General features: G+C 42.6%; 1 protein-coding gene and 1 long non-coding RNA gene across 2 annotated transcripts; both read left to right on the forward strand.

The window, feature by feature from the left end:
- The first annotated feature begins 38,420 nt into the window (after nucleotides 1-38,420).
- On the forward strand, nucleotides 38,421-39,100 carry LOC122033929. The gene is made up of 2 exons (XM_042593077.1): nucleotides 38,421-38,480; nucleotides 38,555-39,100. Exons 1-2 carry the CDS (start codon nucleotides 38,421-38,423, stop codon nucleotides 39,098-39,100), a joined length of 606 nt encoding a protein of 201 aa, XP_042449011.1.
- Nucleotides 39,101-39,318: 218 nt separating this feature from the next.
- LOC122034580 lies at nucleotides 39,319-41,382 on the forward strand. The gene is made up of 2 exons (XR_006126729.1): nucleotides 39,319-39,591; nucleotides 41,145-41,382. It is a non-coding gene; the product is annotated as an uncharacterized LOC122034580 (long non-coding RNA).
- Nucleotides 41,383-72,089: the final 30,707 nt, after the last annotated feature.

A 72,089-nucleotide genomic window follows, 5' to 3' on the forward strand; every position in this document is an offset into this window, starting at 1 on the left:
TAGTAATCTAGAATAGCAAGCATGATCCGAATAGACTTGAGCATCGCAACTGGTGAAAAGGTTTCACCATAGTCTTTACCATGAATCTGCTTGAATTCTTTAGGCACCAATCTACCTTTATAGGTGATCCCGTCCGAAGGCTGAGTCGGACGAAGGCTGGTCGCGACGGCCTGGTTGCTGACGGAAAGTCGTGGGTGATTCGGCTCCCACGGGCGGCTGACGATGCTGCAGGTCCCTGCACACACTCAGACGATCCCCCTCCTCACGTTAGAGACCAGAACCCAGGGAAAAAGTCCCCGAATCAGGCCCTCCGACGCTCAAGTCAGGTCCTTTTTCCCCAGAAAAGGTAAAGAGAAGGAAAAAACTGACTGAAAGTGAAAAGTTGTGGAAAAAAAGTGACGAGAGGGCGCGTCCCCGCGTACGAAGAAGCCTCCTCTTTTTATGCCCCCTTCTCGCTTCTAGAACCTGCCATCCTGTCAGAAAGCGTTAGACGCTGGGCTTTGTCGTGTAGTCCCGGACACCTGTCGTGCTGCTATTGATCGTGAAAGCATCTTCTTGTTTTCGAAACCTCCGCATTTACACATGGGTTTTGTCTTGTAATGAAGGCCATCTGTCAGGCTGCTATTGGTTGTGAAAGCATCTTCTCATTTAGAAACCTCCGCCTCCGCACATATCGCTGGTATGTAGTGATTACTCCTTGACGGACAATTGTGATTCCCCGACTCCCGCACGGCTTAGCTCATCCGATCTATTGAGGCCTGCATCTACCTCGCATCCTCTGATCAGATCCAACCTCTAAGAATCACCTGCCAGTCAGGCTGACTTTGAACAGCTCTGCCAATCCCGATCTGTACCCTGCTTTTTGTATTTCCTGTCCCTCGACCGCAGGCCTGTAGATCGGGCTGTTTCTAGTCAGCTCTACCGATCCCGACCCGTGACTTGTACTTCTAGTCCTTTGAATCGCAGGCCTGTAGATCGGGCCATCTCTAAACAGCTCTACCGATCCCGATCTATACCCTGCGCTTTGTATTTCCTGGCCCTCGACCGCAGGCCTGTAGATCGGGCTGTTTCTAGTCAGCTCTGCCGATCCCGATCCGTGACTTGTACCTCGCCTGTCGTCTCCCTTTGTCTTCCTACTGCTTTGCCCCTTCGATCAACAAGTCTGCCTGGCGTCTGACTATCCCCTATGCTCGACTCTGACTGCCCCATCAGCTTGACTATTGACTGCCAATTCACCTTGACTACTGACTGCCACATCATCTTGACTTTTGACCGCTACATAGCCTTGACCCTTCTCCCCCTTTCCTTCTGGGGCCCTCCATTATTAGCCGTATCACAAGCCTCCCCCACAAGTCTAGTCGAAGGAGGATGATAGTCTGACTGACTAGACCTCAGCACATCTCTAAGATCTCAGCATATCTCTGTGACCTCAGCCTATCTCTGTGTCTCTACCTCAGCATATCTCTGCGCGCTCTGCTTCCTACCTCATGCATCAACCTTTGTGTCGCGTCGCCTGGGATACCATGCCTCCTTAATTGCTTCGCCAGTCGCTTGGGGTGTCGTGCCCACACAGTTGCTTTGACTTGGCCACCCGCCTTCTTTATAAAGAGCCTCACGGTCACTTCTTTATTCTATCCTTCCTCTTTCACGCCTTCCTACTTTCTTTTGCTAACTCGTGTTCCACTAGCTTCTTTCCCACACGATGCATTCTCCTTCTTCTGAGGAGGTTGATCAACCACTCTCCCAAGTAATGATAAATCAACTCGCCTCGCTACTTGTCGCGAGAGAACGCGAACTGGAGCACGTGTCCCAAGATCGGGCTACCCAGACGGCTTCCCTGCATTCCATGGAAGCTCAGTATCATCTTGCAAAGTATTGCGTGCATGCGGAGAAGGCGAGGAAAGAGGAATGCCAGGCTAGCCTGCAACACCAACTTAGCCTCCAAGAACGTTTGCAGCGAGAGCATGAGACGGAGTTATCCCTTCTCCGCACGTGCCTTGACGTCAAGCAAGACACGATCGCCCAGCAACAAGTAGTCATTGAATCCTTACATGCGAAGCTGGCTCGGGCTTTGAATGCCCCAGAAGCTCCCGAGTCTCCAGATAGCTCTTCACGCGGCAGTGCTCATTCTCCATGACCAATCCTTTCCCCGAGTTAAAGCTGGTCTAGGTGATAATTGTCTTAGTGGCTCCTTTCCCGCAAGACGTTCCAGCTTGTAGCCTTAGCTGTATCACCCACTTATTGAACTGTGTCGCTGTACTTGTCTGTCTGTCCGTTTTCGGCATAGTCTTTCCTGCTCAATTTTCATCTAGCAAGAATTCTTAGAAACTGGCCCGTATGTAAGAGACAAGAGTTGCCTCATGACTCATTTTTATGTATGAATTTTGGATAATAAAATCAACATAATGCTTGAAAATTAAGACTGTAATGAACGTGCAAAACCTGATTCCGCAGTTAATATTGATGCTTTATGGGTGTGATGGATGACTTCCCGTATTCAGTACCTCGCATACTTGCTGCATATTCGCAATTTGCATAAAGGAGCTAAAATAAAGCCATATGTAGTTAACCTGATTATCGGCAGACGTTCCGCTCATTGTGAGGCATATCTATTTGAAAGGTCGTTAGGCGTGGATGTCAGGTTCGCTTATGATCCTCACAGGGGAGATGGTTTTGGATACCCGCATGGGTGACGACCTAAAAGGTCGTTGGGCATGAGCACAGGGCTCACTTTTGATTCTCGCATGGGAACCGACCTGAAAGGTCGTTGGGCGTGAGAGCAGAGCTCACTTATAACTCGCACTGAGGCGAGAGTCTGGAGATACCGACCTAAAAGGTCGTTGGGTGTGAGCACAAGGCTCACTTTTAATTCTCGAATGGGAGCCGACCTGAAAGGTCGTTGGGCGTAAGAACAGAGCTCACTTATAACTCGCACTGGGGCGAGAGTCTGGAGATACCGACCTAAAAGGTCGTTGGGCGTGAGCACAAGGCTCACTTTTAATTCTCGCATGGGAGCCGACCTGAAAGGTCGTTGGGCGTGAGAACAGAGCTCACTTATAACTCGCACTGGGGTGAGAGTCTGGATATACCGACCTAAAAGGTCGTTGGGCGTGAGCACAAGGCTCACTTTTAATTCTCGCATGGGAGCCAACCTGAAAGGTTGTTGGGCGTGAGAGCAGAGCTCACTTATAACTCGCACTGAGGCGAGAGTCTGGGACAACAGACCTAAAAGGTCGTTGGGCGTGAGCACAGGGCTCACTTTTAATTCTCGCATGGGAGCCGACCTGAAAGGTCGTTGGGCGTGAGAGCAGAGCTCACTTATAACTCGCACTGAGGCGAGAGTCTGGGACTACCGACCTAAAAGGTCGTTGGGCGTGAGCACAGGGCTCACTTTTAATTCTCGCATGGGAGCCGACCTGAAAGGTCGTTGGGCGTGAGAGCAGAGCTCACTTATAACTCGTACTGAGGCGAGAGTCTGGGACAACCGACCTAAAAGGTCGTTGGGCGTGAGCACAGGGCTCACTTTTAATTCTCGCATGGGAGCCGACCTGAAAGGTCGTTGGGCGTGCAAACAGAGCTCACTTATAACTCGCACTGGGGCGAGAGTCTGGAGATACCGACCTAAAAGGTCGTTGGGCGTGAGCACAAGGCTCACTTTTAATTCTCGCATGGGAGCCGACCTAAAAGTTCGTTGGGCGTGAGAGCAGAGCTCACTTATAACTTGCACTGGGGCGAGAGTCTAGAGATACCGACCTAAAAGGTCGTTGGGCGTGAGCATAAGGCTAACTTTTAATTCTCACATGGGAGCCGACCTGAAAGGTCATTGGGCGTGAGAAGAGAGCTCACTTATAACTCGCACTGAGGCGAGAGTCTGGGACAACCGACCTAAAAGGTCGTTGGGCGTGAGCACAGGGCTCACTTTTAATTCTCGCATGGGAGCCGACCAGAAAGGTCGTTGGGCGTGAGAACAGAGCTCACTTATAACTCGCACTGGGGTGAGAGTCTGGAGATACCGACCTAAAAGGTCGTTGGGCGTGAGCACAAGGCTCACTTTTAATTCTCGCATGGGAGCCGACCTAAAAGGTCATTGGGCGTGAGAGCAGAGCTCACTTATAACTCGCACTGAGGCGAGAGTCTGGGGCTACCGACCTGAAAGGTCGTTGGGCGTGAGCACAAGGCTCACTTTTAATTCTCGCATGGGAGCCGACCTGAAAGGTCGTTGGGCGTGAGAGCAGAGCTCACTTATAACTCGCACTGAGGCGAGAGTCTGGGACAACCGACCTAAAAGGTCGTTGGGCGTGAGCACAGGGCTCACTTTTAATTCTCGCATGGGAGCCGACCTGAAAGGTCGTTGGGCGTGAGAACAGAGCTCACTTATAACTCGCATTGGGGCGAGAGTCTGGATATACCGACCTAAAAGGTCGTTGGGCGTGAGGACAAGGCTCACTTTTAATTCTCGCATGGGAGCCGACCTGAAAGGTCGTTGGGCGTGAGAGCAGAGCTCACTTATAACTCGCACTGAGGCGAGAGTCTGGGGCAACCGACCTAAAAGGTCGTTGGGCGTGAGCACAGGGCTCACTTTTAATTCTCACATGGTAGCTGACCTGAAAGGTCATTGGGCGTGAGAAGAGAGCTCACTTATAACTCGCACTGGGGCGAGAGTCTGGATATACCGACCTAAAAGGTCATTGGGCGTGAGCACAAGGCTCACTTTTAATTCTCGCATGGGAGCCGACCTGAAAGGTCGTTGGGCGCGAGAGCAGAGCTCACTTATAACTCGCACTGAGGAGAGAGTCTGGGATACTCCGGTCCGAGACCGGTCATGATGGCGCTGGTCCGAGACCAGTAATAATACTCCGGTCCGAGATCGGTGGCGATGGCGCTGGTCAGAGACCAGTAATAATACTCCGGTCCGAGACCGGTGGCGATGGCACTGTTCTGAGACCAGTAATAATACTCCGGTTCGAGACCGGTGGCGATGGCGCTGGTCCGAGTCCAGTAATGCCCCAAACGGCAAAGGTATTGCTCTTTTCCGCCTTCATCCATCTCGCCTATGCCGACCTGATGGTTTTTGTCGATCTGGTCGATATTGTTAGCCCTAGGCTTACTCATCCGCACCTCCTTTTTCCCTGCAACCGCATTATGTATGGTATTGGACTAAGAATAAAGAAGGAAGCACATAAACCTTACTTAACCCTTGGGCCATAACGCCCTCGTAGCTTGTGACGACCCCGTAGCTCTCGTGACGCGCTTGATTAAATGATCTGATCAGGAGATGCCTATGCGGACCTACTTACTCGGATGATCCGAGCAAGCAACATCCCCGCAGGCCTGCTCGCTATTTCTCTGATCTGACACTCACTCCTGCTGACCTGACCTGTCTCATTCTCGGACCTTTTGAATTGCCTGGATTCCGCAGCTTTATGAAACTTCCTGCTTAGTCTCGGGCCTTTCGAGGAGAATGCACTTTTTGTAGGCCACACCCCTTTATGATTGCCTTGCCATGTCAATCTTTAATGCACTTCTTCTCGGGATGACACCTGTTCAACGCCTTTACTGCTCACACCTCCTGACGCCAGATTCTGACCCTTTTTTGCACCCTTCGGCGCTTACTTCCTATCAGACGGCGCTGGGGCGCGTTACCCAAAAAGATACTCGGCTCGACTCTCGATGTTTCCTAGGAATGCATGGGCTTTATAAACCCTAAAGGTAGTCTGCCGTCCTTACTTTGACGCTTCGCTATCCTCCTCCCTTCGTTCGCGACCGTTTCTGGCAGTGCAACTCCTCGTCTTCCTGCTTGCGCCCGACCTGTGACCCCTCTTGTCTTCATCCTCCTGACTTGCTTACTCCTCGTAATCATGGATGGTAAGGAACTCTTCTGGTATTCACGTTACATCTCTGATTTAGACCATCACGATCTGTCTTCACTGCAATCCAACTTGGGGCTAGGCGTCGCATATGAGTTTCGTCTTCCCTCGCCAGATGAACATCCCTCTTCTCCTCCCGAAGGTTTCATCACTGTCTTTAGGGATCAAATCTTAGGTGGTCTTCGCTTTCCTTTACTTCCTTTTCTCTCTGAGTTGAGTCGCTATTGCGGTATTGGTATCTCTCAGTTTGCCCCCCAATGTATTTCGAGCCGTCTGCAGAATCATCATCTTGTGCCGCATTTATCAAATTCCCTTGACCGCTCAACTATTCCATCATTTCTACTCCTTCAGGCGGGCTGAGCCGGGGGTGTTCAACGTACAGGCCAAGCCGGGCTATAAATTCTTTGATGACTTACCTTCCTCTAATAAAGGCTGGAGATCTTGCTTTTTCTTTCTTGAGCCCCCCGTCCCCTTAGCTGGGCCTTCTCAATGGCGTTCCATCCATTCTTCGGACTTCCCTTCACATGTTCATGAACACGCCTGCCCCACAGCCTCGGACAAGCTGACTGGTGTTGTTGTTCACTTGTCCGTGCTGATGCTAGAAGGCATTCTGCACGCTTTTGGTCTTAGCCTTGTTTCAACAGAAATCGGAGCTCCTTTTGGTAAGTTGTTATTTTTTATATACCGCGCTTCACTAACTGAGGTGCTTTTTCCTCTTATTTCTGTAGTGGCTGTCATCCTCCATTCTTTTTCCAGTCTGGAGAAACCATCTGTGGCTGTTCTGCAAGCTCTAAATGAAGAGTTAACACAAAGCCTGTCTTCTGATCCGGCTGCTTCCACCGGTCTACAGCCTTCGGAACCCCCCGCTGCCGACGCAGTGGCCACCTCGACACTTATTGAACCACCGGCTCCTAGCCCTGCAGACTCAACCCTACCCCGCATCTCTGATCAACCTGCGGCTGAGCCATCGCCAGCAGGACAAGTGCCTTCTCTCCCTCCTACTATGAAGCTGCGCCTGACACGCAAGGGAAAAAGAGCAGCCCCGGTCACCGCGACTTCTCCTCCACCTCCTCGTCGTCAACGTGTGGCGGTTATCTCTTCCCCCTCAAGGTCCTCGGATACGAGCTCGGTCCAGGAGGCAAGCTTGGCCCAGGAGAAGGCCTCTGATCTAGAAGTTGCAGACCTGCCATTGGACGTGATAGCTCCGGTGCCTGTCCAGAGTTCGTTACCTACCCCGCCTTCGTCCTCTGGCAATCAGCCCCTCGTCTCGCTGACTCCCCCTGCCTCTCCTCTTCTCGTGCCTACGAGCTCGCCCTCACCGACCCATGAACTGCTTTCCACGGAGCTATCTTTCGAGGCTTCCTGGAGACTTCCCTCAGAGGCCGATCCGGCTTATGTACCTGCTGCCGCCCTGTCCTCAATCCTTGGTAGGGTTGACTTTTATGGGGACTTGGCTACCTCCTGGCAATCAGCAAATCGTCAATTCTGGGAGAGCAGTTCCCCTTTGGAGGGGTTTGATCAGATCGCCCGTTCCTTGGTATCGGTAAGCTCTTTTTCTTCTCCTGGACCTTCATACATTTCTGTAACCTCCTTGCCATTCCTGCGACCATTTGCAGACCTGTTCCGCGAGTTTGAGCGTCGTTCAACAAGCGGCCGAGCTTCAACGAGATAATACGGCGCTCAAGGCCCGCCTTCGGGAACTAGAGCCTCCTGTGGCTTCCTCAGCTCCCCCTGAGCCTTCACTGGGAAACTTGGATGCGTATCTGCGTGCCGCTGGGGAATCCGCGGCCTCTGCCCGAGCCATCTCCCATGCCGCTTTTGATAAGCTGCAGAAGTTGGAGGCGGCCTTGAAAGCGAGTGAGTTCTCATTGGCCTCTGAGGCGGAGGGCCATCGCACGGCGCTTTATGAACTGAAAAATAAAGAGGCCGAGCTGCTTTCCAGATCAGCTGAGTTGACACTGTTACGCCAAAGTCAGGAGCTCTTGCAAATGGGACTGGCCGATGCCCAAGCTCTGGCCCTTGCTGCCGCTGATCGGGAGGCGATCATGCGAACTCAATGGGAAACGTGCCAAGCCACCCTTCAGTCTTTGCAAGCAGATCTCTAGAAGGCCCAAGAAGCAGCAACTCACGGCCTGAGCGACTTATCCGTGGCCCGCGCTGAGGTTGCCGAGAACAAGAACAGTTTGGAAGTGTACCGAGTTGGCGAATCAGAGCGGCTGAAGGCATACAGACTGGCCTATGTCCGCTCTTCCTTCTTCCTTCGAAAGCTGGGGAGCTGGATGATCTTGCTGTTATGCCACGGGGCCGTTGGCGGGGTCTGACAGGCATACGAGCAAGGCTTTCTACGCTCAGCACCCCCTGCCACTTTTCTGGACACAGCTCGCTTATCCAGGGAATTGCCGGAGGAAACTTTTCCTTCTTTTGAAGTGGATGATGGACTCTTCCTTCTGGAGGCTCCTCCCCTTGCGGCCGACCAAACCTCCGATGATATTTCTGCCCAGGCTCTTCCTGTTGCTGCTCCTGAAGCGTCCGCTGATCCTGCATCTTCCGCCATAATGCCAGCCGACCCCGGGCTCCTTCCGTTGGCTTCCAGTGACCCTGCCCCTTCTTCCTCGGATGTTGTGTGATTGGCGACATGTTGTAATGTTAACTTCCATGTGCTAACGCTGAATCTTCCGTGATTGTACTTATTCGCGCGGTCCTATTGAACTTTGGATGATTATACTTATCTGCCTTTATGTCTGGATAATCGTATGGCTTCCTCTTCGTGTGTCCTTAGCTCGCTTTTTTTCTTAGTAGGTCGTCCGTGGCTTTAGTTGACCTCTGCTAATCCGCACGCCCTTGCTTATTTTTCTTGGCTACGTCGCTCTTCCTCCGATAGTTGCCTTTATACCTAGTCCGGCCAGGGCTAGACCTTACCTTGCATGTCCCTGAAGCCCACTGATTTGATCTACCCACCTTCCTAGTGGCCCCTCCGTACACTTTTGTCCTGCTTGGAGCAATCACCTTAGGAGGCGCTTCGTATCTCTAGCCCCCGCCTTTCCTATAATGCCCCCTGGTTATATTTTCGAGGATCATCACCAGGCGTTCCCTGCCTATCTCAGCCCCTGTATCGACCGTCCGTTGTCCACCTACGAAGATGCCCTTCCTCCGCAATACCTATAAGTATCTTCATACTATCTTCCTTCTGTTATGATTCGCCGTCACCACGGAGCACTCAAGCGTCGCCGCCGCAAACTGACTTCTCCCGAGACTCTGCCGAGATCCTTCCTTTTCTCCAAGCCTCCTCTTTTCGTTTGTTCTTTCTACCTCCTGAGATAATCTCTCTTGAAATGGCCTCTCCTTCTTGGATCTCCTTGTTGGCGGAGCACTTTCCAGGCGCTTCGACTTTCGCCAAGTTGGATTGGGATGACCTACGGTACACTTATGAAATCCCTACTAGCTTTCGCCCCATCATCCCCACTGGTGTGAACCTGTACTTCGATCCTCCGCCTGGTTCTTGTACTTTCTTTACCGAACAATTCGTACCTGCCCTTCGTCTACCACCACATCCTTTTTTATCTGGAGTGTGCCACTACTTTAAGATTCCCCTAGGTCAACTGACTCCCAATGCCATAAAGATTTTGTGTGGCTTCGTAATACTCTACGAAGTTTGTGAGGTTTCCTGGTCAACTCTGTTAGTTAGAGCCCTAGAGCCAATCATTTGATGATTGTATGGACTCATTGTATCATATTTTTGTATATTAATAAAGCCATTTGTTTGGTTATTATACTTATTTGTATTAGTGCCAAATAAACTAAGTATAATAGCGTCCTTGAGTAGAAGGTTCATACCTATATCAATCGATTAGTTGAATCGATAGTGAGATGATATAGGGAACACTACTCTAAATCATTCCTAGTCGAGTATTAACATTCAGGGACAATGTTAATGCAATAAGACTAGCATGTAGGTCAGCTCGATGACTTGATCTCACAAGTCATGGATATAGAGATATCAAGCTGACACATGGGTATACATTGGAGAATGTATACTGAATGACCCGCCATGAGAAAGTATCATGGATCGTTATATGAGTGTCATATACTTTCTCATGTGACTATTAGTATGACTATTAGTCCTTAGACCTGAAGTCACCATGGATCCCTACATAAGGAGTTATGTACTTTGGTTTCGTCAAACGTCACCCGTAACTGGGTGGACTATAAAGGTGATTACTGGGTATATAACGAATTATGTAGAGGGATGTGAGTGATGTAGATGGGATCTATCCCTCCCATATGACGGGAGCGACATCGGTATTCTTGATAGAGTGAGACCACTAAGTGCATGGTCATGCCCAAATGAGTCAAAATTAGATGTTGAGCTCATTTGATCGAGTGAGTCTACTTGGAGTTCAAGATTTAGATTGATTAGAGGATGACACGGTCTATGCCTCACATTGATCAATCTAGATGTCTAGGATAGAAGGAAAATGTCACATATTGTGAGGAGTCACAAGGTGATGTTGGATCTCAACATTCTTGTAACTTGGGTAGTAATGATGTGTTGCTAGATACCGCTCATTAGTTATGCTCCTAAATGGGTTTAGGGCATTGCCAACGTTACAAGAACCTATAGGGTCACACACTAAGGACAATTAGATGGAGATTTGGTACATACGATGAACCAAGAGGATTAGATTCATTTGATGAATCAAATTGGATTAAGAGTAATCCAAATTGGGCTACTTGAGTTAAACTCAAGTTGATTCATGTATTTAATGAGTCTAATTTAGATTATGACTCATTAGATCAATTTAATTTAATGAATTAGATTCATTATATTAAGTTGGCTTGAATCAAATGGTTAGATTAGATCAACCATGAGAGAGATTGAGTCAAGTTTGACTTGACTAGATTGGAAGAGGAAGAGTCAAGTTTGACTTGACTATTTGCCACATCATGAGTGAGGTGGCAAGATGTGGACCAATAGTGTTATTATTACTATTTGCCACATCATCATGAATGAAATTTGATTTTATTTAAGTGTGATTATTACTCCTTTCTTCTTCCTCAAGCTCTCCCTCTCCCTCTCCTCCTTGCTTGGCCGAATCTTACCAAGGTGCTAGCACACCTTTGTGTGAGGTTTTCTCCACCTACGTGTCCGTGTGGATACTTCTAGAGGACCGACACTTGACGGTCTTGAGATCCGGCAATTCCTTGGACGAGCGAGAACGCGAAAGGGCACGCTTCAAAGTATACTTCTTAACACATAGATCTAGGAGTAGATCTAGATATTTAAAAACTCGTACTCGTAATTTTCGTTCGGTTTTCCTTGCACGGATCTACGGCTTTGGGTAATTCGGGGTTTCCGCGACGCGAAAAGCGGTTTTCGCAGCCCGAAAAATCCAACAGTGGTATCAGAGCACGTGCAAGGCTTGTACGAGTTTAATTTTTGGTTTTATGAAAACTAAAGTTTCTGTAATTTTCTGTAAAATTATGATTTTTGGGTTTTTATTAGTATTTTTCTTGAGTAATCGAAGCACAAGTGTTTAGATGCTTGTAGGCTTCAACTACCGAGAAGATTTTTCCAAAACGGTGATGTTTCGACCCAAATCCGTTTGGGACAGCGAGCGAAGGCGCTGTAGGATCGCTTAGGAGCAACTCACGATGGTTAGATCGTGGGTAGGGGCACTCCCCCTAACCCCGCAAGGGGATTTGCTTCGCGATTGCACCCGAAATCGCTAATCGGGACCGCCGGGAAAATTCTTCTCAAAGGTTTCATCCCAAATCGTTTTGGGACAGCGAGTTTAGGCGCTGTTGGATCGCAAAGGAACCCTCGCGATGGTTAGATCACGGGTAGGGGCGCTGCCCCTAACCCCGCAAGGGGATCCGTTCCGCGATTGCGCCCGAAACCGCTAAACGGGACCGCCGGGAAATTTTACTCGTAAAAATTGTAAAAATTAATTTTAAAATTATATAAAATTATGAAAATATATAATTTTGAATTATATATTAATATTTTGATAGTCATGGCCCAAAAACCCAATATGATTGGATTGTGTTGTAATTCATAATACGGCCTGCGTGTCGTTATGTGTTTGCGCGTATTGTATGTTTTTATTTTTCCGTGACCTGCGCGTGGTGCCTTTCTCATATATTCTGGTTGTAAATTAGATTTAGACTCGAATGTAACTCGAGTTTCAAATTGTAATGTATAAATTGGAGCGGTGGAGGGTCCACACGAGACGGAGTTCCGAGGCGGGCACGAGCAACAAAAGGAGGTCAAAGGGAGGAGCTTGGAGAAGCTGTTGACCCTAGGTTGACCATTCGATCTTCTCATTGGCTTGAGAAGATCGTAGTAGGGCCATGACTAAATCACAAATAGATTAATTAGTTAATTACTTATGTATATGATGCATGTTTAATAAGTAATTAATTAATTAGTGCCTTACGATTAGATTAGATCTAAGTCGTGCACATGATGCACCCTTGCTATTAGATTAGATCTAAGTCGTGCACAAGATGCATCCTTTTCGATTAGATTAGATCTCGATCGAACCAACTCTAAATGCCTAACCGTGCCGTGATACCTATCACTACCTCGATCACATGTATTGTTGAATCTGTCAAAGCAGAGCAATACATATTATCTTGGTAGGGTACGGAGGGACAATCTTGGTCCCGCCTATCAACGCATGGGTGAATACAAACTCAATTAGATTGAGTATTCCTAGTTACTCGGTTGGATCGAGTCAACTATAGGCATTATTCCAACGGTTGGAAAAGATAGGTCAAAATCACATCTATATTAACTCTCGGGCGTATTAGCCAAAGCTAACTCGAGTTTTAATATAAATGCGGATATTGATTCTATAAACAAGAGTTGCATAGAGATGTAATTGTAATCGTTACCTACCGATCATACTAAGCCTTGGGCGTATTAGCCAAAGCTAACTCAAGGGTTAGTATGATGTGGATCTTGTCCCACAAGAATTATAGAATTTAGTGGGAGCATCATTTAATTAAAGGCCTAATTAAATGATTTTAAAAGAATATGATATTTATTTCTGCAAATTTTTCTGTTGTAGATAACTATGACGTCAAACACGAATTCCTTCTCCCTGTGATCTGTCCTTGAGAAGGACAAGCTCAACGGAGCGAATTTCCTGGACTGGTACAGGAACTTGAGAATAGTTCTCACCCAAGAACGTAAACTGTACGTTCTGGAGCAGCCCATTCCGGAGGCTCCTCCTGCCAATGCCCCGCGAGCCGACAAAGATGCTTATAAGAAGCATCAAGACGACGCATTAGATGTGTCATGTCTAATACTCGCGACCATGAACTCAGAGCTTCAGAAGCAACATGAGTTGATGGGCGCTAACGATATGGTTGAGCATCTTCGCCAACTATATCAGGGACAAGCGAGGCATGAGAGATTTGAGATCTCGAAGGCACTGTTTCAGTGCAAGATGTCAGACGGGGCTCCTGTAGGTCCTTATGTACTCAAGATGATTGGGTACATAGAGAACCTACAAAGACTGGGGTTCCCACTTGGCCAAGAGCTGGCCACTGACTTGATCTTGCAGTCCTTGTCAGATAGCTATAGTCAATTCGTTCTCAACTATAACATGAACGAGATTGACAAGCCACTACCCGAGCTACTTAGTATGTTACGAACTGCTGAGATTAACCTTAAGAATGTGAAGCCCATTCTGATGGTCCAGAAGCACAAGGGCAAGGGCAAGCCCAAAGGTAAGGGAAAGTCCCAAACCAAGGGCAAAGGCAAGGCACTGAAGCCTAAAGGAGGGGTCGCCAAGGATGCCACCTGCTTCAGACCGGGCACTGGAAGAGGAACTGCAAGGTATACTTGGAGGATCTTAAGAAGAAGCGAAGTGAGACTTCCACTTCAGGTATATATGTTATAGAAGTCAATCTATCTATTTCTACATCATGGGTATTAGATACTGGATGTGCTTCTCACATTTGTACTGATGTGCAGGCGCTGAGAAATAGCAGAGCATTGACAAAGGGTGAGGTGGACCTACGAGTAGGCAATGGAGTACGGGTTGCTGCTGTTGCTGTAGGAACTTACCATCTATCTCTGCCCTCTGGGCTTGTACTAGATTTAGACGATTGTTATTATGTGCCTGCTCTTATTAAGAACATAATTTCTGTTTCTTGTTTGGACAAGAAAGGTTACTCTTTTAATAAAAGACAAATGTTGTTCTGTTTATTTAAAAGATATGTTCTATTGTAGTGCACCTCTGATAAACGGACTCTATATTCTAGATCTAGAGAGCCCTATCTATAACGTTAGTACCAAGAGGTTCAAATCGAACGATATGAACCACACCTATCTCTGGCACTGTCGCTTAGGTCATATAAATGACAAGCGCTTATCCCAACTCCATAAGGATGGTTTGCTGGACTCATTTGATTTTGAATCATATAAGATATGCGAGTCATGCCTACGAGGCAAGATGACCAAGACTCCCTTTAGTGGGCACAGCGAGAGAGCGACTGATTTGTTAGGACTCATACATAGTGATGTATGTGGCCCTTTCAATGTCGCTACTAGAGGCGGTTATAGGTACTTCATCACATTTAATGATGACTTCAGTAGATATGGTTATGTGTACTTGATGACACATAAGTCCGAATCCTTTGAAAAGTTCAAAGAATTCAAGAATGAAGTACAGAACCAGCTTGGCAAAAGTATTAAAATACTTCGATCAGATCGAGGTGGTGAATACTTGAGCCTTGAGTTTCGTGACTATTTAGCTGAGTGTGGGATTCTATCCCAACTCACTACTCCTGGAACACCACAGTGGAATGGTGTATCCGAAAGGAGGAATCATACCTTATTAGATATGGTACGATCTATGATGAGTCACACAGATCTTCCGACATATTTTTGGGGCTATGGTCTAGACACGGCAGCTTTCATTCTCAACTGAGTTCCATCCAAGGTCGTGATAAAGACACCATATAGGATATGGACTAGGAGAGATGCCCAGGTGTCTTTTATGAGGATTTGGGGTTGTGAGGCTTACGTATGACGTCAAGTCTCAGACAAGTTAGGACCCAAATCCGACAAGTGCTACTTCATTGGATATCCCAAGGAAACTAAGGGATATTACTTCTACATTCCCAGTCAGCACAAGGTAGTTATGGCAAAGAATGGGGTCTTTCTAGAAAGGGACTTTGTTTCTAGAAAGACTAGTGGGAGCCCGTTTGATCTTGAAGAAGTTCAAAATGTGAACGATAGCACTGAAGCCTCGATGGGAGTTGAACTGGAACCACAAAGTGTTGTGGATGATGTTGTTCCACAAGGAGTTGAGGAACAACAACCAGTTCAAGTAGACACACCTCTTCGCAGATCTGATAGGGTACGTCGTCAGCCAGAGAGATATTCATTTCTCTTGTCTGACCATGATGCCATTTTGCTCATAGAGGATGAGTCTACCATCTATCAGGAAGCTGTGATGAGACCAGATTCCGAGATATGGCAGGTGGATGTCAAAACCGCGTTTCTGAAAGGAAACTTGTTTTTTGTTGATCCACCACAGCATACTAGCAGAGTATGCAAGCTGCATAAGCTAGCTTCTCGGAGCTAAAATCTTCGATTTGATGATGCAATCAAACAGTTTGGTTTCATCAAGAACGAAGATGATCCTTGTGTCTACAAGAAGGTAGTTGGGAACACAGTTATCTTCCTCATATTGTATGTGGATGACATACTACTCATTGGGGTAACAACTCTTTGCTTCAGTCTGTGAAGACTTGGCTAGGAAGTTGTTTCTCAATGAAGGACTTAGGTGAAGCATCTCGTATTCTGGGAATACAGATCTATAGAGAAAGATCTAAGAAATTGCTTGGCCTAAGTCAGAGTACATATAATGACAAGGTACTCCTTCGGTTTGCCATGCAGAACTCCAAGAAGGGATTTCTGGCTATGTCGCATGGCGTGAGTCTTTCGAAGACTCAAGGTCCTTCTTCTAGAGAGGAGAGAGACCGCATGGATCAGATCCCTTATGCCTCAGCCATAGGGTCTATCATGTATGACATGATATGTACTCGACCTGATGTCTCGTATGCTTTGAGCATGACGAGCAGATACCAGTCAGATCCAGGTGAAAGTCACTGGATAGTGGTTAAGAATATTCTTAAGTACTTATGAAGGACTAAAGAATATTTCTTGATATATGGAGGCAATGATGAGCTAACTGTAAAGGGTTACAGTGATGCCAGCTTCCAGACCGATCAGGATGATTAAAGATCACAGTCGAGGTTCGTGTTTTGCTTGAATGGTAGTGCTATGAGCTGGCAGAGTTCACAGCAGTTCTACAACGTTTCCATCTCATTCGAGAGATTATCGATAGCGGAGATGTGAAGATTTGCAGAGTATCTATATAAGCTAACATCGCAGATCCCTTGACCAAGGCTTTGGCACAGAGAAAGCATGATGGTCACACTAGGTCATTAGGCCTTAGAGCCTATACTGATTGGCACAAGTGCTAGTGGGAGATTGTTAGTTAGAGCCCTAAAGCCAATCATTTAATGATTGTATGGACTCATTGTATCATATTCTTGTATATTAATAAAGGCATTTGTTTGGTTATTATACTTATTTGTATTAGTGCCAAATAAACTAAGTATAATAGCGTCCTTGAGTAGAAGGTTCATACCTATATCAATCGATTAGTTGAATCGATAGTGAGATGATATAGGGAACACTACTCTAAATCATTCCTAGTCGCGTATTAACATTCAGGGATAATGTTAATACAATAAGACTAGCATGTAGGTCAGCTCGATGACTTAATCTCACAAGTCATGGATATAGAGATATCAAGCTGACACATGGGTATACATTGGAGAATGTATACTGAATGACCCGCCATGAGAAAGTATCATGGATCGTTATATGAGTGTCATATACTTTCTCATGTGACTATTAGTATGACTATTAGTCCTTAGACCTGAAGTCACCATGGATCCCTACATAAGGAGTTATGTACTTTGGTTTCGTCAAACGTCACCCGTAACTGGGTGGACTATAAAGGCGATTACTGGGTATATAACGAATTATGTAGAGGGATGTGAGTGATGTAGATGGATCTATCCCTCCCATATGACGGGAGTGACATCGGTATTCTTGATAGAGTGAGACCACTAAGTGCATGGCCATGCCCAAATGAGTCAACATTAGATGTTGAGCTCATTTGATCGAGTGACTCTACTTGGAGTTCAAGATTTAGATTGATTAGAGGATGACACGGTCTATGCCTCACATTGATCAATCTAGATGTCTAGGATAGAAGGAAAATGTCACATATTGTGAGGAGTCACAATTAGTAGTCACAAGGTGATGTTGGATCTCAACATTCTTGTAACTTGGGTAGTAATGATGTGTTGCTAGATACCGCTCATTACTTATGCTCCTAAATGGGTTTAGGGCATTGCCAACGTTACAAGAACCTATAGGGTCACACACTAAGGACAATTAGATGGAAATTTGGTTCATACAATGAACCAAGAGGATTAGATTCATTTGATTAATCAAATTGGATTAAGAGTAATCCAAATTGGGCTACTTGAGTTAGACTCAAGTTGATTCATGTATTTAATGAGTCTAATTTAGATTATGACTCATTAGATCAATTTAATTTAATGAATTAGATTCATTATATTAAGTTGGCTTGAATCAAATGGTTAGATTAGATCAACCATGAGAGAGATTGAGTCAAGTTTGACTTGACTAGATTGGAAGAGGAAGAGTCAAGTTTGACTTGACTCTTTGCCACATCATAAGTGAGGTGGCAAGATGTGGACCAATAGTGTTGCTCCACATCATCTTGCTTTGCCACCTCAGGGAGGTTACAAGACTCCATTGCATTTAATGTGAGTTAGCCACATTAAATGAGTGGAGGTTACTCATTTGCCACATCATTGTGAAGTGGCAAGATGTGGACCAATGGTAATGGTCCACATCTTCATGATGTGCCACATCATAGGAGTTACAAAACATCTCTTAATGGCTTCACATTAATTGTGATTAATGTGGAATGGGAGTTACACTCCATGGAGTGGCCGGCCACACAAAAGTGGTGAATGAAATTTGATTTTATTCAAGTGTGATTATTACTCCTTTCTTCTTCCTCAAGCTCTCCCTCTCCCTCTCCTCCTTGCTTGGCCGAATCTTACCAAGGTGCTAGCACACCTTTGTGTGAGGTTTTCTCCACCTACGTGTCCGTGTGGATACTTCTAGAGGACCAACGCTTGACGGTCTTGAGATCCGGCAATTCCTTGGACAAGCGGGAACGCGAAAGGGCACGCTTCATGGTATACTTCTTAACACATAGATCTAGGAGTAGATCTAGATATTTAAAAACTCGTACTCGTAATTTTCGTTCGGTTTTCCTTGCACGGATCTACGGCTTTGGGTAATTCGGGGTTTCCGCGACGCGAAAAGCGGTTTTCGTGGCCCGAAAAACCCAACAAGCTCCTCTTTTTCACTGCTTCTTTGCTCTTGCTCGGCTAGATGACGGTCTTTTTTATGTCCAAGCTCGTAGCCACACTGCTTTCTTCTCTCCTCTTCCTCCTCACAGCGCTGACTGGAGGAAAAAATTCTTTTTTCTCCGGTTTCCAAAGAAAGTGGACTGGCCTCTGCGATGGCAATCTGCGCTGCCTCTGACTCCGGCGTTGGAAGACTTCCATATGGACCTTTCTTATATTGTGGCTGTGACCCGGATGGAGGATTGGCGCTTGAATTTGATGAGGCTGTTGTCCGGCGACCTACTTTCTTATTTCAGGCTGAGCCCCCCTTCTTCTGAAACACCGCACTCCTTAGGCAAGTTTGTGCTGAGCCCCCCCTTTCGATCATTTTCTGTTAGAATGACCTTTCATGTTGGTGCCCACAGCTGAGGTTTTATATCGCGCATCAGAGGCTCTGCCTTTGCCCCTCAGTGATCTGGAAATACTGCGACGCGGTCGTGTGATCCTGGAGAGAAGGCTACTCCTTCATTTCGGATCCACCCCATTTGGGGCAGCGCCTCAGCCTACTTCCAACCCCGCCTCGCACACAGTTTCTCCTTCACTTGCCGCCCCGAACCGAGGCCGGGGTTGTGATCAAGCCAGCCGTCCGGCCAGCCGCGTCTTCCGAGGAGCCCCCCGGGCCCCTAGACGTGGTCGCGCAGCCCTTCATCGCGCAGGTCGAAGCTCGTCCAGGCGAGACGCCACAGACAGGGGTGCTGCAGTCTCTTCACAGGGTCACCCTTACTCTGATAATTCTGACTCGGACAACCAGCCCCTGCTTCACAGACGACGTCGGAGACCAGGTCTGACTTCACAAATGCTCGATCCTGTTCCTTTTGCTGCCATATTGCCCCCTGCTGCCATCGTGGCTGACTCTGACCCCACTCCCTTCTTCATTTTTGTTTCATTTATCTGGCAGCCTCTCCCAATCCTTACAGGGGAAGACCAGCTGCATTCCGCTCTGCCACCACTCCTGCTGAGGAAGATAGCCCAGGCGATCGTCATGACCCCGTGCCAACTGAGCCCGTCCCCGAGCCACCTCCTGCTCCTCCTGGTTCTGACGCCGGCCCTTCTGAACCTTCCTTCTCTGGTTGCTATCGTTACAAAACCACTATTCCTTCTGAAGCGGCCTTAGTTCGGCGACATGACGTCCCCACGAGCCTTCTGATGATGAAAGGTTGTCTTAGCAGCTTGTGGGCGGAGAGCATGAGCCAAATGGATGGCGCGCCGCCATTAGTCCAAATGGATAGGTTCTCGAAGTCCTTGGCTAAAGTAAGTATCCCATACCTTATGCTTGTTATTAATTTACCCTAACTGAAGGTTATATCTTCCATCCAGACTCATGCAGAATCTTTAGTTCTGAACCAGTCCTTCCATAACCTCCATCATGAAAGCAAAGAACTCCGAGAGAGAGTCTCTGAATTAGAGCTGCAACTCAATGACCCAGCCCAAGCTAGTTACGCATTGCGGGCAGAAATCCAAGCCCTGACCAATCAGAACAACCTGCAAAAAAGGTCCCTGGTACAAGTCAAGGATGAGCTCCAAGCGTTGAAGGAGGGGAGAGCTGCATCCGAGGCGGGGTATCAGCAACAACTAGCCCATCAGGCTCAGGAAATACAGTCCAAGGATACCCTTCTGCAGGAGAGGAACAAGAGATTGGAGGTTCAGGCAGCTCAACTGGAAACTCAAGCAGCTGAACTGAGGGCTCTGAAAGCAGAACTATCCCAGTCCCGAGCGGCTTTGACGGGAGTATCCACTGCCTTGGCGGTCTATCGGGAAGGAGAGAGTGATCGTTGCCTTCAAAGTTGAATGTTGTATCTGAGCTCTCCTGAATTTTTATCCCAGGCCGGGGCACACTTTTCTGCCACCGTGCCCTACACGGCGGCTGGAGTTATTCGGCAACTTCACGCACAGAACCTCCTGAGCTCTATCCCTCCCGCAAACTTCTTGGATCAAGACAAGATCATTCAAGGCTTTCTGGATGAGATCTTTGCCCCTTTTAAATGATCTGTACCAACTGATTAAACTGATGAGATTTTTACATGTACACATGTATCTTTGAGTTTTTACTTGACTACTCTGCTACCTTCAGGCCCTTCACCTGACCTGGCTTACACCAACAGAGTCAGCACCCCTCAAACCCGATAGGGCCGTAGGTAGTTAGCACTCCAAGGTCGGTCTAGATTCCTTCCTTGAGCACCCTACAAATAATAGGCCCCTGATGCCAGTTTCTTGATAATTTTGTATGGTCTGTCCCATTGAGGCGCCAGCTTTGTCACTTCCCCTAAGGGTTTCACCTGCTTCCAGACTAGGTCTCCTTCCCCGAAGAAATGAGGGATCACCCTTCTATTATAGTTCTGTCTCATCCTCTATCTATAGGCTTCCATCCTGGCAGCTGTTTGTTCGCGAATTTCGCTGATGAAATCTAATTCAGCCAGCCGTCGCTCTGTGTTCCCTTTGTCGTACATCATTCTTCTGACGGAGGGTATCCCGACCTCCAGAGGCACCACTGCTTCATTGCCATATACCAAATAGAAAGGTGTCAGACCTGTGCTTTCTCGGGGTGTCGTACGATAAGCCCACAATATACTTGGCAGTTCGTCCACCCAACTGCCTCCCGTGTGATCCAGCTTGACCTTGAGCCCTCGCACTATTTCTCGATTGACCACCTCTGTCTGACCATTGCTCTGAGGATGCACCACCGAAGTAAAGGCCTGAGTTATGCCGAACCCCTTGCACCAATTTTGTATCTTGCGTCCTTGAAATTGCCTGCCATTGTCCGACACTAACTTATGAGGTAAGCCGAATCTGCAAAAGATATTCTTCCACAAGAACTGGATCACCGCATCTTCAGTAATTCTAGCCAGAGCTTCCGCCTCTACCCACTTGGAGAAGTAGTCTACCGCTACCAACAAAAAACGTCTTTGCCCTGTAGCCATCGGGAAAGGTCCCACGATATCCATACCCCATTGGTCAAGCGGGCAAGACACCATAGAAGTTCTCAGCAGCTCTGTGGGTCGGTGCGTCAAGTTCTGATACCTCTGGCATGACAAACAAGTATTCACCAGCTTCTGTGCATCCTTTTGTAGGGTAGGCCAGAAGTACCCGGCCAGTAGTACTTTCCGAGCCAGCGTTCTTCCGCCTGCGTGATTACCGCAACACCCCAAATGTATCTCCCGCAAGGCCTGCTCTGCTTCTTCCATACTCAAGCACTTGAGCAGAGGTCTGGAGAAAGACCTTTTGTATAGTTGATCTCCAATCATAACATAAGAATGGGCCTGTCTCCTGAGCATACGCGCTTCTTCTAAGTTGGTTGGTACAATTCCTTGCTGGAGGAAATTTATTATGGGCGCCTTCCAATCAATTACTCCTCCCAGGTTATTTTGTAGATCTATCTGAGCTATAAGGAAGGTCTGTGCTATAGATCTGTCAAGTACCCAAGTGGTCAGGGAGCTGGCCATTTTAGCTAATTCATCCGCTCTTTCATTTTCAGCCCTGGGAATCTTAGTAACTGTGACCTCTTTAAAATCTTTCCTCATCTTCTCATAGGCTTCCTTGTAAACTTGCATCTTTTCGTTGTTTGCCTCAAAATGCCCGGTCACCTGCTGAGTTACTAGCTGCGAATCTGAATATATTACAACTCGGCTTGCCCCCACATGTTGAGCTGCTTGCAGACCTGCTAATAGGGCTTCATATTCTGCCTCATTGTTGGTAGCTCTGAAATTTAGCCGTACAGCCAGCTGCATAATGTCTCCCTGTGGAGATATTAGAAGTGCACCTACACCACTTCCATGATGGGTAGCCAACCCGTCTACGTAAACTTTCCAAACCTCCTCCGAATCCGCCTGATAAACCTTTGTCAAGAAATCTGCCAGAGCCTGCGCCTTGATCGCGGTTCGGGGCTGATACTGTATATCATATTCCCCTAGCTCGGTTGCCCATTTGACAAGTTGACCTGCTACCTCCACCTTGGTGAGAGCCCGCCCCATCGTACTGTTTGTCAGGACGGTAATAGGATGTGCCAAAAAATATGGTCGGAGGTGCCGAGCCATGAGAACAAGTCCGTAAACCAACTTTTCCAGGGCTGTGTACCGAGACTCAGCCCCCTTCAATAGATGACTGAAAAAATACACTGGCAGTTGTACATTATCTTGCTCTTTAACTAGCACGGCCCCCACGACCTCGGGGGTGGCCGATAAATAGACCCAGAGGGGTTCTCCAACAACAGGTTTGAACAGCGCTGGTAAAGATTCCAGGTATTGCTTTAGCTCCTCAAAGGCCTGTGTGCACTCTTCCGTCCATTGAAACTTAGCTGCTTTCCTGAGGACTTTGAAGAAGGGCGCGGCCCGATCTGTAGATCTGGAGATGAATCTGGACAGTGTCGTTATCCTGCCTACTAACTTCTGCGTCTCCTTCAGATTCTGAGGGATCTGCATGTTTCAGAGTGCTTGAACCTTCTCAGGATTGGCTTCTATCCCTCGTTCAGTCACCAGATAACCCAGAAACTTCCCTCCTTTGGCCCCGAACAGACATTTCAGGGGATTCAGCTTTACACCGTATTGCCTTAGAGTCCCACAGGTTTCTTCTACATCTTTTATTAAACTGGACGCCAGGGGGGACTTGATTAAGATGTCATCAACATAGACCTCCACGTTCCACCCAATCTGACTCCGAAAGATTTTGTCCATCATCCTTTGGTAGGTGGTCCCAGCATTCCTAAGTCCAAATGGAATAACCGTATAACAGAAAGTGCCATCAGCCGTTATGAAACTAACCTTCTCCTGATCCTCCCTGGGTAAGGGTATTTGATGATATCCTTGATAAGCGTCCATCATGCATATCCTCTCACAGCCAGCAGTTGAATCCACCATCTGATCGATCCGCGGGAGAGGATAACAGTCTTTGGGGGTGGCTTTATTGAGGTCGCGGAAGTCTATGCACACCCTCCACTTGTTGTTAGGCTTCTTTACTAATACAATGTTAGAAAGCCAGGACGGGAATTGCAACTCCCGAACATGTCCCGCCTTCTTGAGCTGATCCACTTCAGCTCGGATAATTTTATTCTGGTCGGCGGAGAAATTTCTCTTCTTCTTCTTGACTGGCTTGGCTTCAGGTATCAGATGAAGCTTGTGCTCGGCTATCTCTAGTTTGATTCCGGGCAGTTCTTCCGGGGACCAAGCAAAAACGTCTCTATTGCGGATTAGACACTGTATCAGCTCCGACTTAAGCTCCGGTGGTAAGTCGCTGGCAATGCGAGTGATGCTCTCTGCTCTGTCAGCATGCAACTGAATTTCTTCCCAAGGGATAGGCTCCTCGGCAATAGGCAGAGGCTCCTCTCGGATAGCGTGCACACCACCATCCTGAGTCTTCCTGCTCTTGTGTGCCTCCACCCGGACCATATCAATATAGCAACTTCGGGACACCTTCTGTTCTCCCTTGACTTCTCCGACCTGCTCGCCGACCGGGAACTTAATCTTCTGGTGGAAAGTAGAGACAGCAGCCCTGAACTCATGCAGAGCTGGCCTTCCCAGGATGACATTATATGAGGAAGGAGAGTCCACCACTATAAAGGTGCTCCTCCTGGTGCGCACCAGTGGCTCAGTGCCCATGGATATGGCCAGCTTGATCTGACCCATGGGCTTGACTTCGTTACCTGTGAACCCGTATAGAGAAGTGGTTACGGGTTGGAGCTCAGCGGCGTCAATCTGCATCTCCTCGAACGCAGCTCTAAACAAAATATTGACCGAGCTCCCGGTATCCACAAAGACCCGGGCCACTCGGCTGTTAGCGATAACGGCCTTGATTATGAGAGCATCGTCGTGGGGTAGTTCCAGACCCACCAAATCTTGTGGCCCAAAGCTAATGACAGGGTCAAACGTTTGCTCGTGGCTACACCCCACAGCTCCCACATACAACCGCCGACCATGTGACTTACGGGCTCGGCCTGAGTCCCCGTCAGTGGGCCCTCCTGAAATCATGTCGATCTCTCGTACAGCAGCGTTACCCCGGTTTTCCAGCTCCCCGATATCTCTTCGGTCCTCCATCTTCACGCTTCGGATTAGGCTGTTGTATTTCCCACAGACGGCGCCAAATTTGATCCCGTCCGAAGGCTGAGTCGGACGAAGGCTGGTCGCGATGGCCTGGTTGTTGACGGAAAGTCGTGGGTGATTCGGCTCCCACGGGCGGTTGACGATGCTACAGGTCCCTGCACACACTCAGACGATCCCCCTCCTCACGTTAGAGACCAGAACCCAGGGAAAAAGTCCCCGAATCAGGCCCTCCGACGCTTAAGTTAGGTCCTTTTTCCCCAGAAAATGCAAAGAGAAGGAAAAAACTGACTGAAAGTGAAAAGTTGTGGAAAAAAAGTGACGAGAGGGCACGTCCCCTCGTACGAAGAAGCCTCCTCTTTTTATGCCCCCTTCTCGCTTCTATAACCTGCCATCCTGTCAGAAAGCGTTAGACGCTGGGCTTTGTCGTGTAGTCCCAGACACCTGTCGTGCTGCTATTGATCGTGAAAGCATCTTCTTGTTTTCGAAACCTCCGCCTTTACACATGGGTTTTGTCTTGTAATGAAGGCCATCTGTCAGGCTGCTATTGGTTGTGAAAGCATCTTCTCATTTAGAAACCTCCGCCTCCGCACATATCGCTGGTATGTAGTGATTACCCCTTGACAGACAATTGTGATTCCCTGACTCCCGCACGGCTTAGCTCATCCGATCTATTGAGGCCTGCATCTGCCTCGCATCCTCTGATCAAATCCAACCTCTAAGCATCACCTGCCAGTCGTGCTAACTCTGAACAGCTCTACCAATCCCGATCTGTACCTTGTGCTTTGTATTTCATGTCCCTCGATCGTAGGCCTGTAGATCGGGCTGTTTCTAGTCAGCTCTACCGATCCCGACCAGTGACTTGTACTTCCAGTCCTTTGAATCGCAGGCCTGTAGATCGGGCCATCTCTAAACAGCTCTACCGATGCCGATCTGTACCCTGCGCTTTGTATTTCCTGGCCCTCGACCGCAGGCCTATAGATCGGGATGTTTCTAGTCAGCTCTGCCGATCCCGACCCGTGACTTGTACCTCGCTTGTCGTCTCCCTTCATCTTCCTACTGCTTTGCCCCTTCTATCAACAAGTCTGCCTGGCCTCTGACTATCCCCTATGCTCGACTCTGACTGCCCCGTCAGCTTGACTATTGACTGCCAAGTCACCTTGACTAATGACTGCCATATCATCTTGACTTTTGACCGCTACATAGCCTTGACCCTTCTCCCCCTTTCCTTCTGAGGCCCCTCCATTATCAGCCGTATCAATAGGTATACATAAGACCATCCATGTCAGTCTTCACTTTGAAGACACACTTACACCCAATCAGTTTGATCACTTTAGGTGGATCAACAAAAGTCCATACTTGGTTAGAATACATGGATTCCATTTCAGATCTCATGGCCTCTAGCCATTTCTAATAATCTGGACCTTGTACAGCTTCCTAATAAGATGTAGGCTCATTAAGACCAATAAGCACCATGGTCAGACAAGAGAAAAAAATATCTCTCAGGTTGACGATGGGTCCTATCAGATCTGTGTAAATATTGTTCTACTTGAACAAGTTATTTTTGCATAACTTCTTGCGGTGTTAAAAATCATGATCCACAACATCTTTTGGTACATGTTCAATTTCTATTAAGGCTTCAATGCTAGTTTATGTATCTTAAATTTCTTCAAGATCAACTTTACTCCCATTAGTTTTCTAGAAAGAAATTCCCTTTCTAGAAAGACACCATTTCTAGCAATAAACACTTTGCCTTGTGTGGGATTATCAAAGTAATATCCCTATGTTTCCTTGGGATATTCTATAAAATAGCACTTAACCGATTTGCGTCCTAGTTTATCTGAGACTTGTCATCGAATTTATACCTCACAAACCCAAATCTTCATGAAAGATATCTTGGGACTCTTCCCAGTCCATATCATATATGGTGTCTTTATGACGACCTTAAATAGAACACGATTAAGTGAGAAAGTGGTCGTCTCTAGAGCATGTCTCCTGAAGGAAGTAAGAAGATCTGTTTTAATCATCATCGATCATACCATATCTAATACAGTATGATTCCTCCTTTTTGAGACATCATTCTATTGTGGTGTTACAGGTGGAGTGATTTGAGATATAATCACATGCTCAATGAGATGGTCATGAAACTCTTGGCTAAGGTATTCCCCACCTTAATTTGATCATAGTCGTACTTACTGATATCTTCAGTAAAAGTAATGAAGTAATGATAGCCTCCTCTATCTGCTATTCTGAAAGGGCGGGCCGTATACATTAGTATGTATGAGTCCTAACAAGTCATTAGCTCTTTCACTGTGTCCACTAAATAGAGTCTTAGTTATCTTTCCTTGAAGAAAAGATTCACATGTCTCATATGATTCAAAATCAAATTAGTCCAAAGGTTCATCCTTTTGGAGTTGGGATATGTGACTCTTATTTATGTGACCCAAGCGACAATACCAGAGATATGTTTGGTTGAAATCATTAGATTTTAACTGTTTGGATTTTCAAAGCCTAGAACATAGAGTCCATTCATAAGATGTGTAATACAATAGAATATTTCATTCAAATAAATGGAATAACATTTGTCCTTTATTATAAATGAAAAATCTTTTTGTCCAAACAAGAAATAGAGATAATATTCTTAGTTAAGGCAAGCTCATAACAGAACTCTTCAAGTTCTAAATCAAGCCCAGTGGGTAACGATAAGGAATATGTTTCTACAACTATAGAACTAACTCTTGCACCATTGCTTACTCATAGGTCCACTTCTCCCTTTGCCAATGATTTAGTCTTTCAAAGGTCCTGCACATTAGTACAAATGTGAGATGCACAACTGATATCTAATACCCAATAAGACAAAATAGATAGATTGACTTCTATAATATATATACCTGAGGTAGAAGTTTCACTTCTCTTCCTTTTCAATTCCTCTAGGTGCAACTTATAGTTCATCTTCTAGTGTCCAATCTCACCACAGTGCAAGCAAGTTCCTTCCTTAGCAACCCCACCTTTGGATTTCAATGCATGAATCTTGCCCTTACCTTTGACTTGGGTCTTAGCCTTACCTTTGGTCTTCCATTTGTCTTTGCCCTTTGGTACCATCAAAATGGTACTAGACTTTACCTTCTTAAGATTGAGCTTTGTAGTTCTCAACATGTTCAACATCTCAGGCAATAATTTATCAATTTCATTCATGTTATAGTTCATGACAAATTGACTGTAACTCTCAGGCAATGACTATAGAATAAGGTTAGTTGCCAATTCTTAGCCTAGTGGAAATCTCAATTTTTGTAGGTTTCCTACTTATCCAATCATTTTGAGCACATATGGTCCTACGAGACTTCCTCTTGTACCTTACATTGAAATAGAGCCTTAAAGATCTCAAATCTCTCATGTTTTGCTTGTCCTTGATATAGTTGTCTAAGATGTTCAACCATATCATAAGCATCCATGTTCTCTTATTGCTTTTGAATCTCAAAGTTCATGGTGACAAGCATAGGGCATAATACATCTAATGCATCATCTTGATACTTCTTATAAGCATCCTTATTTGCTCTAGTGGCAGTAGTGGGGGTGTTTCAGGAATAGGCTGCTCTAGGACGTATAGTTTTCTTTCTTTCTTGAGAACTATTCTTAAGTTTCTGTACCAATTTAGGAAATTAGCTCCATTGAGCTTGTCCTTATCAAGGATAGATCACAGAGATAGTGTAAGGCCCCAGGAGCATAATTAAGGAATATATTTACAAAAAAATAAATTAAGGACACATGAGCGCTAAATAAGGGATTTTAGTTAAATAATTACTACAAAATTGAAGAAATTGTTACCTAAATTTTTAAATGAATTGGTACAACACATTATCATAGGATGGAGGTATGGAACCTAATGGAGATATGGGGGAGAAACCTTAATTATGTTGGGTGGGGATTAATCTTAAGTAACCTAAGGTGATGCAAATTAAACCCAAGCCGAGTATATAAAATCCTTAGGTGTAACACCCACTAAGCTTTTAAGATAAATATGAAAATGATGAATTTGCCTTAGAAAAATATTAGTAGAATGTTGAACCAAAAAGAAATAAAAAGAAATAAAAATAGGAAATGGTCAAGAATTGAACCTTGAACCTCTCATGATGTAAATGATAGGATTAATGGGTTATAACCAGTTGGGATAGGAATGATATATTGATAGCAAAGGAGGGAAACTCATGATAAGGATGAGAGTAAAAGCTAGCCAAAAGAAAGCAAGAAAAGAGCAAGAGAAAGGCAGCTTGCCTTCCTTCTTTTCTCTCCCTCTTCCTCTCCCTTTGCCGTGACTTAAAGAGGACAATTAAGGGGATTCATTCCCCCTTGTTTCATCATGAATGATGAGAACAAATAAATAAATTAAATAAAAAAAAAAAAAAAAGGGGCTAAGGGAGAAGGAAAGCAAAAACTAATTTTGCTACCTCTTCCCCCTTAACATAAAAGGGAGCATGTAAAGAGAAGATTTTATTTTTCTCTCATTTCTCTCATTCTCTCCTCTCCACCAACGAGATCCTCAACCCCCTCTCCTCCATTTTCGGCCCCCAAAACAAGGTTCCTCCTAGGATACAAGGAAGGCTACCAAGGGAAATCAAAGGAGGAGAACAAGAAGAAGAGACCCTTTCTTCCATCACCACACTTTAGAACCACAAGAGAAAAGGAAGTAAGTATCCCCTCACCTATGGTACAAGTGGTTTTAATGTGTTTTTGGATTTTATGAGGATTTTAAAACCTAGAAACAAAGTTGTGAAAATTCGGCCAAAGAAAGGACTTGTTGATCCTACGAATGTTTAATATAAGCCTTGATTCATGGTAATTTTTCAATGCTTTGTAAGAAGGTTTTCTCTCATATTTTTATATATATGTGATGCTGGATTAGAGATGTACCTAATCCTAGAGTTTCGGCCAAAAAGGTTTTATAAGGGCTAGGGAATTTATTTGTTTACCTAACTTGCACAAAACCCTCTAAATAAATGGTTAAGGATCCATTATTGTTTTCATACTTGAAGGTTACTTGGAACCAAAAGTACCCCACTCACAAGTTTCGGCCAAGGAAGGGTTTAGCGTTAGGAAGACTTTGAATTTAAACTCACCATGTTTATATGATAGAATATAGAGTTTCTTAAAGAATTGCATGCTTGTATGTTGATAGAAACTCATGAACATCACTTTTAATGTTTCGGCCATGGTAAGGTGGATGGTTTAGAATAGCTTAAACAATTTTTTTTAACATGCTCAAAACCTCCATGACAATAAAATATGAAAGTTGTTTGATGCTCCCATGCTTAATTAGAGTATAGGAAAATTGGTTGCATGATATATGATAATTATGACCACAAGGGTCCTAGCTTGTTTGTGAACCAAACTTATATGTATAGTTCCTTTGATGTTTTTTCCATAAAACTTGTTTAAGTTTTCCATACTTTAGGCCACCTAAAACCTAGTTTAAAGACTTGGAAGGTTTCGGCCAAACATATGCTATGAGATAAAGAAAGGAAAAACCTAGGAAACCTAAGACACAATTTAAATGTTTGCTTATAGTGCTTGACTTTTATACATGTTATGAAATGTGTTATGACTTTCTATGCTTTTATGCCATTTGAACAAATTCCATGCTTGATGAGGTTTGGCCATGTAGGGTTTAAAGACCTAGAAACCTTAAAATTTAGACCTCATGTGTTAAAGATGCTTCTTATGAAATTGAGATAACATGTTGATTGTGTTCACATGCTTATATATTTGACTATGATTCAAATGGACACCTTAAAGTCTCAGCCATGAAGGGATACATGCCTTAGAAACCCTAGAACTTACATTGAACATGCTCATGTCACTCTCCATGGAATATGAAATGTAGAAAGCTAAAAATTCACATGCTATATGTTGTTAGTGACCTAAATTGATGCTAAGGGAAGTTTCGGCCATGACCACTTGTATGATGCCATTTATAAATTTATACATGATGTTAGAGTAAGTTCACATGCTTGTATGCTTGCTTGAAAACCTAAATGAGTACTTGTAAGTTTCGGCCATGACATAATTTTAAGGGCTTAAAGGATTTAGGAACTAACTCAATTGTGCTTACCATATTCCTTGAAACAAATGCTATAAATATGGTTAAGGTTTCCATGCTTTATGTCATTTAGAACCTTGTTTCACACTTATTAAGGTTCGGCCAAATGAGGTTTAAGGACTTGGAGAACTTAGAGTCCAAGTAAATCTTGTTTATAATACTTCCTATGAAAATGATATGTGGATGAATTAGGTTCTACATGCTTAGATGTTGTTTAAAACCTGAATTGGCACCTAAGAGGGTTTCGGCCAAGATAAGAACCTAAAGGATTAGGAAGCTTAGTACCCAAATTAATCATGTTACATTGTTCCTTATGATTGGATGAGCACATGATACACTTTTATGCTTAGACATGTATGCTTGTGAACTATACAAGATGAGAATTTCTACGATATGTTATGAGTTCAAAATATTCATGCTTTATGTTATGATATGTGGGTAAATTTTACATGCTTTGATGATATGATATGAGCTGAAAATATGCATGCTTATGTTATGATATGTGGTTAAATTATGCATGCTTGATGATATGCTTTATGCTTAAGATATGCATGTTTTTATGATCTATGCCTAAGTGATGCATATTGTTATGATATGATGTATGCCTAAGTGATGCATACCTTTATGACATGATGTATGCCTAAGTGATGCATACCTTTATGATATGATGTATGCCTAAGTGATGCATACTTTTATGACATGATGTATGCCTAAGTGATGCATACTTTTATGATAGGATGTGTGCCTAAGTGATGCATGCTTTTATGATGTATGATATGTATAAGTATGACATGTACTTTACTTTATATGGCTTGTACCAAGGGTGGGCTCCATAAGCGCCCCGGGGTCGATGGAATAAGACTCGGGCCTCGTTAGGGATGGGCTCCTAAGTGCCCCTAGGTCGATGGAGTAAGACTCGGGCCTAGTATGTTACCTTGTAGGGTTCAAGACTTGCTACCTTGGATCTACATAGGTTGCGCGCAATATGTAAGTGGTACATAGCCGGGATCCCCTTTAAGTTGAGATTATGTTCAAGTATATATGTAAGAAGAAATGGTTTTAAAGATCATGAGACATACACATGTTTTTCGGATACATGTTTTTCAAAATCGTATTGCATATACCTTATGATGATTTATAATATGTTATGGTTAGATATGATTATGTTATGTTCCATGATATGTCCATGTGTAGGATATGCCATGACTCCTTATGACGATATGACATGATTAGATATGATTATGTTATGCTTCATGCTATGCTTTACTCTATGATATGCCATGACTAGTTATGATTTCTTCATGTTGCATGATATGCTTAAAAGAGTATGTTACATTATATCATGACTAGTTGAAATGATGTCATGTTGAGACATTCTTTATTATACTATGATTTTCGGTTTTAGTGAGTAGGAAAGGAACTTACTGAGCCATGAGTGCTCACAGCTTACTGTCCTTGTACTACAGATAAAGGAAAAAGCTGGATGAGCTAGAGGAGCAGCAGGAGAGGCAAGGAGATGTGTGTGGCAGTGGCTAGGCAACCAAATAAGAACCTGCTTTAAAAAAAAAACTTTTAAAGAACTATGCTTTGGTATCATGAATTGTAGTACCGTATGTGTGACTTGATGTTATGTTTCTACTAATTTTGATATCATGTTATTGAGGCCATGGTAATGTTGTTCGGATTTGATGAAAGGGAAAACAAAAGAAAAGTTTTTATTAAACTAAGAGAATTATTTTAAGTCTTCCGCTGTTTTTAAAAAAAAAAAAAGTGAAAAATTTGTACATAGAGTATCGTAGCCCCGTCCCTTAGGGTTAGCAGGGAGGGCGGGCGTTACATTAGGTAACTGTGCCGAGGCACTTTTCTCCCTTTCACGCACGGCTTCCTGCAAAGAAGACGCTGCCTCGGCCTCATTACCTTCACTAGCTTGATGGAGCGACAAAATCTGCTGCGTCCGATCTCCAGCCATGCGTCGCACGGTGTAGATAAGCTCCGGCAGAAGCATCAAGGGAGGAAGGCAAGTACATTTCAGTCACTTGGGTATGAGATTCGGAGAGTAGGTTTAATTGATAGGTGAGGTTCATTTAGGTTGAATGATATGAGGAGGATGGGTTTTATAGAACTGCAATTTGGGAGAATTAGAGATGTTCTTGTATGTTCTTGCACGATTTGGTGTTTCACTAGGTTTCCCTTGGATTTTCAAAATATGGATTCAAGAATGTCTGTCCTATAGTGATTTTCGGGTTGATTTGGGTTCTTTTGATAGCTGTTTGGTTATTGGAATGCGGAGGTTTTGGTTCTGAATTAATTCAAGGTTTATTGTTCCTTGCTCTTATGTATAGTTAGGTACTGCAATGATTTAGTGTACTATGGGGATTTTAGCCAAGTTATTTTTGGTTTTGGATAATCGAAGGTTGCTTGTAAGGGGGTTCTGGTTTGTTTTCTTGATTTGAGTTTCTGGTCTGTGATCGGTTCCTCTTACGCTTCTGGATGGTTCACATGTTCGGATTCTTTGATCGTTTGATGTCTTTGACGTAGTTGTGCTCTACGGATTATTCTCGAATTTAAGGGGTTTGGTTGATTGTTAGATCTTATAAGTGTTTAATCTAAAATTGTGGAGAAAATGGTGATTGATCAGAGTTGCTGTTGATGTTTCCAGCTTAGTAATTACCTGTATATTGATGGTTTTGGAATGCTAGGCTAGATTCTTTAAATGATGATTTTGTTTTTTTTGTTTTTCTTTCTTTCAAATGGAGTACTATGTTAATTCGTAAGTATGGTTTCTAACTCTGACAATATTATCTTCTTCATTTTTTTCTCCATTTAGTATCTAATAAATATCTAATAAAATGCTATACTAGTTGTTTTTCATTAAAGGTTGAGTACCGTTACAGCAGGTAATTCTTTTGGAGATCAATTACAATGTTATGCAAATCTGTACAATAGGAATTTCTTTAAGTACTAGCTGCCATGTTATGATAACTTTCATATTTAAATTTGTAGTTATGACAGTAGGAATTTCCTTAATGCCCAATTGCCGTGTCATGTTAGCTTCCACATTGAAAAGTTGGTTCTTTATAGTAGGAATTTTGTTAGTGCTAGTTACCACGTTTTATTAGCCTGGTTTTCAGGAGTTTGGTTTTTCCACAGCTCGAAGCTACTTGCTACATTATTACTTTCTTAAATCTTGAAGTTAAAGGTATTTATGTATATTAAAAGGGATTAATAGGTTAACTGGATGTATATGAACACATGTGGTGACAGTACGGGTTGGGTGCCCCGGGATGAGCTCTGGGGAGGGCCCTTCCAACAATGACTGATATGGTAAATCTATAACGGAAACTGGAATTTATGTTGGCTTCGGCCTTATGACTCCATGATTCATTTAAGAGGTACCTCTAGGGTCATGGTATGGACTGATAGACTAGCTCTAACTGTGGTCAGCACAGTGTGACATATACACCTTAGTTGACTGTAAAGATATTTTTCTTTATATACTGCATGTTATACAATAATTAACTTCGGAATCTTGATATGGAATTGCTTGAATGTTTATAGTCCATGAATGTTATATCCTTGTAACGTTATGTAATTACTGGGATGTAGACTCATGATGCCTACTTACAAGTGAGGGAGATGTATCCCATGTTGGGATGGAGGGAACACAGACGGGGTAGCCGAGAAGACTTGATGGATACACGATACCGTCCATAAGTTTCAGGAGTGCTCTATAGGTCTTGGTTTGTTGAAATAAAGTTGTTATTGGTGAACATGGTCATACATGTGTTTCACTTGTTTTCGTATTTTTGGATGGTGATGTTTGTTTATGCTAAGTATGATATTATATGGTGAAGGATTTGTTCGATGTCTTTTGTATACTGGTTACCTAAAAAAAGAACTCACCTAAGTCTAGGGATGTTTCAGTTAGTATCAGAGCCACCACTCCTGATCACTTCTGAAGGACAGCGTGCATAAGCCATCTCGTCAGGAACTCGACTACTCCTGCCGCAAGTTGTAAGATTTATTATATTACAGTTCTGAAATTTGACTAGGAACCTGACTATAATATGAATGGTAAATAAAGGAAATGATGGATTTTTGATGGGTGATACAAGTCATGGCAGCTAGTAGGAACAATGGCGAGTTGGGTGGTCAGAACAGTCAGTTCTTGACAGGGCTAACAGGGCTTCTACAAGAGCAGAATCACGTTTATGGAGAGCAAATCCAGCAGTTATTGAGAGCTAGAGAGGATAGATATGCACATAGTCACCCAGCGATCACTGCAAACCCAGTGTATAGGCAGTTTAAGGAGCTTGGGCCGATGAAGTTTAAGGGCGCTACAGATCCGCTTGTTACTGAGGAGTGGATACGATCCTTGGAGACAATCTACGACTTCATGCAACTCACAGGTGCTGATAAAGTCTAGTGTGCCATATTCATGTTGCGTGGCAATGCATGCATATGGTGGGAAGGTACTCGCTCTTTAGTAGATCTGAATATCATGACTTGGGATGGCTTCAAAGAAATATTCTATGGAAAGTACTTCACTAATGATAGCAGGTCGCGATTAGCAAGGGAATTTCTGGAGCTCCGACCAGAGGACATGCTAGTGGCTGAGTATGTCAAGAAATTTGAAAGGGAGCGATACTTTGTGCCCATGTTTGCAGGGCAACCAGCTGAAGAACTGAAGCACTTCATAGATGGGTTAAGAGCTGCAATTAGACATGATGTCAGATTAAGCTGAGTTACCACTTACAGGGAGGCTGTTGATTAGGCTCTAGTGTCCGAGAGAGATCGGAACGATATGATCAAAGAAGCACAAAATAAGAGGGTGGGATATCCGGAAAGAGATCAACAGGGACCAAGTGGTAAGAAACCTATTACAGTTCCAACTTAAGGCAAGCAGCCACAGAAATAGAACCAGACACGACAGTGACCTCGGGGACCTCGGCCAGCAGACGGTACAACTTCCAAGGCTGAAGATAAAATTCAGTGCCCCAATTGTGAGAAAATACATGCAGGACAGTGTCTGATGTGTTCAGATGTTTGTTTCATGTGCAAGAAGGCAGGACATTTTGCTAGGGAATGCCCATAGCTCAAGGAGGCAACCAAAGGGAGAGTGTAAGGAATGATTTCGATCATCACAGGTATGATTTCGATCGCCAACTTACCCGCTTATGCATTGATTGATTCCGGAGCTACCCACTCTTTTATATCTGTGGCATATATCACAAAACTAGGCATATTACCCGATCAAATGACTATGGAATACAGTGTTTCCTTACCTTCAGGAGATGAACTACATAGTAACAATATAGTAAGGAATTTTCGGATGATGATGCAACATCTGGCAATGTATGCTGATCTCATCGTGTTAGAAATGGCAGACTTTGACGTGATACTGGGAATGGACTGGTTGACACGGTACGAAGCTATCATTGACTGCAAGCAACGGATGGTTAAGCTGAAACTACCTAAGGATGGGTATTACGTGTTCAACGTAATACCCGATCGAAGATGTCTGCATGTCATCACAGCATGCAAAGCACAACGGATGATTAGAAAGGGGTGCGATGGATTCTTGGTTAATATCATGGTCCAGTCTGAAAGATGTAGACCGAGGCTGGAGGAGGTGGAAGTGGTACAGAATTTTCCTGAGGTATTTCTGGATGATATCATGGGACTACCGTTAGAGAAGTGGAATTTGGGATAGAATTGATACCTGGAACCACTCCCGTGTCTAAAGCACCATACAGACTGGCACCCACAGAAATGAAAGAATTAAAAGAGCAACTACAAGAGCTACTAGACAAAGATTTTATCCGACCAAGCGTATCACCATGGGGAGCACCAGTGCTGTTTGTGCGTAAGGAGGATGGGACAATGCGTCTATGCATAGATTACCGGGAGCTAAATCGAGTTACAGTCAAGAACAAGTATCCTCTACCAGGATTGATGATCTTTTTGATCAACTGAGGGGGGCAACGGTATTTTCAAAGATTGACTTGAGATCTGGATACCATCAGTGAGGGTAAAAGAGGAGGATGCCCACAAAATGACATTCAGAACTCGTTACGGTCACTATGAGTTTCTAGCCATACCATTTGGACTTATTAACGCCCTTGTAATTTTCATGGATCTGATGAATCAGATTTTTCAGCCGTATTTGGATCAATTTGTCATTGTCTTTATTGATGACATATTGATTTACTCTCGAAATCACGAAGAGCATCGGTTGCATCTGTCCATCGTGTTGCAAACTCTAAAGGATAGATAGTTATATGCGAAATACAACAAATGTGATTTTTGGCTGGGGTAAATTCCATTTTTGGGACATATAATCTCAGAGAGAGGTATAGAGGTGGATGTAACTAAAGTAGAGGCAATCCAGAATTGGGCTACACCAAGGAATGCAACCGAAATTCAGAGTTTCTTAGGGCTAGCCGGCTATTATCGAAGGTTCATCCAGAATTTTTCCCGGATCGCTTTACCCCTGACCCTGCTGACCAAGAAGTGGGTAAAGTATGAATGGACAGAACAGTGTGAGAGGAGTTTTGAAGAACTGAAAGAAAGATTGACGACAGCACCAGTACTCACAATTCTAGGAGGTTCCGGACAATTTGTGGTGTACACGGACGCGTCTAAGAGTGGATTAGGGGTTGTGCTGATGCAGGATGGGAAGGTAATTGCTTATGCCTCGCGACAATTGAAAATGCATGAGTATAATTACCCCACCCATGACCTTGAATTGGCCACAGATGTTTTCACATTAAAGATTTAGAGGCATTATCTTTATGGGGAACACTATGAGATCTTTACAGACCACAAAAGTTTGAAGAATTTCTTTACACGGAAAGAATTGAATATGAGGCAGAGACGGTGGTTGGAATTGGTAAAGGATTACGACTACAATATCAATTACCATCCTGGTAAGGCCAACGTGGTGGCATATGCTCTGAGTTGCAAGTCCACAACATTGACACAATTAACCACCCAGGAACGGCTAATAACAAAGTTCCAGCAGAAGAGATTGGAAGTGATAGCATCAAATGAGCAGAATAGTTTGTCAACACTGACGGTTAACAACTTACTAGAACGAATCTGGATAGGCCAAGCCTTAGACCAGAAATTGACGGAATGGAAATGCAGGGATGAAGCAAAGGGTGGCAATATCTATTCAATGGTTGAAGGAATCGTGCAGTATAAAGGTCACATATGGGTGCCGAAGGTCGACTCACTCAGAGAGGACCTCATGGTTGAAGCGCAAACTGCTCCGTACTCTGCTCATCCACGGAGTACAAAGATGTATAAAGATATGCAGCTGTTGTATTGGTGGTCGGGCATGAAGAGGGACATAATCAAAGTAGTCCACGAGTGCCTTACTTGTCAGCAGGTGAAGGCAGAATACCAGAAGCCAGCAGAACTACTGAACCACTTCCGATTCCTATATGGAAGTGGGAGGACGTGACTATGGACTTTGTGGTGGGGCTACGAACCTCTCCTAGGGGGTCTAATGCAGTGTGGGTTATCGTGGACCGACTAACAAAGTCAGCACATTTCTTATCAGTAAAAACTACGTTCACTATGACACAATATGCAGAATTGTACATACAGGAGATAGTACGATTACATGGGATTCTAGCACTGATTGTGTCAGATAGGGATCCAAAGTTTACATCCGGATTCTGGGAAAGGTTGCACCGTGGATTAGGTACACAACTCACTTTTAGTACCACTTTCCATCCGTAGACCGATGGTCAATTCGAACGGGTGATCCAGATTTTAGAGGATCTACTACGAGCTTGTATGGTAGATTTTAAAGGAAGTTGGGAATCGAAGTTACCACTGGTGGAGTTTACATACAATAATAGTTACCAAGCTACAATAGGTATGGCTCTGTATGAGGTGTTGTATGGACCTAAGTGCAGAACACCATTGCATTGGGATGAGGTAGGAGAGAGGGTCGTGTTAGGACCAGACATTGTGGTCAATATAGTGGATTTGGTTGCTAAGATTCGGAATAGGATGTTATCAGCACAAAGCCGAAGAAGAGTTATGCCGATCTAAAATGGAGGGATTTGGAGTTTGCAGTAGGGGATCACGTATTTCTCAAAGTGTCACCGATGAAAGGGGTACTGAGGTTCAGCAAGAAGGGAAAACTCTGCCCAAGGTACATTGGGCCTTTTGAGGTTCTGGAACGAATTGGGACTCAGGCTTATTGGCTTGCTCTACCACTGAGTCTGTCTGGGGTTCATAATGTGTTCCACATATCCATGCTTCGAGGATACATACCTAATCCCTCTCATGTGATTGGTCACACAACCGTGCAGTGGACACCAGATCTGTCCTATGAGGAAGTGCCGAAGCAAATACTTGATCGCCAAGTCCGGAAGCTGAGCAACAAGGAGGTCCGAATGGTGAAGGTTCTATGGGGAAACCAGCTGGAGGAGGAGGCAACGTGGGAATCTGAATTGGATATGCGCAACCGCTACCCCGAGTTTTTCGGTAAGTCAAATTTCGAGGACGAATTTTTTTTTAGGGGGGAGAATTGTAAGGCCCCAGGAGCGTAATTAAGGAATATATTTACAAAAAAATAAATTAAGGACACATGAGCGCTAAATAAAGGATTTTAGTTAAATAATTGCTACAAAATTGAAGAAATTGTTACCTAAATTGTTAAATGAATTGGTACAATACATTATCATAGGATGGAGGTATGGAACCTAATGGAGATATGGGGGAGAAACCTTAATTAAGTTGGGTGGGGATTAATCTTAAGTAACCTAAGGTGATGCAAATTAAAACCAAGCCGAGCATATAAAATCCGTAGGTTATTGTGCCGAGGCACTTTTCTCCCTTTCACGTGCGGCTTCCTACGAAGAAGATGCCGCCTCTACCTCACCACCTTCGCCAGCGTGACGGAGCGACAAAATCAGCTGCGTCCGAACTCCGGCCAGGCATCGCACGGTGCAGATCATCTCCGGCAGAGGCATCAAGGGAGGAAGGCAAGTACATTTCAGTCACTTGGGTATGAGATTCGGAGAGTAGGTCTAATTGATAGGTGAGGTTCATTTATTTTGAATGATATGAGGAGGATGGGTTTTATTGAACTGCGATTTGGGAGAATTAGAGATGTTCTTGTATGTTCTTGCTTGATTTGGTGTTTCACTCGGTTTCCCTCGAATTTTCAGATGTGGATTCAGGAATCTCGCAAGAATGTCTGTCCTAAAGTGATTTTCGGGTCGATTTGGGTTTTTTTGATAGCTGTTTAGTTATTGGAATGCGAAGGTTTTGGTTCTGAATTAATTCAAGGTTTATTGTTCCTTGCTCTTATGTATAGTTAGGTACTGCAATGATTTAGTGTACTATGGGGATTTTAGCCGAGTTATTTTTGGGTTTGGATAATCGAAGGTTGCTTGTAAGGGGGTTCTAGTTTGTTTTCTTGATTTGAGTTTCTGGTTTGTGATCGGTTCCTCTTAAGCTTCTGGATGGTTCACATGTTCGGATTCTTTGATCGTTTGATGTCTTTGACGTAGTTGTGCTCTACGGATTATTCTCAAATTTAAGGGGTTCGGTTGATTGCTAGATCTTGTAAGTGTTTAATCTAAAATTGTGGAGAAAATGGTGATTGATCAGAGTTGCTGTTGATGTTTCCAGCTTAGTAATTACCTGTATATTGATGGTTTTGGAATGCTAGGCTAGATTCTTTAAATGATGATTCAGTGTTTTTTGTTTTTCTTTCTTTCAAATGGAGTACTATGTTAATTTTTAAGTATGGTTTCTAACTCTGACAATATTATCTTCTTTGTTTTTTTCACCATTTAGTATTCAATAAAATGCTATACTAGTTGTTTTTCATTAAAGGTTGAGTTCGGTTACAACAGGTAATTCTTTTGGAGATCAATTACAATGTTATGCAAATCTGTACAATAGGAATCTCTTTAAGTACTAGTTGCCATGTTATGATAGCTTTCATATTTAAATTTGCAGTTATGACAGTAGGAATTTCCTTAATGCCCAATTGTCATGTCATGTTAGCTTCCACATTGAAATGTTGGATCTTTATAGTAGGAATTTTGTTAGTGCTAGTTACCACGTTTTATTAGCCTGGTTTTCAGGAGTTTGGTTTTTCCACAGCTCGAAGCTATTTGCTACATTATTACTTTCTTAGATCTTGAAGTTAAAGGTATTTATGTACAATAAAAGGGATTAATTGGTTAACTGGACGTATGTGAATACATGTGGTGACAGTACGGGTTGGGTGCCCCGGGATGAGCTCCGGGGAGGGCCCTTCCAACAATGACTGATATGGTAAATCTATAACGGAAACTGGAATTTATGTTGGCTTCAGCCTTATGACTGCATGATTCATTTAGGAGGTACCTCTAGGGTCATGGTATGGACTGATAGATTGGCTCTAACTGTGGTCAGCACAGTGTGACATATACACCTTAGTTGTCTGTAAAGATATTTTTCTTTATATACTGTATGTTATACAATAATTAACTTCGGAATCTTGTTATGGAACTGCTTGAATGTTTATAGTCCATGAATGTTATATCCTTGTAACGTTATGTAATTGCTGGGTTGTAGACTCATGATGTCTACTTACAGGTGAGGGAGATGTATTCCATGTTGGGATGGAGGGAACGCAGACGGGGAACCCGAGAAGACTTGATGGATACACGATACCATCCAGAAGTTTCAAGAGTGCTCTGTAGGTCTTGGTTTGTTGAAATAAAGTTATTATTGGTGAACATGGTCATACATGTGTTTCACTTGTTTTCGTATTTTTAGATGGTGATGTTTGTTTATGCTAAGTATGATATTATATGGTGAAGGATTTGTTTGATGTCTTTTGTATACTGGTCGCCTAAAAAAAAAAAAAAATAAACTTGCCTAAGTCTAGGGATGTTTCAGATAGATAGTGTATTCGATGTACTAGATGACATGGTGATCTTTAATAATAAAATATAGAAATAAGTATCATATTTAGATTATTTAATTAGGTATTTAATTAAATAATTCTCCCACTGAATTATAAAGGTTGGAAGGAGAAAGTCATGGATGTAATTTTACCCATATTACTAGTTCCATACCCACAAGCAATAACATTCAAGTGAGACAAGATCCATATTATCCCTAATCTTGAGTTATCTTTGACTAATCGCCTAAGACTTGTATAAGTTATGTAGGCAACATGTACCAATTGGACAAGATCCATATTATACCTTATCTTGAGTTAACTTTGGCTAATCGCCTAAGACTTATATATTTTAGGTAGATAATGTTTACCAATTATGTCATATGTAAATCTTGTATAGTTAGGATAACAAGACTATTTATTCATTTTCCCATCTCATGAAATCCATATTATAACTCATCTTGAGTTAGCTTTGACTAACCACCCAAGATTAGTATAATTGAATTACATCATATGGGATATACCTCGAAGTTCTCAATCCAATTGATGTAACTTAGTTAAGTCGTACCCAAAGTCTAATAGTCGGACATCACAATGGTCTTGTCGCACTCTACCAAAATAAATTGAGTCAGTTTACTTTGGCAAAATCTGACTACAATTGATCAAGGTAGTAGTGAGTACCGAACTTTGGTAGGCATATGAAAAGAACCTAATTACAATAGCTACACATGCATCGCATACATTCATGGCATATCATGACATACATCAACATATATGCTAAAATAGACGTGACATGGTTATGGTACCATCAACTACGATCTTCTCAATCCTATGAGAAGATCGAAACGTCAATCTAGGTCAAAGCATCTTCTCTAAGTGCTTCCTTGGTCGTCGTGTGTTGTTCTCCTTCTCCCTTTTTCACCATCGTCCAATAGACTAGTTCTTTTATAATTTATATATTACAAAATCTAAAGAAACCTTGAGTTACATTCGAGGATAGTCTAAATTTACAACAAGAATGAAAAGGAAGAGAGGCACGACATGCAGGTCGTATTATGAATTATAACATACACACACATCCAATCCCATTGGGATTAAAGGTCAAAACCATGAACCATGTCATATAACATTCACAATATCTTTATGACATAAAATCTACTATGATTTCAATAAAAAATTATGAGCCACAATGCCACGGCGGTCCCGCTACCTTTATGACATAAAATATACTATGCATACTCATTGTATAAGTTACTGCCATACCCAAGACTATGATGCCCACTAAATCGAGACCTTGCTTTTCGCAACCGTTTGGCCAAGACCTTGATATTCACAACACTTTTAGCTAAGACCTTACTAGGATATTTCTATCAAACGAAATCGGCTATAGCACATGTTCATAACATGTATGAAGATGTAATATCCTTTAGTTTGTTCAACATAAGCTTGTTTCATTCCCAACAGAAAAATACTCATAATCATGCAAATCATAATAAACATCTCAATCATTTCTATATCACATATAAAATCTAACTACAACTTAGTATATGCCTTCGCTAGTGGCTCTGATACTACTGTAAGGATCTAGAATGCTAAACACACAGAAAGCGCAGTGAAAAAACTAACTAGATGCTTTCTAGAAGATCCATGCGAAGGAAAACCATATACTAAGTTTGTTAAAGGGAGGTATACCTTTGTTGCATCAACACAAACTCCCTACAACAACTTTGTCCTTGGTGGATCTCAGCTAGATCAAGTGATTGAGTCTCTATGGTATCCACACGAACAAGTTTCATTCATCACATGAACACGGCTTGGAGAAGAACCACATTCTTGTGCTAGAAGCAAGAGTGGTTCGGCCAAGCCTGAAGAAGGAGGACATTTTTCATCCCATAAAAATTCAATCAAAGAAACCTATTTATATTCATCCAATGAATACCAAGGTTTCTTGTCTCTTTATCTTCCTCTTAATGGGTTGGATTATTATATTAGATTAACCATTAACCCAATAAGCCATTAACCCAATAAGCTAATGGGTTGGATTATTATATTGGATTAATCATTAACTCAATAAACCTAATCATCTCATAATTAGCTATTAGAGATAATACTAATAGTAGATTCATCAAAAGTATCATCCCTACTGAAGATTACCTTCTTTGTTTCTGGGCACCAAAGATGATGCCTTTAACACTTGAGATGATTCCTATGAAGATTGCCTTCTTTGCTCTCGAATCTAGTTTTAACTCCTTAACATGATAATAAATGATGGAACCAAATACATGTAATAAATCATAATCTATATTAATTTCTCTAGACCATTTCTCTAATGGTGTTTTACCATTAATAGCAATTGACGATAAATGATTAACAAGGTGACAAGCATATACCATAGCTTCAGCCCAAATTTTATTGTCTAACCCAGCATTAGACAACATACAATGGACCTTCTCCAACAATGTCTGGTTCATATGATCTATCACTCCATTCTATTGTGGTGTATTTCTAATGGTGAAGTGTCTAACAATACCTTCATTTTCATAAACTTTTATAAAAGGATCATTTTAAAATTCTCCACCATTGTTTGTATAGAGACGTTGGAATTTTCTGTTTGTTTGAGTCTTCACCATTTTTTTCATTTAAGGGAAGTTCCCAAAACCTCATCCTTTATCTTCATTTTATACAATCAAACTCTTTAGGAAAAATCATCAGCAAAGGTAACATAATAGTGTTTTCCTCCAAAAGAAGTTATCTTGGAAGGCCCCCATACATTTGAATGAATATAATCCAAAATACACTCAGTATTATGGATTATTGTACAAAATTTTACCCTTGTTATCTTTCCTTTGATGCAATGCCAATGCTCACAAAAATCCAATTCGTAAGCATGTGGTCCTTTTAATAAGCCTTGATCTTTCATCAATTTCAAGGATTCAGACACTTGTTCATCAATAGAAGCACTATTCCAACAATAGTACTACCCAAAAAATAATACACATTATTTCATTTTTGGATTCACTTCATTATCACAAGTGCACTGGATATGATCCTCATTATCTCATCTTTCACCCTCACTTTGAAACCTTTTGACTCAAGGTTCCCATAGAGATGAGTCTCATCAAATCCAGAACGTAATGAATACTTGTCAAGGTTTTGACTGATCCATCTCGGGTTCTACTATAAATTGAACCAATCCCATATGTGTTAAGAGGGAAATTATTTTCTGTGTATATAACTCCACCTTTTAGTTCTTTAAAATCAGAAAACCATTCTCAATTGGGGGACATATGGTGACTACATGCTAAATCTAGCAACCATGAGCTAGAAATACTGATTAATGGTGTAGCAGTAATTGAGAGGTTTGAATCTGCATCATCACACTCAATTACATTTGATTCTAAGACACCCTTTCCCTTTGTAGTTTTGCTTATATTTCTAAGTTTGGGACAATCTCTCTTCTAGTATCCTTTTTCTCAACAATAGACACATTCATCTTTACTTATCTGGACTTTAACTTAGATCTTCCTCTCCATCCTTTCTTCTGACTCTACAAATGACCTTTAACATCTCTAACATCAAGAGCTTCTACATCTACTCTTGTGTTTGCTTGCTTTTTCTTTCTTTCTCAATTCATAACTATATAAGGTAGAAATTACTTAACTAAGAGACACATCAACCTTCCCATGAAATAGAGTAGTTTCAAGATAATCAAATTATTGGAAGAAACAATCTATTATCGAAGATTTACGGGATATTAGCTCAATTTAAACTACACTGAATTAAATTCAACTTACAATCAAGATAACCTGAATGGATAATCTTAGGTTGTCAGCAGGGGCTAGTTTCTACTACGTGCCAAAGAGCAGCAGAGCGGACTGAGTCACCGAGCGGGAGGATCGATTGAGTAGTAGGTCTGTATTGTCGAGCGGGCAAATCTGCTAAGAAGAAGAGCGGAGTGAGTCATCGAGTAGGCAGATCAGTCGAGTAGCAGCTTTAGGAGCAGACTGAGCGAGTGGCTGGCTGAGCGGACCGACTGAGTAGTGCAGCCGATCAGGTAGAGTAGCTCGAGTAGGCATAACGGTCGAGAGAATAGTGTGAGTCATCGATAGATCACTAAGTCCGCTTGAGCAGAGCAACCATCTGATCAAATAGGCAGGCCGAGCAGTATGATCGAGCGGGTAGAATAGCCGACTGGACGGTCAGAGAGAGGTCGACCGGGTAGTAAGGCCGAGCAAGTTCGACCAGATAGAGAACCAATCAGGCGAGAGGTTGGCCCGGGCGAGTAGGCAGACCGAGTTGGGTCGATCAGGCGAACAGACAAGCATGTCGAGATGGTGCCGATTAGGCAAATAGACAGACAGGTCGAGATAGTGTCGGTCGGGCGAATAGACAGGCAAATCGAGACAATGTCAGTCGAGTGAACAGATGGGCAGGTTGAGACGGTGCCGGTCAGGCCTACAGTGTAGGTCGGGCAAATATGCCGAGCAAAGAGGTTGACCGGGCAAGTGGCTGGTCAGGCTTTGAGCAGCGGACCGAGGCCTGCGATTGACGCAATTTCCTTGAAATAGAATCTCCCACCTCCGCCTGTGCTTCAATGCTTACTCGGGGCGTCTATTTCCCAGGATACAATAGTTGACCATGATTCCCACCAAGCACTGGTGGTCACAGCGAACTAAGTGACACCCAATTGCTATCATGGGCACTCTGCTGAGTAGGAGTTGCACGACAGAGGAAGAGGTGAACGAAGGTGGAGAGCTTCTGCATGTGCTATTGTGTGTCCTCTGTCTGTGATCGCAGCCTCCTTATATAGGAGCTCAGACCAATGGCATCGTTAAGATCTTAATGATCATTATTCGTCGAGCATTGAAACACCCACGGTTTCACTCATTATCACTCAACTATTTTGATTATACATTAATCTCGAATTTAATATATCCGTTACACAACAACAAAAGGTTTACTTGGTAAAATGTTGATTGTTCCACTTGGGTAAATTTTGCCCCGATCGATCAGGCATTTGTCCTGTGTAGGTCATGTCCGCACATGAGTCAACATGGTTTAGTGCAATCTGGACCCTGAATTTATACCCCCCCTCCCACGGGCGCACCCGCACGTGAGAGAGAGCCTCTCCCCAGGCAAAATTTTCACATCCTCACTGCATGTGAATTAATATAAACTAACCAATAAGCCAAAAAACTCCCAATGTGGGACTAAAATACCATTCACATGGAGCTTCTATCCTCTTTCACCTCTTCTCCATTCACACATATTCAACAATCTCGCACATGAATGGAGATAGGGTATGTGACAGCATTCAGTAGTTGAGTCAAGTATAGGATAGGTAGGTTTTACCCTTTGAACCTTCCCTTGTGAAGATTTTGTTGCTTACTGGCTGATAGTAGACACGATGTCCTTGAACTATACTATTGTCTATGCAAGCAGTGACAAATCTTACCCAAGACTCTCCCTAATACAACTCAGTTCTCATGAGTGCATTTGTTCTTGGCCATGAATACGCCTGGTTCTGTGAGAAACTCTAAAATTGTGCCTCCAATTCTCTTCGAAGCGACCCCACTTCTTTCTCACATAGGTGATCCCTCAAGAGTTTTCATCTACTCTTTTTGATCATTAAAAGCCCATCGGCTTACCCTGGCCTAGTCACTATTTCATTGGGTTATCCCCCACAGTGTGTCTAATGAGTACAAATTAGTTGTCCCTTTGAACTTAGTTCTTTGGATCTCCAGTTACCATACATTGGGTGTCCTCTGCACTGATTGCTGACAATGGCATGAAGCCCATTCCTCATGATGAGATAGCAATTAACTCTCAATTTAACCTTTTGGTTAGCAGATCCGCTAGGTTATCCTTTGACTTCACATAGTCAATCGTGAAACTCCCGTTGAGAGTAGTTGTCTAATGGTATTATGTCTATGATGTATATTCCTACACTTACCATTATACAGATGGCTCTATATCTGACCAATTGCTAATTGACTATCGCAATGTTTTCAAGTCACCAGCACACGTTTCGTCCATCTAGAAATATCTTCTAAGAATTGGCATAGTCATTCAGGCTCTTCACCACATTTGTCAAGAGCTACAAACTTAGATTCCATCGTGGATCTGGTTATTACGGTTTGTTTAGAAGATTTCAAGGAAATGGCTGCACCTGCTAGAGTGAATACATATCCACTCGTAGACTTAGAGTCTTTTATATTAGATATCCAACTCACATCGTTGTATCCTTCGATTACAACAGGATACCTCGTATAGTGCAGTCCATATTCACGAGTATACCTCAAGTACCACAGTACTCTTGTTATCCCTTTCCAGTACGCCACACTAGGATTACTCGTGTATCTACTCAGTTTACTTACTACGTAGGCCAAGTCTAGTTGTGTACAACTTATCAGGTATATCAGACTTCTAATCACTCGAGAGTACTCTAACTGAGAGATACTTTCACCTCAATTTTTTGATAGATGTTGACTCATATCTATCGGCGTTCATGCCAACGCAGTATCACCCTTGGTGAATTTCTCAAGAATTTTATCCACGTAATGGGACTAACTATGAACAAGTCCTTATGTCATTCTAAGAATTTTGATTCCTAGAATCACATCACCTAGGCCCATGTCTTTCATGTCAAATCTTGAGTTCAAGATATCTTTAGTGAATTTGATTATCTTATCATTGCCCCCAATGATAAGTATGTCATATATATATAGGCACTCGATGACATAGTTACTCTTTGTGATTTTCATGTTGACACATTTATGACATTCATTAATCTTGAATCCACATTCCTTCATGGCATTATCAAATTTCTCATAACACTGCTTTGGTGCTTGTTTCAAGCCATATAATGACTTCACCAATCTACAAATCTTATTTTTCTATTCTGGCACAAAAAACCCCTAAGGTCGCTCCATGTAGATTTTCTCTTCTAAATCCCCATTTAGAAAGGATGTTTTTACATAAAGTGGTAATAGCCAACAATACTCTAATGAAAGTTATTCTCGATATCAGAGAATACGTATCAAAGTAATCAAGGCCTTCTTGTTATCGGTATCCTTTCTTTATCAATCTGGCCTTATACTTATCAATTGTTTCATATAATTTCATTTTCTACTTAAAGATCCACTTGCAACCTAGTGGTTTACTTCTCGAAGGAAGATCTACAAGTTCTCAAGTATGATTTTGCAAGATTGATTCCATCTCAGATGCAATTGCCTCTCTCCAGTGAGGTCTATCATGAGAGCCTACAGCTTCTGAGTAACTTCGGGGCTCATTTTCCAACATGAAAGTGATAAAATCAAATCCATAGGATTTTTTTACCAGAGCTCTTTTGCTCCATCTTAGCTCAACCTCCAATAGTTCCTCATCATCATCTTCACCTTGTGTTTCATATGCCAGCTTTGAGGAGCAAGCATCCTCTCGGGTCTTATACGAAAATACATGCTCAAAGAACGAGGTATTTCTTGATTCTATTATCGAGTTCTTGTGTATCTCCGGTATTTGTGATTCATACACAACAAACCGATAAGCACAGATGTTCTGTGCATACCCAATAAATATGCAATCAACAATCTTTGGTTCTATCTTAATCCTTTTCGAATCAAGCAACAAAACTTTCGCAAGACACCCCCACATTCGTAAATATTTGTAGGACGGATGTCTTCCATTCCACAACTCATAAGGGCCCTTATCTATTTTCTTTCAGGGTACCTTATTTAAAAGATAATTAGTTGTTAACATAGCTTCCCCCCACAAGAACTTAGGTAGTCTAGAGCTCAATAAAAGGGCATTCATCATCTCCTTTAGAGTTCGATTTTTTTGCTCAGCAACTCCATTTTGCTGAGGAGTATAAGGAGTTGTTGTTTCGTGTCTGATCCCGTGTTCAGTGTACAACTCGACAAACGGTGATACATATTCACCGCCTCGGTCATTTCAAACCACTTTAATCCTTCTATTAAGATGGTTTTCAATATTATTCTTATAGAGAGCAAATTTTTCTAGAGCTTCATCCTTAATTTTGAGAAGATACACATAAAAGTATTTTGTGTTATTATCTACAAAAGTGATGAAGTATTTATTACCACCACGTGTTGGCGTAACTTTTAGGTCACACACATCAGTGTAGATTAAATTAAGATATTTGTTACTTCTTTCAATATGTTGAAAGGATGACCTTGTCATTTTTACTTCAATACAAATCTCACACTGTGTTTTGGGTCAAGGTGGAATGTAGGTATGCTTTGCATATTTATTAATCTGTGCAACACATCGTAGTTAACATGTCCTAGTCTACCATTCCATAACCATGAAGACTCAAGCATATAAGTGGAAGAGCTTTCATTTTTATTTTATCTTGGGCATAATGGCCATTACATTGAGCTTGAATAGTCCATCAGATATATAGCCCCTTCCTACAAACATTTCATTCTTGGACAATACAATTCTGTCCGACTCAAAAACAATACGAAAGTCATGCTTACTTAACAGTGATCCAGACACTAGATTCTTTCGAATCTCCGAAACATATAGCACATTGTTCAGAGTAAGGTCCTTGCCCGAGGTTATCTTTAGTACCACCTTTCCTTGGCCCATGATGTTCGAGGTTGCTGAGTTCCCCATAAACAGTTTGTCTCCAGTGACTTCTTTAAAGTTGTGGAGCAGCACCTTGTTGCAGCACACATGTCTGGTGGCTCTAGTATAGATCCACCATTGCTGCAGGTTTGAATTGACCAGGTTCAATTCTGAGACCACTGCATAGAGGTCGTCCATTTCTAGTCCCTCATTTAGGTTGGCCTCCTACTTCTTCTTCAGCTTCCTGCACTCTGAAGATTTGTGACCCACTCTGTTATAGTTGAAGTACTTCCCAGAGAACTTCTTCTTGTTGATGCCTCCTTTGGGTCCCATCTTATATGACTTGGGGTTCTTCTGTTTCAAGCATTGACCATGCTCGGCCACGTTGGCTTTCATAGTAGCCTGAGAGAATAGCTTTTCCTCCGAACTCTTGTTATCTTCTTCGATATGAAGTCGAACAATGAGTTCCTCTACATTCATCTCCTTCCGCTTATGTTTCAGGTAGTTCTTGAAGTTCTTCCAACCGAGGGGCAACTTCTCAATAATAGCAGCCACCTGGAAGGTTTCACTTAGAACCATCCCTTCTGAGTGGTTCTTGTGTAAGATCACCTGGAAGCTCTTGGACGTGGCTAACCGGGCGAGTAGGCAAACTGAGATGGGCTGGTCGGGCGAACAAACTGTTAGACCCGTGGTTGTTTTGGTGTAATCAATCAAGTTAAGTTAGGTTCTGTTTTATTTTGATCCTTGTGTCTAAGTGTACAGGAGCTTAGGAGCACAGGAAGTCGAGCGAAAGACGTAGCTAGCGAGAAGGATGGCACAGGAAGGGAGCCGACGGGCTCGGTGCATCCAAGGGAAGAAGTGCTGCAGAAGAGTACACTGGTGGAAGATAAGAATGTACGTGACGGTCGAGGGATGAGAAGCCGGAGCGGAAGCCTGCTAGGAGAGAAGGTCAGAAATTGGGTTCGGGTGAGCCCTATTTAAGTTGGCTGCAATCACCCAAGCGATCGGAGTAGCAAAAGAGTGTATGGAGACTATACTTGCTGCTAGAGGCACCTTCAAAGGACATTGAAGGCACCTCTGAGGCGCGCCCGCGCCTCCCCACCTTCAATCGGAAGGCACCCTCCATAAGCATGGAAGGCCCCTTCGGCCAGTCAAAGTATCCATTTACAGTGGATAAAACTTTATCCACTGCCTCGCTAGAGGTGCCCTCCAAGCCCTTTGGAGGAGCCCTCAAGCTACGGATAAGATTTTTCAGGGGCTATAAAAAGGCCTCTAGTCCTAGGAAATATGTATCAACTCTAGTTCTCATTTCCTAGTATATTCCTGAGCTTTTGATAAGTGTAATAGGTTTCTCCGTCTACACGAAGGAGATCTTTTAGTGCTTTCCTTTGCCTTGAATTAACAACCACCTAGGTTGTAACCAAGTAATTCCTTTGTGTCTTTCTTTATTTATTAGTTTATATAAGTGTGCTACTAATCCGAGTTGAAGATCGAGGAAGGGTTTTATTTTTCTATTTCTAGAAATTCACCCCCCCCTTGCCGGCCCCGCTATGCCAATCAGTGGTATCAGAGCCCAACCGCCTAAGAAGGACTAACCGTCGACTGAAGCATCAAGATCAAAGACGATGGGTGAATCGACAATCTATCCACCAAAATTCGAGGGAGAATTTACATCCTGGAAGGAATAAATATAGGTATTCTTTAAAACTGACTTTGAAATATTGCTAATGTTGGATCGAGATCGCGCTAGAGTGGGGGGGTGAATAGCGCTCGCGGAAGTTTCGTTCGTATCGGAATAAAAACAAACAAAACGCAGCGGAATAGATAAAGAAAATAACACAAAAGACACAGATCGATTTTACTTCGTTCGGAGCCTAAGGCGACTCCTACTCGAAGGCTCGCGATCCTTGATCGCTTCCGGTGGGCAACAACTATAAGTTCGAAAGTATACAAAGATGATTTACAAGTAATGCAGTAAATAATCTTATACCGACAATGGAAAATACTAAATTGAAGCTTCGGGTTGTCGGTGTCGAGTTGCAGCACTTCGGGACGAGTTCGTTAGCAGCTAAATGCAGAAGGAAGACTTGAATGTTGTGTCTTGTAGCTGCTGGTCGAATCCCCTTTATAAACAGTGTTCAAGGCGCCTTAAACCCCTCCAAGGCGCCTCCAGGCTGGCCGCATCACCCGCGTGGATCAGAACCGACCTGGTCGAATTCTATCCTGTTCAAGGCACCTCCAACCTCTCCAAGGCGCCTTCATCAACTTGTTCAAGGCGCCTTAAGCCTATCCAAGGCGCCTTGAAGCTTGCTTCGCAGCCAGCTTAGGTTTTGCACCCGAGGCGCCTCCAAGCTCCATGGAGGCGCCTCGGACACTGTTCATCCGAGGTTAATCTTTGCACTTTGGTCCCTGCAAGATACATTAATCCCAAATATACCCTGCACCACAAAGTTAGCACATAAAACATAATAGAAGTGATAATGACAGTCTCTTGACTGTCCGAGTCTGACTTCGGGTTTCTGCCCGGAAACCCTAGGTCGACCCGACGCCTACTGTTCCCTCTACGGGGAACGTGTCATCACCTACTGCACTCAGGAGATTTACCTATTGCCAGTGCGATCCTCCAGATCGACTGGACTTTTGCTCAGCACTCGACTCTTCCGGACTTTCTGCTGGACATCCGCTTCCCGGCTAGTCTAGTTTTTCACCTGGTTCGCGACACCAGGACTTTCCACCTAGGGTTACCACCCCCTAGGACTTTTTGCCTGAAGTCATCGACCTGCCAAGACTTTCCGCATAGGGTTACCACCCCCTATGACCTAGGGTTACCACCCCCTAGGGTTTATCCCTTTGCCTAACCGCAGTTAGGACTTTCCTGAAACACTCATTCAACATGTTAGATACAAAACATCTTAACTTTGAATTCTTTGCCATTATCAAAACACGAGTTCGATCGTCGGATGCTTCCCGCACCAACAATCTCCCCCTTTTTGATTATGGCAACTCAAATTCAAAGTTAAGTAAATAAACGAATAGATAACCATTTAACACAGGCAAATTTGCTAATTATAGGTGAACACATTAACCAAAGCAAATTTGCTAAAGTATATGCTCCCCCTTTACTATTGCTCCCCCTTAACTGATGCTCCCCCTTTTGTTGTAATTTAAATTTGAATTTTGCTACTCTTCCCCTTTGCCATATATCAATAACAATAATAGACTTTTGAATAATTAGATACTTAACATTTATTTCTTATTTATAGTTAAGTGAAAAGAGGTATCTTTTTGACAAATTTTAAAGGCTAGGAGAAAAAGTAATCTTTGAGGGTAATAAAAATAACTTTGTAGGAATTTATAATGTTAGATTTCAAAGTTAGCTAGGCTCAGCAAGGATTTGAGCATTAAGATTGTAACTTAGCTTAGATCTTTAGAAGTATAAAACTTGGGTTAATAGTAAAATTAAGTTTGAACAATATTTAAATTTGGTTTAGTTTATTCATTCAAATTCAGTTGGTCCTTAAGTCCAAGCATGAGTTATATTCAATTAACTTACTAGGTATCAGAGCCCTAAAGATCAAAACATGCTTAAGCAGAAAACTGAGTGTACTTTTCCAACTGTCTAACCTTTAGCTACTTGCTGACTGCCTATAGGGCAATAGCTTTCACATGGTTAGTCAAGTCAAGTTAATTTGGTCCAGTTAGATTTGACTAGAGCTGGAAGACTTGACTTGATTGATGTTTATTGCGTGTTTAACGCCCAGACTCATATCGATGCACAGATATAAGCATTTTTGAGTCCAGGCTAAACCCTATGCATCTCACGTCATTCTATATTTTTCAAACACAATCAAGGTACACCTAGGTGTTTGTGAGATGCTCTGGCTTAATTCTAGGGGAACATGATTTCTAGGGGAAAACTTAGGCTAATTTCAGAATTTTGAAAAATCTAGGAAATTGGGAATTTTGAAAAAATTATTTTTCCTAAATTTTGAAAAATGACAAATAAATCCAGAATTTTGAAAAATCTAGGAAATTGGAAATTTTGAAAATTATTTTTCCTAAAATTAAAAGAACAAGACAACAAAATGAGACACCTCCTCTACCCAACACATTCCTATTTGCCTTCTAAGTGCACTGATCTCAAGTTCAGGTAAGGGTTTTGTAAATATGTCAGCTAGGTTTGATTTGGACTCAACGTGGTTGAGCGCAATTTCACCTTTAGCTACATGATCCCTTACAAAGTGGTGTTTTACCTCTATGTGTTTAGTCCTGGAGTGGTGAATAGGATTCTTGGTGAGATTAATTGAGCTGATATTATCAATAAAGATTTGTGTATTTTTATACTCTAGTTGATAGTCTTTTAACGTATGCATCATCCACAGCAGTTGAGATGCACATTCTCCTAGAGCTATGTATTCAGCTTCTGTGGTGGATAGAGTAACACAATATTGCTTTCTGCTTGACCAACTTACTAGGCACTGACCTAGAATCTGGCAGCTACCACTTGTACTTTTTCTATCTAACTTGCACCCGACATAGTCTGAATCAGAATAGCCATAAAGGTCAAAGGTGCAAGTTCTTGGATACCAAAGTCCTACATTTAGAGTTCTTTTAATATACCTAAGTATTCTTTTAACGTATGATAGCTGTGACTCTTTTGCACAGGATTGGTATCTTGCGCACATACCTACTGCAAACAATATGTCGGGTCGACTTGCAGTTAGGTAAAGTAAGCTACCTATGGCACTCCTATAGTATTTTGGGTCAACTAGTTTTCCTTCAGGGTCAGAGTCAATGTTTATGTTGGTTGCCATTGGAGTATTTATAATTTTTGTAATTTTCCATACAGAATTTTTTAATTAACTCTTTAGCATATTTAGTTTGATAAATGTAAATTCCATCTTTAGTTTGTTTAATTTTTAAGCCTAAGAAGAAATTAAGTTCTCCAACCATACTCATTTCAAATTCACTTTCCATTAATTTGACAAATTCTTTTAAGAATTTTGAATTAGTTGAGCCAAAGATTATGTCGTCAACATAGATTTGGGCTATAAAAATGTCTTTTTCTATAGTTTTCACAAACAAAGTCGGATCGATTTGTCCTTGGTTAAATTCTTTGGATATTAAGTAATTAGATAATCTTTCATACCATGCTCTAGGGGCTTGTTTTGGTCCATATAGTGCCTTTTTTTAATTTAAATACGTAATTAGGGTAGTCTATGTCTTCAAACCCTAGAGGTTGGCTTACGTAGACCTCTTCCTTGATAAAATCATTTAAAAAGGCTGACTTAACGTCCATTTGGTACAATTTGAATCCTTTATTTGCTGCATAGGCTAATAACATCCTAATGTACTCGAGTCTAGCTACTGGAGCATAGGTTTCATCATAGTCTAAGCCTTCGACTTGACTAAACCCTTTGGCTACTAACCTTGCTTTGTTTCTTATTATATCACCGTGATCATGCAACTTGTTCCTAAATACCCATTTGGTGTCTATTATTGATTTATCTATGGGTTTAGGTACAAGGTCCCAGACTTGGTTTCTCTCAAATTGGGCTAATTCTTCTTGCATTGCAATGATCCAGTCTGGATCAGGCAGGGCTTCTTCTATAGTCTTAGGTTCAATTTTAGAAATAAGGGCAATCTGACTAAGGTTTCTATAGGATGATCTAGTTCTAACTCCTAGGTTTGGGTCACCCAAAATTTGGTCTGGTGGGTGAGAGGTACTTACTCTAGTTGGTCTTATCTGTGAGTCAAAAACTGGTTCTTCTGACTCATTAAGATTAGGTTGGATTTCATCATCGTCTATAGCTCTTGGATTAATGTCAATATTTTCATTTATATAAGGTAAGCTGTTTTCTTCATCAAATATTACATTAGTTGTTTCTTCAACTTTCGAGGTATTTTGATTATATACTCTAAAGGCCCTACTGGTAGAGGAGTATCCTAAGAATATTCCTTGGTTAGACTTGGGTGTAAATTTTCCTAAGTAATCTTTAGTATTTAAAATGTGAACTTTACACCCAAATACTTTTAGATAGTTTAGATTGGGAATTTTATGATAGTAGAGTTCATATGGTGTTTTATTGTGAAATTTATTAATTAAAATTCTGTTTTGAATATAATTTGCAGTATTTATCGCTTCAGCCCAAAATTGATGATTTAAGTGATATTCGTTTGACATAGTCCTAGCTGCTTCTTGTAATGTTCTATTTTTACGTTCCACTAGTCCATTTTGCTGGGGGGTTCTAGGACATGAAAATTCATGTTGGTATCCATTTATTTTACAAAATTGGGTAAACCTATGATTTTCAAATTCCCCTCCGTGATCACTTCTGATTCTTTTAATTTTAGTATCTTTTTCATTTTCCATTAAGTTGCAAAAATTACTAAATATTTCATAGGTTTCATTTTTTGTTTTTAGAAATTTTACCCAAGTGTACCTAGAGTAGTCATCAATTATTACTAAACAATATTGGTTCTTGCTTAGTGATTTGGCTCCATGTGAATCAAATAGATCAAGGTGAAGGAGCTCAAGTATGGTGTTGGATCTTTCTAGGTTGGTTGACTTGTGGGTTGACTTGGTTTGTTTTCCTTTTTGACATGCATCACAGATTGAGTTTTCAATAAATTTTAATTTGGGCAAACCTCTAACTAGACCATTTTGACTCATTTTTGAAATGAGTCTAGTGTGAGTGTGACCCAGCCTTTTGTGCCACAGTTGGGTTTCCTCTTGTTGTGTCAGGAGACACTTTATTGAGGATATTGATAAGTCAATTGTGTAGATGTTATTTTTCCTATGTCCTTTAAGTTTAATTTCTGGATTTTCAATATTTTTAACTAGACATCCAGATTTATCAAAATTGACTAGGTATCCGCTGTCACACAATTGACTTATACTTAGTAAATTAAAGTTAAAATTTTCAACCAATAAAACATTTCGAATAATGAAATCGGAACTAAGTTCAATATTACCTTTTCCGATTACTTTAAGTTTACCGTTGTTGCCGAATGCAACTGATCCTAGACTCTTGTACTTGAGTTTGGTAAACTTCAACTTATCTCCAGTCATATGTCTAGAGCATCCACTATCCAACATCATTGATCCAATTCCTACACATGAAGTAGTTGAATTGGTTTCTTTTTAATGGATTTAAAGATAGCGTGATTGAAGTAGACTACTTAGATTTTCTATTCTATTGTATTCAAGGTAATTTAGCAAACACTTATGTTTATTAAAATAATTTTGAAATTTAAGTTTTTAAAATAATTTTAAATTTTAAGTTTTTAAAATAATTTTGAAATTTAAGTTTTTAAAATAATTTTGAAATTTAAGTTTTTTTTAAAAAAATAATTTGAAATTTAAGTTTTTTTTTAAAAATAATTTTAAATTTAAGTTTTTAAAATAATTTTGAAATTTAAGTTTTTTAAAATAATTTTGAAATTTAAGTTTTTAAAATAATTTTGAAATTTAAGTTTTTTAAAATAATTTTGAAATTTAAGTTTTTAAAATAATTTGAAATTTAAGATAATTGTTAATTAATTTAATTTTAATTCCTTAGTCATCTCACCCGATCTAAATTGTCAATCAGGGCATCCTATAATTATTGTGAGATGAATTATTGTAGAATTTAAGGGTCTGGTTTAACTTTGTATTAGATTCAAGTTTAGCTTTGGGTTCAACAAGTAAGCATTCTTTGGATAAACTTCTGGGCTATGGTGAGTCACACGGAGCTCATTAAAGTAGCCATGTCATGCCTTCGAGGTTTTCCAAATAGTCCTACCCATTGAACTTAATACTAATCCTTGGTCTAACAAGTTAGGATCCATTTAAGGGTAGCTTCGGTCAGTTCCACTTGGCCAAATGCACCAGGTCGAAGTCATATCTTCCTAGGTATGCGATGCCCAAGTTTCCCTAACGTACTATCATCCAAAAACTTCACCGGTACTGTGGTTCAAGTTAAACTCAGTCCGTTTTCAAACTAGCCTTAATTACCCTGTCGGGTAATCTACTCTTGTTTTACCCATTTCGGGTAAATTAGGTTTAGTTACCCTGTCGGGTAGTTCAGTTGGAGGTGCCAGCTAGTTTGGATCCACCATCTATTTTTGAAGTTTTTATATTTTTAATTTTGAATTGTTAATTTGATTTTGAATTTTGAATTTTAAATTTATAATTTAATTTCGAATTTTTTTTTAATTTGAATTTTGAATTTTAAATTTTAAATATCATTTTTCTTTTAGCTTTCCCTGGATCATATCCTCGATATGGTCTATCGAGGTAGTGTATTTGATCCTTCGGAACCCAGTATTGGCCAAGTCCAACTTGATTGATCAATTTGGACTTGGGGACCCATGCTTGGACTAATTTACTATTTTGTTTGTTTATTAATGATAGATAAGATCTATATTTCTTTTTACTTTTATATCCCAGCCCGTTTTGTTGTAAACGACTCTTTGTGTCCCAAGAATTAGGTCAAGATTCTTGGAACCTAAAGAAAACCGTTCTAAGATATCTTTTAAATCCTTGACCTGATTTTTCAAACTTGAATTTTCTTCCTCAAGTTTTTGAACTTAAGTTGAATCTCAGTCTGAACTTGATTAGGTAAGGATTCAGAGATAGTCACTTCAGAAATTTCCTTTAGAAGTGACTTAATCTTAAGGTTCGATTTAGCTAATTTGCGAAGTAAATAATTAACTAAATTATTAAGTCTAGGAATACTTACAGCCGAGTCTGGCCCTTCGGAAACGGATGCGGATCCGTGGCTTCGCTCGGACTCGGCCTCCAACTCGCTCTCAGATTCGATGATTTGGTCCCGGGCCATCAATGCGAGCAAACTCGTCTGATCGAGTTCGTCGTCGTCGTCCTCCGAAGAAGATTCGTCCCACGTTGCTTTCAGGGCCTTCTTTCTTCTTTGCTTTTTGACCTCTTTTTGGTTGGGACAGTTGGCTTTGATATGCCCTTTCTGGTTGCACCCATAACAAGTAACTTCAAATTTTGTTTTCGGACTAGGTTGGGCCTCCTTGAATTGAACTGCCTTCTTCAGATCTTTCTTGTTGAAGCCCTTCTTCTTCTTGTAGAGCCTCTTCACGAGGTTCACGAGTTCGCTGGTCAGTTCGTCTTCTGAGTCTTCTGAGTCGGGTTCGTCTTCTGATTCCGGTTTGATTTTTCGTTGGGATCTCGATTCACGCGTTCTACTTGTCCCTGCAAACAAAGCTACACCTTTCTCGGATGGCTGTGCATTAGTTTGTTCATGAAGTTCAAATTCACTAAACAAATCATCTAACTTTAAAGCAGATAAGTCCTTGGAGACTTTGTAGGCATCTACTAGTGATGCCCACAATGTGCTCCTCGGAAACGAATTTAGTGCGTACCTTATGACGTCCCGATTCTCTACCTTTTGTCCGATTCCGTGGAGAGAATTGAGGATGTCTTGAATGCGCGCATGTAGTGAACTTGCCGTTTCACCTTCCTGCATTTTTAGATTATACAATTTATTGAATAATAAATCACGCTTACTTACTTTGGTATCGGTGGTCCCTTAATGAAGCTCGATCAGCTTCTCCCATAGCTCCTTGGCGCTTGAGAACGGACCGATCCGGTTTAGCTCCTCCTTTGTTAGTCCGCACTGGAGGGTACAAGTTGCTCTGGCATTTGCTTCCACTTTCTTGATCAGTGCTGGTTCCCAATCCTCGCAAGGAGTAGGATTTCCATCTTTATCTGTTGGTAGATCCAAACCAGTCTTGACGATCATCCACGTCTCGAACTGGATCTTCAGAAAGTTTTCCATTCTGCCCTTCCAGTAACCAAAGTCTTCTCCGGTGAAGAGTGGGGGTCGGGCTGTACTGTAGCCTTCTTGTAGAGCCATTTTAAAATAACTATGTAGAAAAAGAATGACAAGAAAATCCCAGGACTTGGTCATGGATTAGTAGTGCGGGAAGTATATAAAAGAATCACGAACTCGAGTGGTGTTGCACCAACTCCGAGCAACAAAAATCGATTCGAGAAAAAGAATTAGAATATAGCTATGAGGCTAAATTCTAATCCACTCCGAAAAAATCTGAAAATTCCACGAGAAAATTATCTTGAATGGTGGTTGCACCGATTCAAAATGACCTCGCTCTGATACCAATTGTTGGATCGAGATCGCGCTAGAAGGGGGGTGAATAGCGCTCACGGAAGTTTCGTTCGTATCGGAATAAAAACAAACAAAACGTAGCGGAATAGATAAAGAAAACAACACAAAAGACACAGATCGATTTTACTTCGTTCGGAGCCTAAGGCGACTCCTACTCGAAGGCCCGCGATCCTTGATCGCTTCCGGTGGGCAACAACTATAAGTTCGAAAGTATACAAAGATGATTTACAAGTAATGCAGTAAATAATCTTATACCGACAATGGAAAATACTAAATTGAAGCTTCGGGTTGTCGGTGTCGAGTTGCAGCACTTCGGGACGAGTTCGTTAGCAGCTAAATGTAGAAGGAAGACTTGAATGTTGTGTCTTGTAGCTGCTGGTCGAATCCCCTTTATAAACAGTGTTCAAGGCGCCTTAAACCCCTCCAAGGCGCCTCCAGGCTGGCCGCATCACCCGCGTGGATCAGAACCGACCTGGTCGAATTCTATCCTGTTCAAGGCGCCTCCAACCTCTCCAAGGCGCCTTCATCAACTTGTTCAAGGCGCCTTAAGCCTATCCAAGGCGCCTTGAAGCTTGCTTCGCAGCCAGCTTAGGTTTTGCACCCGAGGCGCCTCCAAGCTCCATGGAGGCGCCTCGGACACTGTTCATCCGAGGTTAATCTTTGCACTTTGGTCCCTGCAAGATACATTAATCCCAAATATACCCTGCAGCACAAAGTTAGCACATAAAACATAATAGAAGTGATAATGACAGTCTCTGGACTGTCCGAGTCTGACTTCGGGTTTCCGCCCGGAAACCCTAGGTCGACCCGACGCCTACTGTTCCCTCTACGGGGAACGCGTCCTCACCTACTCCACTCAGGAGATTTACCTGTTGCCAGTGCGATCCTCCAGATCGACTGGACTTTTGCTCAGCACTCGACTCTTCCGGACTTTCTGCTGGACATCCGCTTCCCGGCTAGTCTAGTTTTTCACCTGGTTCGCGACACCAGGACTTTCCACCTAGGGTTACCACCCCCTAGGACTTTTTGCCTGAAGTCATCGACCTGCCAAGACTTTCCGCATAGGGTTACCACCCCCTATGACCTAGGGTTACCACCCCCTAGGGTTTATCCCTTTGCCTAACCACAGTTAGGACTTTCCTGAAACACTCATTCAACATGTTAGATACAAAACATCTTAACTTTGAATTCTTTGCCATTATCAAAACACGAGTTCGATCGTCGGATGCTTCCCGTACCAATAGCTAATAATTAAATACGATTTTGTAGCTCCAAAATCCCCCCAAGGAGATGAAAAAGAAGAATATCAGTGGACCAAGAAGGAGCAAGCAGACTTCGTAGCAAACGGACGATCCGAGTTCCACCTACTCAGCGTACTTTCACCCCAGGAAGTAAATCTAATCGAAGATTACAACTCAGTAAAGGAACTTTGGGAGAAGTTCTTAGAACTGCACAAAGGAACTTCCGAAACAAAACTTGCGACACGGGACATGCTCCGGAATCAACTGATGAACCTTCGGATGGAAGAAGGAGAGTTAGTAGGACAACTACACGGAGATTCAAGGAGCTAATTGTTGGTGCAACCTTAGGACAAGGTTGACCTGGTTGACCCGACTCGAGTTGACCTGACTCGAGGTGTATTTTGATGTTTGACGAGAATAGAAAAGTTGTATCTTGATGTTTGACAAGAATACAAACTTGGGAGATTGTGGGTGTAACCTTTGGTCAAGGTTGACCTGGTTGACCCAACTTGAGTTGACCTGATTCGGGTAAAGTCCAAGTATGGAGACTTGGCACGGAGAAGTCCAAGTATGGAGACTTGGCACGGAAAAGTCCAAGTATGGAGACTTGGCACGGGAAAAGTCCAAGCAGGGAGTTTGGCACGGGAAAAGTCCAAGCACGGGAAAAGTCCAAGTATGGAGACTTGGCACGGAAAAGTCCAAGTATGGAGACTTGGCACGGAAAAGTCCAAGTATGGAGACTTGGCACGGGAGAAGTCCAAGCAGGGAGCTTGGCATGGGAGAAGTCCAAGTATGGAAGCTTGGCATGCGAAGTCGGAGAGGGCTCGGCAGCTCGTTCTCCGGACTAGGTCAGAGAGGGCTCGGGAGCTCGTTCTCTGGACCAGACGTGGAAGTCGAAGAGGGCTCGGTAGCTCGTTCTCCGGACTAGGTCAGAGAGGGCTCGGAAGCTCGTTCTCTGGACCAGACGAAGTCGGAGAGGGCTCGGTAGCTCGTTCTCCGGACTAGGTCAGAGAGGGCTCGGGAGCTCGTTCTCTGGACCTGACGAAGTCGGAGAGGGCTCGGTAGCTCGTTCTCCGGACTAGGTCAGAGAGGGCTCGGGAGCTCGTTCTCTGGACCGGACGTGGAAGTCGGAGAGGGCTCGGTAGCTCGTTCTCCGGACTAGATCAGAGAGGGCTCGGTAGCTCGTTCTTTAGACCGGGAAGGCTTTAGGTTTAAGGCTGGGAAATTGGATCGGTCTGCAGACCGATCCAGTGATACTATGGGTTTTCTGATCGGTCTGGTGATCGATCAGTAACCAAACAGTGGCTCACTGTAAGTTATTTGATCGGTCACTAGACCGATCAGGAAACGATCAGAGGCAGAGATAGGTAGGGGGATCGGTCTGTGGACCGATCCACCTATAGCCTGATCGGTCCACAGACCGATCAGGCTTCGAAGCCAACTCTCACAGAGAGTTGGTTGATCGGTCTGGGGACCGATCAGCCTAGGGCCTGATCGGTCCACAGACCGATCAGGGTCCTCCTGGACCGATCAGGATGGAGCCTGATCGGTCCAGGCTTAGCCGTTATGACTCAACGGCTAGATTTCTGGATTCTTCTTTGTCTTCTTCTTCGCAGGTGCAGATATAAATCAGATGTCGAGGGCCTTTACAGTAACTCTTCTTCCTCACTCTTGCGATCTGAGCTTTGCTGAGCTCCCTATTCCTGAAGCTTCGTGTGAGCTTCCCTCGACTGGGTGATCAGCTACTGTTGACATCGTGAAGTTGCTGCTTCATCGAACTCCAGTCGATGAGAAGGCAAGAAAAGTGTTTTTACATTTATATTGTTCTTGTTTTCTTTCTCTATTGGTTGTACTCCATTCTTGCTGTTGCAAGAGCGATTGTGGCGAGGTTTCTCCACCCAGAAGGAGTGCATATTAGCCGGTTATCCGGGGTCTCATCCACCGACGGATTGATAGGCTTCGTCCACCTTACGGACACGCCGAGGAGTAGGAATATCATCTCCGAACCTCGTTACATCATCGTGTTTGAGGTTTGATCTTCTCCATTTTCGTTTCTACTTTTTATTTCCGCTGCGCTAACTTAAATTGTAGGAAGAAACGAGAATTTGGGGTCGGCTATTCACACCACCCCCTCTCTAGCCGCTATCCGAAGGTCCTAACAAGTGGTATCAGAGCGAGGTCGCTCTTCGTCGGATTAACACCCGGGGGAGCACGAGCTAGAGAATGGATCAACTTGGAGAAGACATCACGATTCCACCCTTCTACGATCGCGATGACTTCGCGTATTGGAAGGTAAGAATGAAGTATTTTCTTATGACTAACCAGAAAATTGGAAATGTGTATAAGTAGGTTTTATTCTTCCAATGGATAAAGGAGGAGAACCTCTCGAGAAGAAGAAGTGGACGAAGGAACAAATCCACCAATCCATAATCAACAACGAGGTAACGAAAATCTTTGAATTTTCATTACCTAATGATATATTGTGTAAGATAGGTGGATACAACGATGCCAAGGAGTTGTGGAACAACTTGGCTAAGTTCCATGAGGAGAGCTCCAATTCAAGTCATGAAGAGGAGTCAAGTGAGCCAAGTAGCTCACATCATGGAGGTATGGAATTAGAAGTTGAGGGCTACTCAACATCTAAGGAAGAAGAGGAGAAGAGTTCTTCTTCAAGATTAGAGCAAGAAGAAGAAGTCTCTACCTCCGGAAGGGATGAAGAAGAGAGCTTATGTTCATCCTCAACCCTAGGTAACTCAAGCAACTTAATTTCAAGTAAATTACATATAATGTGCTTTAAGTGTAGGGAATATGGGCATTACAAGAGCAAATGTCCAAAGAGGATTAGGAAGACTCCACCGGCACCAAAAGTCAAGGAAGCCGGAGTCTCGATACGCAAGGGCAAGGAGCACGTGGTGTGCTTCCAATGCAAATAAAGGGGACATTATAGGAGCCAATGTCCAAGGGGGAGGCAACCTCACAAGGACAAGAGACCAAGCACATCTATAGGGGGAGCTAAGGCAAACCCTAAGGTACCCTTTAAGGCACATTATTGCAATTCTAATAAGAAACATGCTAGTAGCTTTATTGCAATTGCCAATGATGATAAGCATGATAACCATAGAAACCGATACATGTGCTTAGGTGCCAAACATGTTAGTCTAAGTAAGGATAATACTAGAAATGTCAACCCTAGAGTTAACTCATCTAAGGTTAAGGAAAACCTAGATAGGAATCCCAAAACAACTAGACATATGCCTAGGAACACCTCAAAGAAAAATGGAAAATTAAAGCTTGAGGTATTAAAGAAGGAAAATCAAGTCTTGAGGTCAAGACTTGATACTTTAGAAAAGGCTCTTAAGAATTTGGAGAAGTCAAATCTAGGGTCTAAGGGTCAAAAATCAAAGCCCAAGGACATGAGAGGTTTGAGTCACAAACCTAAGTCTCAAGTGGTCAAGCCCACTTATCATAATGTTCCATTCGATTATGGAACAAGACCTAGGGCTAGGAAGACCATCACCAAGGTCACAAGGGGAGTCACCCCTAGAGTTGATCTTGATGAGTCCCAAATGACCAAGGCTTTAAAGCCTAGGAGGGTCATTAGGAGGGTTGCTAGGGAAGTCATCCCTAGTGAATATTTAGTGAACCCAATGAGCTCAAATAGGTTTTGGGTTCCTAGGAGCGTGATTCCATCACGCTAGATGGTTTAGGGTGTGCCAACCTTAAATGGATAGGTAGTTAACCTACTCATGGCAAAAGGTGGCATTTTAGGAAGTTTCAAGATATAACCAAGCCTTGAAAATGAAATTAAAAATTATTCCTAAGGTGATTAGGATGTGCCAACCACATTTGAGGAATTTTCTAGGGTCAATCTAATTGGCACATAGTGATCTAAAAATCTTTAGTCTATTACACTTAGGAATATAGAATTTATGGTAAAATGATCAAAATTATCAAAAATGGCAACTAAAGCTAGAATTAGGTATTTTCTATACCTTTATATGTTATTTGCCATATATTGTTTGTCATATGTCATGTCATGACATCATATCTAATTTACTATCATTTGAAAAGTCATGATAATGCCTAGGTTAGTTATATGTCATGCCTTATTTAAGTTTCATACTTTATGCCATGACATCATGACATTGGCACATGTTTCCACTTATGATATTATTTTATGTCATGTCATCATCTCTTGCATTTATGATCAATTAAATTGATTTAAGGATAAAAAACTCAATTTGATATGGAAATCAAATTGTTGTCTAGAAAATGCATGAGAACTTAGCGTAAGATGACCTAAACTCATATCTCACATCAAAATTGACTTGGATGTGTTTGATACACCTTAGATGTGTGTGAGATATTAGGATTATGAGTTAGGATCAAGGTGCATAGCTCTTGTACCTAGATGAGCCTAATTCTAAATTGAGGATCATAGGGAAAGCTTGTGTACAAGTCATGTACATTTAGCCCTAAGATTGTGGTCCTAAATTGAATGGTTTAAAATCATTTCAAAATTGATTTGAAAAACCTTGATGAAGCTTTTCTAGTGATAGCATTCATCATTGAGCAAGTTGATACAAAGATGAATTAACCTTGAGTTATTTCAAAGTTTTTCGAACTTTGTATCAAGATTTGAAAATGGAAGTTATTTTCATAGAAAACTATTTTTCCATGATAATATATGTTATGAGGAATGTATCCTCAAAATTTTACAATTTTTGGAATTTTTTGTAATTTTTAGGGGTTTCTGAATTTCGGGAAAGAAAAAAAATTTAGAACTCTTATCAGAGAGTTGTGGACCGATCAGAGAAGAGTCTGATCGGTCCAGAGTAGTGGGGATCGGTCACTGGACCGATCCAGGGAAGTCTGATCGGTCTGGTGACCGATCCAATAAAGGGCTGAGGGTGCCAAAATGCTGATTTTCGACTGATTGTCTGAAATTTCAGCTGGAAGTTTGCGTTTTAGATTTCTAAAGGGTTGAAACTCTCCAAGACATTGTTGGTACAATGGTCAAGGGGGAGTTGACCTTTAGGGGGAGGTTTACCTATTGGTCAAAGGGGAGTTGACTTTTAGGGGGAGTTTTTACTCGATTTCTGAGGATGAGTGATATGGGATTATCACTAAGTTGATTATTGTCTTTAGTATCAAGGGGGAAATTAAGGGTTTCAATGAAAGGTATGAGACTTTCATTAGGAAGAAACTCTTAACCTTGATTCACTCTTTTTGATGTGAGTCAAAAAGAGGGAGAAATATCTAGAGAATGTTCAAGGAAGAACATTGGAGTTTGGGGAGAATGTTCAAGGAAGAATATTGATTGGAGAACTATTGGAAAACCTAAGTTAGGTTATCGGGTTAACCTAACTTGATTATGGTTTTTGTCAAACATCAAAAAGGGGGAGATTGTTGGTGCAACCTTAGGTCAAGGTTGACCTGGTTAACCCGACCCGAGTTGACCTGACTCGAGGTGTATTTTGATGTTTGACGAGAATAGAAAAGTTGTATCTTGATGTTTGACAAGAATACAAACTTGGGAGATTGTGGGTGTAACCTTTGGTCAAGGTTGACCTGGTTGACCCAACTTGAGTTGACCTGATTCGGGTAAAGTCCAAGTATGGAGACATGGCACGGAGAAGTCCAAGTATGGAGACTTGGCACGGAAAAGTCCAAGTATGGAGACTTGGCACGGAAAAGTCCAAGTATAGAGACTTGGCACGGGAAAAGTCCAAGCAGGGAGCTTGGCACGGGAAAAGTCCAAGTATGGAGACTTGACACGGAGAAGTCCAAGTATGGAGACTTGGCACGGAAAAGTCCAAGTATGGAGACTTGGCACGGGAGAAATCCAAGCAGGGAGCTTGGCACGGGAGAAGTCCAAGTATGGAAGCTTGGCATGCGAAGTCGGAGAGGGCTCGGCAGCTCGTTCTCCGGACTAGGTCAGAGAGGGCTCGGGAGCTCGTTCTCTGGACCGGACGTGGAAGTCGGAGAGGGCTCGGTAGCTCGTTCTCCGGACTAGGTCAGAGAGGGCTCGGGAGCTCGTTCTCTGGACCGGACGAAGTCGGAGAGGGCTCGGTAGCTCGTTCTCCGGACTAGGTCAGAGAGGGCTCGGGAGCTCGTTCTCTGGACCGGACGAAGTCGGAGAGGGCTCGGTAGCTCGTTCTCCGGACTAGGTCAGAGAGGGCTCGGGAGCTCGTTCTCTGGACCGGACGTGGAAGTCGGAGAGGGCTCGGTAGCTCGTTCTCCGGACTAGATCAGAGAGGGCTCGGTAGCTCGTTCTCTAGACCGGGAAGGCTTTAGGTTTAAGGCTGGGAAATTGGATCGGTCTGCAGACCGATCCAGTGATACTATGGGTTTTCTGATCGGTCTGGTAACCGATCAGTAACCAAACAGTGGCTCACTGTAAGTTATCTGATCGGTCACCAGACCGATCAGGAAACGATCAGAGGCAGATAAAGGTAGGGGGATCGGTCTGTGGACCGATCCACCTATAGCCTGATCGATCCACAGACTGATCAGGCTTCGAAGCCAACTCTCACAGAGAGTTGGTTGATCGGTCTGGGGACCGATCAGCCTAGGGCCTGATCGGTCCACAGACCGATCAGGGTCCTCCTGGACCGATCAGGATGGAGCCTGATCGGTCCAGGCTTAGCCGTTATGACTCAACGGCTAGATTTCTGGATTCTTCTTTGTCTTCTTCTTCGCAGGTGCAGATATAAATCAGATGTCGAGGGCCTCTACAGTAACTCCTCTTCCTCACTCTTGCGATCTGAGCATTGCTGAGCTCCCTATTCCTGAAGCTTCGTGTGAGCTTCCCTCGACTGGGTGATCAGCTGCTGTTGACATCGTGAAGTTGCTGCTTCATCGAACTCCAGTCGACGAGAAGGCAAGTAAAGTGTTTTTACATTTATATTGTTCTTGTTTTCTTTCTCTATTGGTTGTACTTCATTATTGCTGTTGCAAGAGAGATTGTGGCGAGGTTTCTCCACCCAGAAGGAGTTCATATTAGCCGGTTATCCGGGGTCTCATCCACCTACGGATTGATAGGCTTCGTCCACCTTACGGACACGCCGAGGAGTAGGAGTATCATCTCCGAACCTCGTTACATCATCGCGTTTGAGGTTTGATCTTCTCCATTTTCGTTTCTACTTTTTATTTCCGCTGCGCTAACTCAAATTGTAGGAAGAAACTATAATTTGGGGTCGGCTATTCACACCCCCCTCTCTAGCCGCTATCCGAAGGTCCTAACACTAATCACCGGATTATCAAACCTTGGGAAAACGGTAACGAACCAGAACTCATAAAGATAATGACTAAATGTGTTCCAAAGAACACTTGAATGGACATCTATAGTAGACTCCTACTATGTATCAAAAGATCTAGAGGTAAGTACTTTAGAAAGTATTTTCTTTACTTTCAAATTACATGAATCTCGGTGTATAAGACAAAGAAAAGGATCGAGTCAGAACATTGCCATGTTGGCAAGAACAAATGATTCAGACTCCAAAGAATCAATTGATTAAAGCGAAGCAGCCCTAATGGTAAGGAAGTTCAATAAATTTATTCGATCTAATAAATTTAAATCACAGACAAAGAGGGATTACCGAAACAAAAGGAAGGTTCGATGCTACAACTGCAACGAAGAAGGGCACATCAAGGATGACTGCCCAAAATTGAAGAGAGGGACAAGGAGAAAGATAAGTCTAAAAGACCAACATCTTCTAAACACAAGAATCTAAAGGTCATATGGGATGAATCATCATCCTCTGATTCTGCGGTCGAAGCTTTCTTCGGACTAGCTTTATTGGCCAACCACTAAGTAGAAGATGAAACTAGCTCAAGAATGAGCATCGATGAAGGGGGAGAATCAGAAGAAGAAAGTTGCGATGAAAGGGGAGCATTAGAACATGAGATGACTAAGGTGTATGCCCTATCTCCTAAGTAGTCCTTTAATTTTATTAAAATTCTTTCTAAAGATTTAGTAAAATTAGAAAAGGAAAATGCTGAGTTAAATTGAACTTAGCAAAAACATGTCCCTTAGAGTTGTTTAAAAATTTCAAGTTAGAAAATGATAAATTGAAAATGCAAATAGAAAGTTTGGAAAAATGATGCATGCTGGAAACCAAATAAATTTCAAAAGTCAAAACTTAGAATTTATGGAAAGTTAAACTGGTACATTTGAAAACATCAAGGACAACTTAGAAGAATTCCTAGAAAATATGTACCCCCAGATTCTTAGCTAACCCAGTAGGAAAGAACATATACTGGGTTCCAAAATCATACTTAGATTAAATATTTTTTGAATCTAAGGGTTTCAAAAAAGTTAAATGTTTAAATTATTTAAGAGGCTTTATCTAGAAGTGGTTGATGATCCAATAATGAAGAAGGTCTAGTGTCTCGCCACAACTTGGAAGCTAATTACTGAATTAAATATTTAATTGACAAACTGATAAGCGTATGTAATTAATTAAGATAATGCTTTCAATCTTTGTCAATTGTTTGAAAACTTCATAAAAATTGTTTTAAATTTTTTTACTTCAAAGGGAAGGGGGGGGGGGGGGATAGGTACAAGTTTAGGGGGAGTTAGGATTTTTAAACTTTTATCAAATTTTGAATTTTGTTAACTCTTTTTATCAGTCTGAATTTTGATAAATCAATTTAAATTATACTTGATGTTGCAATTTCTTTTATTACAACTTTCTTCTTCAAATATTTGTTTTTCAATTTCTTTAATTGCAACTTGTTCGTTATTAACCTAACTTGAACTTGGGTTGATACACATCAAAAAGTGGGAGATTGTTGGACCACGTGGTTATTTTTATGTGATCAACCAAATTAAGTTAGGTCCTGTTTTATTTTGATCCATATGTCTAAGTGTGCAGGATCTTAGGAGCACAAGAAGTTAAGTGGAAGACGCAGCTAGCGAGAACGATGGCACAGGAAGGGAGTCAACGAGCTCCTTGCATCCGACAGACAAAGTGATAGGGAAGAGTACACCAATCGACGAGAAGAACGTACGCGACATTCGAGGGACGAGAAGCCAGAGCGGAAGCCTGCTTGTGGAGAAGGCTGAAAATTGGATTCATGTGAGCCTTATTTCGGTTGGCCACAATCACCCAAGCGATCGGAGTAGCAGAAGAGCGTACGGAGTCTATACTTGCTACTAGAGGCTCCTTCAAAGGACATTAAAGGCGCCTTCGAGGTGTGCCCGTGCCTCCGCCACCTTCAGGCGAAAGGCGCCCTACATAAGCATGAAACGCGCCATCTATGAGTATGGAAGGCGCCTTCGGCCAGTCAAAGTAGTCGTTCGCAGTGGATAAAGCTTTATCCACTACGCCTTGCTAGAGCCACCCTCAAGATATGGATAAGATTTTCAAAGGGTTATAAAAAGGCTCCTAGACCTAGGAAATATGTATCAACTCTAGTTCTCATTTCCTAGCACATTCCTAAGCTTTTGAAAAGTGTAATAGGTTTCTCCGCCTACACGAAGGAGATCTTGTAGCGCTTTTCTTTGTCTTAGATTAACAACCACCTAAGTTGTAACCAAGTAATTCCTTTGTGTCTTTCTTTATTTATTAGTTGCTTAACGTCATTTATATAAGTGTGCTACTAATCTAAGATGAAAATCGAGGAAGGGCTTTATTTTTCTATTTCAGGCAATTCACCCCCTCTTGCTAGCCCCACTACGCCAACTCAGACAGGCAGGTGCGGGTCAGGCAAATAGACAGGCAGGTCGAGATGGTGCCGATCTGGCGAACAAATAGGCAGGTTGAGACGGTGCCGGTCGGGCGAACAAACAGGCAGGCCAAGACACTGCTGGTTGGGCATACAGTGTAGGTCGGGCAAAGATGCCGAGTGGAGAGGCTGATCGGGCAAGTGGTCGGTCGAGCTTTGAGCAACGGACCGAGGCCTGCAATTGACACAGTTTTCTTGAAACAAATTCGCCCACCTCCGATTGTGCTTCGAGACTTACTCGAGTTTTCTATTTCCCAAGATACAATGGTTGACCGTGATTCCTACCAAGCACTGGTGGTCACGGTGAACTGAGTGGCACCCGATTGCTTTCACGGGTACTATGCCAAGCAGGAGTTGCACGATAGAGGAGGGAACGAAGGTGGAGAGCTTCTGCTTGTGCTGTTGTGTGTCCTCTGCCTGTGATCGCAATGCCCTTATATAGGAGCTCAAACCAATGGCAGCATTAATGATCTTAATGATTATTATTCGCTGAGCAGTGAAACGTCCACCATTTCTGTCACGCCCCGGAGGAGTCTCTGTCCGAAGAAATTTCGGCAGCATCTCTCCTGTACGGCGGACAATCTGAAACTTTTCTACAAGCACTATATACCTCAGCCACATGCGGCTGGAATAATAACACAAATAAAAACAATCACCACGCAGTTTATATAGATATTCAGCCTCTAGCTGTCACAACCATGCAGTTAATAATAGTAATCGCAAACAATAATACTCTGACTCGAAATCCACCCTACTCAACTACACTCGTAAAGCTCAAATCCGACGAACTCACCTCTTCTGCCGTCCAGGCAGGCATGTAGGAGAATAAAATCTAAATCATACCAAAAGTCCATCAAACGGAAGGATTTCATACAATATCCATATGTAAAATCCAAAACAAGACTAAAACAAAGTCTAATAGAGAAAAGCTAAAATA

Source organism: Zingiber officinale, chromosome 11B (assembly GCF_018446385.1).
Source record: "Zingiber officinale cultivar Zhangliang chromosome 11B, Zo_v1.1, whole genome shotgun sequence".
In the NCBI taxonomy this organism is placed as follows: Eukaryota; Viridiplantae; Streptophyta; class Magnoliopsida; order Zingiberales; family Zingiberaceae; genus Zingiber; species Zingiber officinale.

What these genes read in the sequence shown, in the direction of transcription:
- LOC122033929 (XM_042593077.1), top strand. Translation starts at nt 38,421, where the DNA reads ATGGCTCTGTATGAGGTGTTGTATGGACCTAAGTGCAGAACACCATTG. An exon ending in CACCATTGCATTGGGATGAG is followed by an intron (nt 38,481 to 38,554) that starts GTAGGAGAGAGG and finishes GATTCGGAATAG; the next exon opens with GATGTTATCAGCACAAAGCC.